We start from the raw sequence: 72,089 nt of genomic DNA on the forward strand, positions 1-72,089 counted from the left end.
AAAACTTCAAGATGAAAATTGTCTAACTCCAAAAAATTTTACTATTAAATATTTTTAGTCCCTTCCGATTATTAAAATTTCTGAAATAAGTTTTTTAAGCTCCTTATCCGTGAAAAAATTTTCTAACATAGAAATGACAGTATATAATTTTTTGACCAAAGCTAGTGTTGAAAATCCCCTGCAGATGGCGTTTAATTTTTGCACCGTCTCAGTACTGAAGAATTAAGTTTGAGAAGTTAAGTTTTAAAATAAAAATATCTTTTCTAATATTCTTCTAAAAAGCTTATTTGATATTAATGTAATTTTATCAATGACTAAACCAATCTTTGTTTAATCTGACATATTGACTATCGAAACATTTATAAAAATTATTAAAAAAATTTTTTCATAATCATAAATTAATAAAGCTAGATATACATTTTTTTAACGAATAGACTAGCCAGATCCGAAGTTTGTAAAATTCACATGCATTTAATCTCGGGTATCAGATTTTTTCATTAAAAATTCGGACCCTTATTTAATTGTGTGATCTCATTTCACTGTGGTTCCACGCACATAAATTTTTTTAGCTCAAAAAAAAGCACATATATATGCATTTAAATTCAAAGATCATTATCCTGTTCGTTAAACTTGATCCTAATAATCTCCCCTTCTTCCACAAGCATACAACTATACATACACATGCGAATTTAAAATTACACAAGCGCAATTTAGATTTCTAAAAAATTTTTGAACATTAGCCACATCTGCATATCAATAGACCCCTCGGGTCCTTTTTAGTAGTTACCCTTGATACACCTAGTGCAGGTTCGCAGGTGTACCACCCTATCTCCAATAAAAAAGACACAACAAACTCACACATGCGCAAGTATGTGTTGTTACAAATGCTCACCGGTACTAATAAAACGGTTACCATCCGATTTTTCTCCACAATCTCTACTGTCTATAGTCTGGGGTCTGGGGTATATTCATACTCGACTCATACGTGTTACATGCTACATGTATATTGTATATGATTATTCGAGGGGACGACGAGAAAAGGATCAAAAGGGAGAACGGAGAAGTGTATGGGAATCTCACAGGTGTATGCTTTTCTATGAGGGAGTCTCGAACGTTACCTTTTCAGAATCTTCAAAAGCGTGGGTATAACCCATACACGGGGACGAGGGTGGGGTCAACCAAATATTCATACATAATACATACACCAAAGTGATATATTTAGACAAGATATATACATTCACATGTGGATAATATAATGTATAATATACACATCCCCTTGGGTTTAAGTAAAAAGTAAAAAACGTGTGCAAGGGGTGACGGTTTATGTAAGTACCAAATAATGAAGGGAAGGTGATGACACTGCTCGAATGCACGTGCATGAGAATCTGACACCAATCACAAACAGGTTATTTTTAAATTGTCATTTTTGTATAAATATTCTTTGTAATAATAAGTTATGAAAAAATGACCTCTTTATGGAAAAAATATGTCGATTCAATATTAAAAATCACATATTTTTTTCTTAAAGTTCTGAAAAAATAAAAAAATTCAGAGAAAAAAGTGTCTTTTTTTTTTTTAGAATTATGAAAACTTGACTTTGACATATTTAATTACTTGTATTTTTATGATACACGGATAAAATTAAATAATAGCTGTTACTATCTAGTTATGGTAAAAAATTTTACCATCAACTCGATGGTAGTGAATACTATCTAGATGATTGTAGAAATCATCTAGATGGTAGCATTTACCATATTTATAATAACTGTTACAATCCTGTATGTAAACTAGAGTTAGTTACCATTATCATCCTAAATGGTTATATTTATAATTTCCGATGGTAACAGTAACCATCAGGAATTATAACAGCTACTATCTAAGATAGTAAATAGAATTTAAACATCAGGAAAGAAAAATAGAGGTATTATTGAAAGAAAAATAGAGGTATTATTTCTATAAATTTATAGAATTAGTTCCTATACTGATTGTAGAAACGATTACTATGATTATGTAATGGAAATTACGCCCATAATATTAGGAAGCGTTCCTAAAATTTATAAGATCGTTTTCAATATTATGGAAATAGTTCCGATACGAATTAATGGAGTGGTTCCTATATTTACAGGAATTGTTTCCATAATTTATAGGAGCCGTGACTTGTGAACCATAAATAAATAAAATTTTGCTTTATTAAACAATGGCTCTTGTTAAATTGCACTGTACTTTCTTAACCATTGATGTTTTTAAAGATATAAGCTCATCCCGATGTTACACTCATCAAGAGCTTTCATTTGAGTACCCACATGCATTTTGATATATTTTTCATATATACATATATATAATATATATAAATATATGAAAAATTGATGTGGGTACTCAAATGAAAGGTCTTGATGAGTGTAACGTCAGGATGAACTTATATCTTTAAAAATGTCAATAGTTCACGAGATACAGGGTCATTTCTCTAAATATCATCATAAATTGACTATTGGTGAAAATGATATGAAACCATAAAATGGCACAACTCCAGGTGATGACTTTTCCAACGATACCAAATTTAACCATAAAAACCCATTTTATTATATAAATACACTAGCCACAAAATTTTGTTTATTCACTTAATAATATAGAATAATTAAAAATTTCTGTTCTCACAAGAATCCTCGATTGATTACTAATACTCAAATAACAACACATTAAATCAAGAAAAAAAAATACTTGATAGCTTCCCATTAAAAGTTTCACAACATCAATTAAAAATTATAAATTAACTTCACTCATGCGTTTTTATGCATCTTCTGTTTTATTTCTTTCTTGTCGGTATTTTTCAATACAAACACTTGACATGGTTTCGTTAATATTAAAAATGCAATGTATTGAATCCAATTTTTTGCCTATAAAATAATTTTCAATAAAATTCATTCATTTATCTATTTCTAAACTGTCGTCATCACAAAACAAATATATTTAGCATAACACAGGGTGCTCTAGAGCAATTCAATACTCGATTTTTTTTTTTTTCATATTTATGTCAGGTCGTTGATGTGCTTGAGCATTTAATCCAGAGATTAAGGTCAACTAAAAAACAACTCATCCCATTATATTAATTGTTACCATTTAAATTCACGTAAGTAAAATATAATCTAAATTATTTTTTTGTCTTTTTATGTGAAATTCAATGGAACGTCAGTTTCCGATATCGATGAAAAAGTCAGAAAAAAATTTTTGAAGAAATGTCACGCTCGAATGACACATTACAATTATTGACGCACACATTTTAATGACAGCCTTTCATTTAAAAATTTTCTACAAAAAAAAAATTAAAAAAACAAATTGTCGAGGTGAATTCCAAAAGGATTAAATTCATTTGGTTGCCTGTCACTTTCAGATAACCCTTCTATCAAATTTATTTATAAAAAAGTGTGACAAACTTTAATTAAAAAATGTCATTTTTTTTATTTTTTGCAACAAATATAATATTTTACAATATTTCCTCCATCGCCATCGCTGTTGGTCAAACCAAACGTATTACAATATGCTCTGGCAGTATGTGATTCATACTATTTGCAGAAGGCAGAAGGTACACATAACACAATATATGTATAATATAAAGTATAATATATAATGTAATATGTCCTCCTTTTTAACGTCTCTTCAGCATAGCCTGGATAAGGCTGTCTCTTTTTGTCCATTTCTTATTATATTATACACTTATATTTTTGTTCCTTTTATTTCGGTTTCTCGTCTTTGTAATCCGGTCCTCCAATAACCGACTAGTGACATAATTATATCCCGTCTCTTTGAGGTTACACCACCTGAGTCATTCTCAGGTACTTTCTTTTGTTCGTTCTTTCCTTCGTAATCTAGCTTCTAGCTAAAGTTAAATAATAATAAAATCTGACCCGAAGATGATACCAGAAGAATAAGAAGTCCTAAAGAAATACCAGATAAAAATCACGATATAGAAAACAAAAATATAAAACCACATCGAAAATACGTGCTTCAATCTTATCATTTCTTCATCTCAGTCAAACTCGAGTGTTGAAATCATTTATCTTATTTTATTTTTTATTTTGTTTCTATTTTTTTATTTCAAATGTATCTTAATAAAATATATATTGTGGTAATAAGTCATTATTTTACCACAAGAAGCTCCAAATCCTGATGATGTTTATTGAAAAATTGTAATTAATTATTAAAAATTATGATATATAAGATAATAATTATTTTCGTGGAAAATTTAATGATTTGGTCATATTAAGCTGTCTATAAAAATTAAAATATAATTAATTTAAATTAATTTGGCAATTAGTTACTGAAAGGTAATGTCAGATTAGCCATTTAAGAGATTTAAAAAATCATTTTTATTTTGTAACTTAACAACTCAAACTTAACTCTCTTATAACGAGACAGTTCAGCGACAATGCACCACCTATCGGATATTATCACAACTATTTTTGGTTGAAAATTTATTTATGAGCATATCAAGCTATGTAAGTAAATTTTTACGAGAAACAGTCTGATCCTAAAATTTTTTAAAGTTGCACGGTAAAAAGAAAACTCGAAGAATTACAGTATATAATCCAACGTGGCGCTTCGTGATGAAAACTGGAAAAATTACAGTTTCAGATTGTAATTATTATAGATTTTATAAGAATTACATTGTAGAATGTAATATTTACATTGAAAGCTTTGAAAATTAAATTTAAAAATTGAATTTAAAAAAATGTTATTTCGAACTGTAATTTTTCTAGTTTTGATTACGACGGGACCGATTTTACATTTTATACTGTAATTATTCCAGTTTTCTTTTTTCCGTGTTCCATTATTAATTTGATAAAAATGAACAAAATGGAAAAAATTCTTGCTTAAAAGTTGTGATTAAAGTTTAAACTAATAAATAACGTCAAACAAAAGGATTCCGAAAGCTTCAATATTAAAATATTAATATCATGTATAAAAATAATAATTATAATAAAAATAAAATCAACAGATATATATGATAAGATCCTTACACGGGACAAAACAATAATTCATGACTATTTTATGGTTGGCCTAGTGTAGTGAGTCAGCCAGAGAGTAGAACCGGAGACTGAGAGACAATACCGGGAGCCCTTTATCACACGTTGGACAAGAGTACGTGTAATATATGTGCGAGCTAAAATGTGTGGAGCTAGTCTGCTGCAAGAGCACTCGACTATTCTGTACTATTCTCTATGTACCATATACTACATACACTACATGTACACCGAGTACTGAATACCGGGTATTGTACATTACTCAGTACATACGGCGTAGTACCTAGAGCCTAGTACATGCACCGGTATATAGAGTAGAGTACTGCGATAGTTAACACAAAAGGGTGAGTGAAGTTCATACCTGTTGAGTCTCTGGGCATGTAACGCCCGCAAATACTGAATACTCACGTGCTCGTAAATTTTCGCCCCGCTCGCGGCTCGCGGTTCGCGATTTATCGCCAAATATTTACCCCAAATGTTTGCAATTACAATCATATTGTCATCAGCCAGTCATAATATGTAAAATGAAAATGACTTTCATGGAAATAATTACAATAATTTTTTATTTCAATTAAAATATCTCAACGGAAGTGGTTTCTAATTTCTGCGAATTCAAATAATCACATACAATTCTTTTTAGTTGTGTTAACACACAAACACACACATATACATATATGTATGTATTTTAAATATATTTACGTTTATTAATACATGCGTATGTATATAAATAAACGAACAAAAGTGAAAATTCAAACGGTGTGTATAAATATATATATATTTCAATCGTTTATGGAGATATTTTTAACTTTATATTTATTATCCATTATACAATATATATAACATAGTATTTACTCACGTGAGATGTAAGATGTGAAACGCTGTCAATAATTTTCATTTCATGGTGAGTTTAAAAGAGAAAGAGAAAGATAAAGATTAAAATAATGGCTATGAAAAAAATAAAATTGTAAGACGCTTTTTTTTTACGACTTATTTGCACGCAACATTATTTCGCTGCGTTTATTTATACTACAGATGCGAGATGCACTTTTCATTCCATATCCACATTTATATATATTTAATGATAATTATCTCAGTCTAACGTTCTGAATCGGTATCCTCACTTCTTTTTCGTTCTCTTATTCTCTTGCAAAGGTATCACGACGGACTTGGGCGTTTCATTACTCATAATTGCCCCCACGGTCTGCGGTCTCTGTCCCCTTTGCACAGGTACAAGTATCGTACAGTATCATTTTCATAATGATGCGTCTCATCGGTTGGGAGTCGTCTTGGGGAAGAAAGAGAGGATAAAAAAAGGTTCTTATGTTTATCGTACCTCACCTATATGAATGTGAATAAAAATATTCATAAGTTGAGTACTAAGAAAAATTATCAAGGTGTAATGTATAGAAACGAAAGTAATAAATAGAAACCGACCATTTGTATTGGTAGTCAATTTTATATCTACACAAGTGCGACCTGCAGAACAAACCTGGGGTTAACCATATCAGAACTCACAAACGAGTACAAAAACACAATCAACCACTTGGTCTGTGACCCACTTAAAGTACCGGCCGTTGGGTCTGCCATGAGATTTTCCCCTTCTTGTTTTGTGTTTTTTCTTTCAGGTTTTGTATCATGTATTACAGGCTTCTTCATTTTCTTTTCTTCAATCGGTTGTGTTAAAAGCCCATTTTTTTCACTTTTATGCGTAATATATTGTAAAAAATTGGCAGAGTCGATGATTTCAAATTGAAAATTTGAAACAAAAATAATTTATTACGTTCTAATAAAAAAATAGAAAAAAAAAGAAACAGAAAATTAAGAAATATATCAATACATAATATTCATACTCGTAATATCGTAACCTTCGGTCATCTTCGTTTGTTCTCGTGTCTGCTCGGCTATTTCCGTCTCATCTTCGGCTTACTCCGAGAACTCATGATGCGTCGGGCAAGTTCGAGTTTCTCAAACCCTAGAGGCCATAAAACGGCACTGTTTACATGAAACTAGCGTAAAAACAGGTTGGGATGTCAGCGAGCCGAGTTACATTAGGGGAACGTTTAAAAATAAAAATAAAGAAAAAAAAAATGAATAAAAAAACAGCAGGATTTATTTTTCCTTTTCCTACGACAGACTACAGTATAAAGCACCGGTATTAATACAACTCAGTATTAAAAAGAAGATTTGTCAAAACAAAATCTTGGCCTTTCGTCGAGTCACTGGTAGTTGGCAGTTCAGCGTATTCGTAGGACGTGTTCCGTATGCTTTTAAAAAACTTATTCCGAGTTTAAAGTTCCAACTCGTGCAAGGGAGTGGACCTTTTCTACGAAACAAATGTATGTGTGTTATATGTTATGAAAAAACGTCCACTCGGCCCCTTGCTTCTTATTCCCCGAGATCAAAATACAAAGTAATTATAGCCCGAAGCTTTAACGCGTTGGTGGGATGTCCTCCCTCGGTCTCAAACTCAGCCTGCTCGGTTCTGCTGGGCTTTACTATTCCGGATTACTCGCTGGCCTTGAAGATCTCCATGCCCAGTTCCCAGTCGAGGAAGGTGTTACTTAAACTTATTTTTTTAGTCTCGTTTCTCTTCATCTCCATTTTCGCTTCATCTTCATCATCATCATCATCATCATCTTGCAAGCTGCTCCTACGTATCGCGGACTGCCCCACGGATCATATATATTCGTCTTACCTTGCTTTTTCATACATAACGCTTTTATGTGCTCTCGTTACTGACACCTGTCCCACAAATATTTTCCTCTATCAAATATCCATTTGTCCTCGTCTTGGCTATTTTACGGCTCCTTAATGCATTGGTTATTATAACCTATATATAGTTATTACAATCTATCAATTAGATAGTGCAAAAATTGCTTCAAACTATCGGAGTAATTTACTATATGATCACTTCATTTTGAAAAGGAACCGAGTATACACTGTTCAAAATTTCTAAGGTAATTTTACAAAAATTATTCTGAAAAAAATTTTTAATTAAAATTAAATTTTATTAATTTTAAATTCAAATTAATTTTTCTATCGCTACAAACAAGACTTAATTACAATCTAAATTCATGAAGAAATATAAAATTAATTTTTATGTTTTAATACAAGCATGAAGTCTATTCACAATAGATGATTTTACAATAACACATCTGCCAATACAGCAGTCATAATCGGATATGCACTGAAAATAAAAAAGTTATTACTTATCCTAACTATTTTAATTAATTGATTTATGACTTACAAGGTGTTCAGGTTCAATGCAATATTTTTCTTCATCAATCAATGATGCAATTATTTTATCTAAAATGCAGAGGCCAGAAGCTGCTCTTCCAATATACATACAATGATTAGAACAGCAATCAGCATTTTTAAGACACTTTAAAAAAAGTTTCCTGTATTTGAAGTTATAATTACTCGTTAGTGAAATTAGTGTACTTACGTCAGAGTTAACTTGTACGCATTTTTTTATTATAGGTTTTGCGTGTATACAACTAAAAGCTAGTAGATAAAACACAATAATCACCAGCATATTTAATAAATTAATAAATAACAATTAATAAACTAATAAATATTAATTTTAAATTCTATAAAATTATTTCAAGATTTGTGATCGAACTATGATTGTTCTTCCTTCTTACACTCAATTTTATAGTCAATTAATACTCGAGTCAATAACTATTTAATGGATAAAAATAATTTAATGTTCCTTAATTTATTCTTGATAATTTTATAAAAAACTCCAGTATATTGCTTCTACTTTTGAAATCTTTCTAAAAACATCGACTGGTAGCTTAAAATAATTTTTAAATAAAAAATAAGTAACAATAAAAATTGTTTATTGCTTAAAAACTTCCGATAGAACAGCCTTAAAAATCGATGATAAAACGAATAATAAATCCTCACCGAAACAAAACGAAACGAATGACCAACTAATAGAGACTTTACAGTCATTATTTTAAATTGCAAATTACAAAAAAGATTAATATTGTCCTCAGCTTCTGGCTCTGGCTCTACAGTACACAACTCCTCATAATTTGACGTCTGGTTGATCGAACCAGCTACCGATAAAAAATAAATAACCTCCGAGCTAAAACCGCAGTTACCCTTCGGTAAATCGTTGATGAAAAAAAGCGCTTCCGCCATTTAGATATTCTCGAGTGGTGCCTTTACTTGTAACTTATAAGTTTGAGTCTCTGTATATTGAATATTGTGTATTGTGGATATGTATGTGTGCGCAGAATACACAGTAATCTCGGAGTTGGATCTCTTTTTGACCTGGAGCGCCTCGTTTATTTTTTACTTGCTAAAAATTGTTCTCCAGAAGCCACCAGAGTTAGGTTGTCTTAAGCCTCGCTTTTTTATCATGTTCACAATTAGTTTCTTGCAGGAGTAGAGGATCTGCTCGGCTAAAGGAATATCCAGCCAGTGAGGTTTGCAGGATAAAACTGCTACCGTTCATCCATAATCGCTTGTAAGAATAAGATTCTTATATACAGCTAAACCTCACAACATTTTCGCTCGGCGTGGTTATGATTCAGGAACACGAAAGTAAACATTTATTATCATTTTATTTATTTCATTTGGTAGCATATTATTTTGATCTTGTAAAATAATTATTTTAACAATTTTATGGACAGTTATAGGTGAAAATTTTTTGGTATCTTACAATGAAAGATTTGAATTTTTTGTTCATTAAAAATTACGAACTGTAACAAAAATGTTCAGGTTAGTATTTACGAGAAGTACGTTGCCATCTCGTGGAAAGTCGAACTATTAGACAATTTTTCTCGAAGGCACAAATTTTTTAATTTAAGCCTTTCAATAAAAAATTTTTAATATGATTATTACACTGATGAAAAAAGAATTTTGATTAAGAGGAAAATTTTGAACTAATAAAATTATTTTGACTGAAACAAATAATTATTAAACCGAATTAAATTTATTTAAATAAACACAAAATTTGGTTCAAAATTGTTTTTCTTTAATTAAATTCATTTTTTTAGCAGTATAGTTGTTAATACATTAATGTTAATTATAGTCATTATGTGATAGCCGTGTCTTGTGAAATATAAACAAATAAAATTTTGCTTTATTGAATAATAAATTTTGTTAAGTTGCACCGTACTTTTTTAACTATTGACGTTATTAAAGATATAAGCTCATCCCGACGTTACACTATAACACGTCATAACGACGTTAAATATATAAAATATATGAAAAATTGATGTGGGTACTTAAATGAAAGGTCTTGATGAATGTAACATCGGGATGAGCTTATATCTTTAAAAATGTCAATAGTTCACGAGATATAAGGTCATTTCTTAATTATGTATCTAGAGATAAAGCATTTTCGAATGCAACCTAAATACTTATTATCATAAATTGACTATTGGTGAGAATAATATGAAACCTTGAAAAGGCATAAAATCAAGTCAAAACTTTTTCACACTGAGAAAAAAGTATTTTGATAATCAGGATATCAGGTATTTTGATAATCAAAATACCACGTATTGTGATTATCAAAATATGTCAGCTCAAGACCTATACTTTGCTATACTCTGCGCAGTAATACAATAATATATGCGTTTTCACTGCGATCGATGTTTTAACATTGTTAGTCAGTTCATTTGATTTATACACTGGTGAAAAGAGACTTCAACCAATATTCATTATGCTAGCTTGAAGAAAATTTATTATTACACTTTTAATTTTAATTTTAATTTGTTTTGTTAGTTTTATAAGTCAATTGATTTGTGCAACTAAAGTGAGATTATAAACATCTAATAGCCTGTTGAATTTATATACTGATAATCAGTATACCTAGGTATTGTGATAATCAGTAAACTTATTGTGATTATCAAAATATTACGTTTTCTTAGTAACACAATACCAAGTATTTTGATTATCAAAAAAAATATCCTTAGTAGCAAAATACTTTTTTCTCAGTGCAATGATACCAAATTTAACCATAAAAACCCATTTTATCATATAAATACACTAGCCACAAAATTTTGCTTATTCTCTTAATAATATAGATAAAACAAGTGATATTCTTCGGTGTAATTGACATCAAAGCTGAAAAGTGTTTGGGATAAATATAATTATGCTAAATAATTGCTTGTTTTTATAAGATCTTTTGTATCAAATAGTACCATCTCAAAAAGACAGAGTGTATTGTACGTTAAGTATATGTTATATCTTCTTGATATAAATAGAATAGAAGAAGAAAAAAATAATAATAAATGTATGTAATTATTGGGGAATAAAATGTTTTATTCAAATAATCTTGGAGATTCACGTTCGACGGAAAAACGTCCAATATCTCTGTCCGTGTAAAATAGACGGAGAATAACGAAATAACATTAAATGTAGTTAAGAAAAAAAAAGGGTAAAAATAAAGTAAAAAGGAGTTAACTGCGTTGCAGTTGGTTAGAGTAAGAAATCTAAGGAAGAACGAATGTGTAATGGTGACTGGTTGAGGGAGACAGAAGGAGGTTTTCACGCACACGCGTGCGAGAACCGGTCTAACCACCTCATCACGAACAATCTCCTCCTCTTGTTGCTCTTTTTATCCTCGGTCATTTATATCGGTGTCCTCGTCGAGCTGGGGCCGGGAGGCGAGGCCCTCTTTGTTTGAAAGCAATCAGCAGGCCCCGATAACAGGCCTACTCTGTCGTAACCCAAGACACGAATACGAGTAGAGGCATAATATGTTGAGGATACTGGCCGTGTGTTGAGGCACAATGTACATGTGTATATTTTTAAAATTAAAATACTAAGATATATATGTGATATGTGACGGATTTTTTTTTCATCAACAAGCAGATAAATATCTACGTCATATGTTTGTAAATTTACGTTTACGTTTGCTGATACCTTTCCAGAGTTACGAGACATCGATGCATCGGTTATTGCAGCAGAGTAGTATTTTTTTAATTAAACACTTTTTCATTATATTTGTGGATTTCAATATGTTTAGTCTGTAAAAATTTTGCGATTAAGTTTTATTTTGATTTTTAAAATTATTGGCAAATTTTATTTAGCTTGTCTTTGGTTGATGCTAAAGCTTTTGGATGTTGTTTGAGTTTTTGAAGTTAAATGAATCTTAGAGAGTTCAAAAATTTGGAATTTTTAGTGATAAATTGTCCAAAAATTTTATTGTTATTTTCTAAAATAATAAATTATAAAAATAAATTTCATATGACTTCTGAAATTTTAAAATTTTGAAGTCAATTTAACTTGATTTTAATTTTAGAATTTCCTGAGTCATACGCTGAAAAAAAAATTAAATTGAATCAAAAGAAAAATTCTTGAACCAAGAAAGTAATTTTGAAGAGTGTCATTGTCTTGAATCAAGACGAAAAATTCTTGAATTAAATAAAATTTACTTAAACCAAGAAAAATTTCTTAGTTCAAGAATTTTTATACTCAAATCAAGAAGATGAAATTCTTCAAAATTATTTACTTGATTTAAGTAAATTTTTTTTTCTGTGTAAAAAAAAGTCTAATGTCACTCGAGAAATTACAAAAAAATCTTCAAATTCGTATAAAACGTAATTTTTTTCAATTTGTAATAAAAGTGATCGACATTTTCGACTGTAAGTTCCTCAATTCCGAGAAGAATTTAAAACTTTCGAGCCCAAAACTCATCAATAATTATCAAAGTATCATATCATTAGCAATTAATCAGGCCAATGATAAAAAAAAACAATCCTCATCAACTGTTGATTACAGCCAATAGTACCCAGGATTTAATTTCGTTACGGACGAGTATCCTGGACAAAAAGCATCTGAAAAAAGTGAACAAACATAAACATTGTCTCGGGTTTTGTTGAGATGGCCGCGTTCAACGGTCCGGGTAATTACTTGAACGCGGAACGAATTAGCTAAACGTAAGTTACAGGTCGCGCCGTACGAGACGCAAATGATTGTAGAATAGGGCGCGTTACCCAGATAAATATAAACATAAACATAAACATAAACATAAACATAAGCTCGAGCATAAATGCATGAATTTCCACCCAAGGCTCGTTATTACCTAATACCGATAGTCTTAACTCCTGCTAACAGTTTTCAGTGTTGAGTATTAACGACATTAACAGGGACCCTCCCACCAGCGACTCGGGGGGCTTGAGGGCGGGTACGGCTCTCTTTAAGCTAACTCGTGTTATATGCAACTTGCAGAAAAGATTATTCAGGTCGTAGTCGCACGCATGAGCGCACACCGACGGTTTACCGTTGAATTATTACGAAATTACTCCAGGCAGCCACTCATATAGTTCTCGCATATAGTTGTAATGCTCTTTAGTGTGTCCACTTCTATTATAAGCGTGGAATATTTATATTTCATATTTTATTTATATATGTATATATATATATCTAGAATACTTAATAAGAAAGACTAAATACTACTTGGCAGCTTAGCTCATAACAAATTACATCCACCACAAGATCTTCAACTCATTTTATCAACTTAGTCATAATAGCCAGCTCAACTTTTCGATGATGCGATCGGGAAATTAATCGACGATAATAATCACCAGCCTCAAGGCGATCTGATGATGAAACGTGTGCAAGATGTTGATGTTCATACGGTTATTTTAAATCCATTATACTGGGTTCGAGTTGTTGCTTTTTTTCATGCGATTTTATAAATTTATTTTTAACCTGAAATAAATTTTTATGAATTTGAACGACTTTGATAGCTTGTTTTTTTATTATAAATATCGGGGGAGTCAAAATAAGACAAAATTTTACATATTTTTTAAAACGGAAAATTTTTTTAATTTGTCAAGATTATTTTAATTTCTGACCGTAGAAAAATTTTCTCGTATGTTATGTTTTATTCACTTGCATCAATTTTATATTGATATTTTACCGACTTAAGATTATTTATTTTTTAATGAAATCTCAATCGACCGATACACAAAAAAAATGTTCTTGAATCAAGTATATAATTTTGAAGAACTTAATTAAGAAGTTTTTCTTAATTTAAGGAAATTTTACTTGATTCAAGAATTTTTCGTCTTGATTCAAGACAATTAAGGTAAAAGCCCCAATTATTGACGGGGGTCTAAATATTGACACCCTAAATTATTTTTAAATATATTAAATTATCTGTAATAAGAATAACGATCAAATAAATTTTTATTAAATTCTAATTAATTAAAAAATTGAAAAAAATCACATTCAGTTCAAAATATTAAATATTAATTATTAAAAAAAAATAAAGTTAGCACCAGTTCATCAAATCAGCTTACGAGCGTCTATTTTTTTAACAACTTTGGTTAGAAAAGCATTTTTTTTAACTGCCGAGTTTAAATTAATTTTTTCATGTAATTATATGATCTATTTTTTTTTTTTAATTAACAATATATGAAATATTTATAAAATTAAATAATCGAAATTAATTGTATGCTTTATGATATTTAAATAATGGGAGTCAATAACTAGTTCATAATTTTTATGGTGAATCCCATATTGTCAGCCAGTCGACAGCGCTATGATTTTTTTTTTAAGTATAAAAGACGTTATATACGCGATTATATTCAAGGCTTTTAACTGTCAAATAACTCGGCGTGTTTTAGTGTTAAATAAGTTTTTAAATAAATTGTTATATTTTTCATAATAATTATTCATTCATAAAAATTATTATTAATTAACTTTAATAATATTGATTATTTTATATCAAGTTTTTGATATTTAAATAACAATATAACCAAATGACTCGACGCATGTGCAGTAGAGGCGTCAATAATTGGGGTTACGGTACGTCAATAATTAGATCAATCAGTTTTTTAACCCGTCAATAATTGGTGTATCCAGATCATATATTTGATTATTTAAAATTAATTAGTAAATATCACTGATTATCATTTTAAAAAAAGAAATTGATTAGTTAAAACATTACTGAAGACATTACCACAAACAAAATTCATCGATATTTATATTTGATTGCTTAAAAAAAATGAAATCATAACTTTGTCTCTTATAGCGTCAATAATTGGGGCTTTTACCTTACCCTCTTCAAAATTATATTCTTGGTTCGAGAATTTTTCTCTTGAATAAACTTAATTTTTTTTCAGTGTAGTATTAATTTCTGATTCAAGAGTAGCAAATCCAAGAGAAACAATAAATTTTTCTTTTCTTTTCTTCCAGATTATTGAGGTTCTATCGTGCCATTTTTTTTTTTTTTATCACTGATGATTGCTTTGTACTTCAATACTAATGATTTTTCAACATCCATGAGCTAAAAAACGTAAGTTTCTTTAAACACAACTTTCGTTATTATAATCATCAGACTTAAATTCATAAGATTTTATTCAAAATTCAACTTATGTTTAAATAGAAAATCTAAAAAATGATTAAACTTACACTGAAAAAAAAATTAACTTAATTCAAGATAAAAATTCTTGAATCAAGTAAAATTTCCTTAAATCAAGAAAAATTTCCTTAAATCAAGAATTTTTCTACTCAAATCAAGAATATTAAGTTCTTCAAAATTATATATTTGATTCAAGAACATTTTTTTTTCTGTGTACTAATTTTTCATTTGAAAATTTCTCTTTTATTTTTTTACAATTTAAATAAAATTTTAACCTCCCCAAACCTTTAATTGAATTAAAAACTCGAAAAGCATTTGAAATAAAAGTCCTGCGCAATAAATAAAAGTCGAACTCTCTCTGCAACCATAACCATAACCATAATGAAAAGGACATAATAAAGAATTGAAATAATAGAGGATGGAGGTCACTTCTACCAGTTCCAAGTGCACCAAGTGTCAAGGAGAGGTGCGCGATATATATTTGTGGTATTGGTAAACCCATTAGCGTCACACCGCGCAGTATATAGCTGCTCTCAGTATACAGCCACTGGATTTACGCGTAGACGTAACCTAGAAAATTGCGGTCGTACGACAGACGCGTGTCGTACGTGGATAAGCATAAGAGGGACACACGCCTCATTGTTGTCCACCGTCGAGCGTCCAGCCCCTCCACTGCCTCCTCCCTCCAGGATAAATAAATACAAAAAAAAAGTAAACTCGGGATAAATAAATGAAAAAAAAATAAAATAAAAACGGACGTAGTAGCGAGTAGTGAGCATAGTAGGAGAAGGTAGTTCACCTATGAGCGAGTACTTTCGCTGTCTTAGCGTCAATGCCACTGGTAAGTTCGTTGCACGCAGGCACTATACTCAATTATCTTGACTATACTTGCTGCTACACTGTGCAGTATTATATCCAGTGGCTGAAAAGAGCAGAAAAGAGTCTGGGGTATAGATATAATGTAAGATGTAGAGCCAAGACCGGTAGACTGCCCGGAGAAACTGGTCAACTGGAACCAGAGTTGGATTATATTATATTATATTATATTATACGCTACTGGCCACAACCGCGAGCGTAGATGTACTCTGTAGTAGGGAGGTATAGGTAGTTCAATATAATATAATACAACGACTCAGTACAGAGATAAAAATGAGCTGATAGACAAGTTATCAAGAAGTACAAGAGAGATAGATCTTGTGGACACTACCCACGCTCTCAGTGTAATATATTGCGTTATAAACTGCGCTACTCTGGTATACTGGGCTATGCATAGCCACTTGCGAGTTGCTTTTTATTTAGTATTATATCAGAAATGATGCGTAGGATGAGAAAGGGAAAGGGGACAGATGAAAAAGTGATTACTTATTCTTGATAAGTTGCTAAATATATAATTAATAGTTTATTTTATTTAATTACTATCTAGGCTTTTCAGATTATTGAAGATTTGTTGTTATTCGTTTAACTTGTAATTACTGCAATAACAAATATGTTTAGTTATCTAATTGATAGCTCACTTTAATTTTAAATTTATTATCGATGATTTATTTAAAGTTTGAAATTTTGAGATTTTGTAAAAATTTTGATCGAAAAAAAAATTTGGGAGTTTATAAAAATTAATTGTCTAATATGATTCACCCACACTTGGATTGGAGGGAAAATAAAGGTTTGAAATTTTGGTCAAAAATTAAATAATTAAATTAAAAGTACGCAATTTTCAAATATTTAATTTATAGTAATTATTTTGTTAAAAAAAATATTATATCAAATCATATTTTTTTAACTTATAGATAAAAAAATTTTTTTTTAACCGCGAGTACCTAATTTCGTATTGAATATGTGGTGAGCTTCCTGATTTTGTAAGATCAAACTCCAATACTTGATATTAAAAAGTTTGTATTCTCGACATCACTAGACTACAAAGCAAAAATAACATTAACCTTTTAAATAGACGCTTAATTGATGGAACCTCTGGTACGCTCTGTTTGCATCTACTCTTACGCTCAATGCTCTCAATTCCTCCATTTAACTCGAGCACTGCTTATTATTCGTGCAATACACTAAAGAACAGAATAGTTTGCAGTGGGCGTTAAAATTTAGCTTCCATTTCACAAAGAAAACTTTTAGCACAACAGCCTGCGGTTATCAACGCTATTCTCCGCTAACTACGTCTTGTTATAGAAAATATAACTCATTACACGGTAACGTTGTAAAATGCTCCTATTCTTATTCTTGTACACTATAATACTCTACTTTTGTGTAACAAAACATTCTGATTTTATGATAAACAAAGGGAACAGTCTTGTTACAAAAAAACACCATTTATGATATTGTAAATTGTAGAACTTGAAACTCCTACTCTAACTCATATTATTAAACGAAAGAAAAATTATGCGAAAAATAATAGAGTAACAGGACAATGTCTTGTTAATTTAATGGTACTCAAAATAAAACTCGACTTCCCTTATTCTATTCATAATAATCTCGTTCAAAGTCGTACAGCAGATCTCGATGCAGGTGTTAGCCTGGTCCTTGATTCAGAATTTCTGTAAAACAAATAATATATTAACAATTAACTAAATTTTTTAAAACTTTAATTTTCGCCAGAGAATTCTAAAATAATAATTTTGGGAAATATTTATATTTGTCACAAAAAATTTCTTTAAATTGCGGAATTTTATATTTTGTACTACAAGCAACGAATCAGAAAAAGTGTAACAAATATTCTATAAAAAAGATTTCTTATGATTTTTTGATAAATTCACCCGTTCAATAGTTATTCATAAATTATATATAATATCCGAAATCTGAAAACTTAGGACACATCCAACTTTAACCTTTAATAAGTATCAAAAAAGCAAATTTATCGAAAAATTACAAGAAACCTTTTTTTTTTAGTAGGGTAGGGCGGGGCTAGTTGATCACTTTTTGGTTCGACCTTCCATAACTTTAAGACGATGTATCGGATTTAATCAAGTCATATACTGTTAGGTTCATAATTTAGTCTTCTTCAAAAGGTCTAGCGACACAAAAACGATCCGAGTCCAAATTTTCAAGTTATTCCCGGAAATACGCGAGCACTCAAAATTGCTCAACGTGCCCCACTAGTGAGGCTAGTTGTGCAATGGCTAAAATAGACGGAATGACTCTATAGAATGATATGAAAACAAAATTAAATTGTAATTAACAAGCAAATATTTAATTTATTATAATTCCACATACGTATAATTATGATTATAATAATTAATTATAAACATAACAATATTAATTATAATTATGTTATATATTTATTAATATAATATCAATATGAGTTATTTTATTTTTTACCCATGATATTAATTCATCATATGTACAAATCAATTGATAATTATTAATTAAATGAAGAAAAACTTCATTTTTCAATATTGAAAATCTAGTAGGGCTGGTTTAATACGCAGTCAGCACCTTGCTCAACTAGCCCCAATTGAGGTAACAAAATAAAAGTTAGGTTATAAAAGAATGATAAGAATTAAAAATAAACAATCATATATAATCGAAAGGGCAAACATTAAGTCATCTTTGAATACTTTCGTGATCACGAAATAGCGTTTTTAAGCGAGTGTAGGAGAAAAATTCTAAAGACCTGTTTTTTTTACGCAAAAAAAAAATTTTTTATTCAAATAAAAAATGAAAAAAAATTTGGAGAATCCAAAAGTGCACGCCTCATAACGCTCAATCATTTTTTAAGAAAAAAATTAATTGTGTAATTGATTAAAAAAAAAATTATAATTAAGTAGTTTCTTACAGAGTATTTTTTATTTTTTTTTTAAATGTCGGCGCCCTTTTTTCTTGTCACATACGCATGCAATCTAAAAAAATCTAGCTTGATCAAGTGGCGCCATAGTTTTCACGTGACAAATAAGAAAAGTTCGTTTGACTTTGTACGGTTGTATCCGTGAATTTTAATAAAAATTCAATTAAAAAAAAAATACATAAGCTAGGCCACTGATATGAAATACGGACCCAGTTCATCGAATTCTTAAACTAATAAAAAAGGTCCGGTCTTGAAATATCAATTTGTTCGGGAGTAATCGTTGGTACATCCAAAATGAGGTGACATCCGGACGTCCACGTAAAATTTTTTTCAAAACGTTTTTTTTTTTTTCAAAATAGCAACATGAAATGATTTTAAAAAGTAAAAGATGGTTTAATTTAAGTGTTTTTCGGTGTACATCTACTTATATTACACTGATAGAAGGATTTGTTTATAGTTAAAAATATTTGTTAATATTTAACAAATCATTTATTAGAGACCACTTTTTAGTCCTTAACAAATATTTCTTAGTATTTAAAAAGATTTATTAATATTTAATAAATGAATATCTGATTTATTAAATACAAACAAATCATTTTCAATACTAAGAAATATTTGTTTGATACTAAAAAATGGTCTCTAATAAATGATTTGTTAACTATTAACAAATATTTTTTTAATACAAATAAATCCTTCTATCAGTGTATTGAATAAGTGTAATATGGTTGCGATAGAGGCATTTAAAGATCACAAAATTGCTTGATCTTGACGAGTCGAGTATAAAGCACAACCTCACGCGCTTCGCGCTATGAGGCGTGCAAAATTTATACTCGAAAATTAATCGAGTACATTGATTTTTAACTTTCCGCTAAGAAAATTGAAAATTTTCAAAAATCGGGAAGTTATTGGTTTTACCCCGTTTTTCGAAAATCGAGTTCTCATCATATCTCCACGTTTTGAGGTCCTAAGAAGTTTCCCCGAATGTTTCCGCAATGATGTCCGTATGTCTGTATGTGTGTGTGTATGTGTGTGTGTGTGTGTGTGTGTGTGTGTGTGTGTGTGTGTGTGTGTATGTGTATGTGTGTGTATGTATGTGTGTGACCCTCTTATAACTTTTGAACGACTCGACCGATTTCTTCGCGGTTGGCGCCATTCGAAAGGGCTTGACAAAACTTAGATTTTAAATATATTTTGGAACGATTCGGACCGGTAGATTTTGAGAAATCCCAAAAAAACTACAAAAAAAAATTTTTTCAAAAGTGGTTTTTTTGGAATAACTTTTAAACGACTCTACCGATCAATTCCAAAATCTAATCAGCTCTTAACATCAAAAAGCCACGTCGATCGCTGCTAGTCCGGTCAAAATCGATAGATTCGTTCGTGAGTTATCGTTGTCGAAAGAAAACCGAAAAAAGAGTTTTTTCGGAATCACTCCGAAATTCCTAGTTCGATCAATTCATACTCAAAGATTCTTCATGAAGCTTCAAAAACTGCGTCGAATGCTGCCAACCGCGTGAAAATCGGTTCATTCATTCAAAAGTTATTGCGGTTTGAAAATTCAAAAAGTTGTGAATTATTGAACTGCTATTAGAGTTTTGAGCTCAGAGAGGTCAAAAACGTAATGTGTAATTTTGAGCGCTTAAGTACAAAATGAGCGGGAAGTTGCAGGGATGGCCTTTAGGGTCAACCGTTGTCCTAATTTTTTTTTACGAACATTAGCAAAGTTTTAGATAATTCAATCAATTTCCGATCGTCATAAAACATAAAACTCAACCCAACGATTCCTCATATCCTCGAATTAAAACCGTCGAACAAAAATAAATTTCAATCTCATTACTTATTTAATGTAAAATCAATTTTTTTTCTTAAAAATAAAAAGAAATAACAGTGACCTGTCTTACTTAAACTTGACATTACAATTTCATATTAGAATCCCGAAGCCATAAAATAAATATCTAACAGCGGCAAATTTGCTAGATACTAAGACTAGTGCGTAGAACGTTACGGCGTAATGATAATCCTAATTTAAATATTTATACCAATAAATAAAATAAATGGAGAAATGCAGTGTGTATACATAATAATAGTTAGTGATATAGGACTAGAATAAAAAAGCATAAAATTAAATAAATATAAATATATATGAGGAGAGAGAACGATACATATCCATCCTTACGCCTCTTGGATAGGAGTAACGACTTATCGCGCGATCGGTCGCTGTCCCGAGATAGAATCTCAAATCAGATGTGGTAATCGTCGCGGGAGCGGCCCGTTACTTTTTATTGCCGCCTCGACCTCATCGAATATAAACGTTGTGCTGTTACACACCGATCTGCTCCACTCGGTTCTATTCGTTTAATGTCCTACTGCTGCTTAACTTTAGTTTTTCCTTCCTTTCCATCATCTATTAGCAGTATGAGTAGTTGAGTACTTAGTTATAACTTGTAATAGTTGTTACTTGTAACTTGTAATAATCGCGGATAGAGTAAGAGCGCATTAGAAGCTACGGAGCTTCTATGTTCTATATTCTGTAATTCGCTAGTATTATTATACATTAATGTATACGCTTACTGTGTGTCGCAGTACTGTATATTTTATACTGCGCTTACTCTCTAGATTCATTATGCACAGCTTATTTATTTATTTTATTATAGATATTATTGTAAGCCGAGTCGACAGATCTAATGCCTGTGCAGTAACTGTTAACAATAAACCTGCAATTATCTCTCAATTTGTCTTTACCATCGATATTGGCGAATGTAATTAAGACAAGCTTGTATCATTATGTGGTTATTTTATACGATTATTATTTTTACCCATATCGGGTTACGTTTTTATTTATTGCTTTGGATTATCTATGAAATCTATTGTCTTTACTTTTTTATGTTGATATTGGTTTATTTCTATCGTTTCCTTATACAATAAAAAAATTTACAAATTTATCAAATCAAATCAAAATAAAATTTTGAATGACTTAAAATTGTTCTATTTTTTTATTAAAAAAAAAAAAAAAAAATATTCATGAATTACTTAAACAAACTCTTACAAGAAAATAAAAAAAAAATTTCAAGTCAAGATAACAAGATTCAAGAAAATAATATTCTAGATCATATCAACTTTTTTTTTTCTAATCCAAATAACAGATATTTTTCTTGAGTTAAAAAAATACTGTGTGGTTTTATGAAACCACGATGCAAGTGAAACTTTTTTGGATTGTTGACATTCAACTAAAAATTTTCGGAAAATTAATCTATTTAGGGTATTAAACTCGCGTTTTTAATCCTAACGATAATTAGTAAATGTAGGGACAGCTCAGGGCATATTGCCGCAATTGTGCTTATGGTTATTAACGAATCTTAATGAAATTTACTACATATGTTTCTCAGACGATTACCTCAAATAAGTTCAAAGATGAGTTAAGTCGATTAATAAGTTTAGAAAAAATAACCATTTGAATTTTTCTGAAGATATTGAAAATTGCATTTTTTGTTTTTTTATTTCTAAAGAACATTTAATTAAAATAAGATAGCTTATTTCTTGAAAATTTATCTTAACTCTGATAAAATTGCGTCTTTAATGATTTTATTAAGATTAAGAATTTCAATTTCTGCCAGTTTTTGATAGACGGGTTACATTAGTCTGTTTAATAAAACCAACGGTGATTTGATTAAAAATTAATTATGATTTTTCACTTATAATTTAAGAATTTATTATTTGATATAATTTTTTTAACGACATGCGATAGATAAACGAAAAATTTTGAGGCAATAGAAAAAAAGTTTCACTTAAAAAAATTTTTTCTTATTTGCCAAAAAATTCATTGTTTCTATTTATAAAAAATAATTGTATTAGCTTCGATAAAAAAAAAAAATCATGTATTTTAATCGAATAAATTATTAAAAATTTTTTTAAAAATTCAATTGCTGAAAAAAAAAACCTCCTAATAATTATAAATCTGTTCATTTTAGTTTCACGATTTCTAAATCAATTATTCTATTCATCACCTTCGATTTGATTCACCGCAATTCTCCAAATAATTTTCTCTCTAAATTTATCAAATTCCAATAATATAAAACAATAAAATAAAATTCTATCTCAAATATTACAAATTGACAAAAATCGTATTAATATCTCTCACATTTAAATTTGTAACAAGTTCAACTGACGTCACTGCTCTCTTGCGACCACGTGTCGAATCATAATCCGTAGTATACTAAACTAGTCATATGTGTAGTAATAATAACAATAAGGAGAAAAAATAAATAAATAAAGAGACATGTAGAATAGAAGAGAACAGAATAGAAATAAAGAGAATAAGGAGTAAAATAAACAGAGAGAAAAAAAGATAAATAAAAAAGGAGAAGAGCTCGAGTATCGTACGGAGTGACCCGCGGATCAAGGACGGTTTTACTCGCGTTGTCGCGGGTGGGGCGAGACGTCGGCGCGGGTCCAGGGGGGTTTAGTGAGCGTCGGTGGCAACGACAGCAAGTGGTTGTGGTTATACGATTGGCAATATAAAAATGAAATAAAAGTTGAAGCCTTGCAAGTAAAGCAGTACTGTACGATACAATATACAGTACTCTACTCTACGCTATGCTGTACGTGTAAGTGTATAATTCTAGCAGGCAAATGTATACAAAGGGAAGGGAGCTGCATCGTACATACATTTATACCACTACACTCTATCTGTATATATAAATGTATATAGATAGATATATACTGTAACAGTGGATAGTGTAGTGGACGTATCTCGTATCGTATCGAGTGGAGAAGAAAAGGGGGAAAGAGGAAAAGAGAAGAGGAGAGGAGAAGAGAGGAGGTTAGTCCAGTCGATTGAAAGAGTAAAGAGTATAACGTACATTACACTACACCGAGCTAATGTAACGTAAGCGTAAGGAGTAAACCCAATGCAAGTGAAAAATGAAACAGTCTGAGGCTTAAGTCAGCGCGAGTAGTATAATATTATGGTACGAGGGAACTTAAAGCTACAACGTGTCTCAGAGATGCACTCTCCTAGGCTTAGTCCGTACAGCACTCGCAAAAGAGTCAAGCTCGTATCAACAGAACACTGGACGGAGAACCCCTGCTCGTATTTTTTCTCGCTCCAGCGACTGGACACTCGCAGCCGCAGACAAAGACAGAACGGCGAACGACCCCAGCTTGTTTATATATATAGTCGCGGGTATGTGTGAGTGAGAGGATTGGCGAGTAAAGGAGTGTGTATAGTAATCGAGAGACGATGCTGAGCTTTGGAAAACGTGTCCCAGCCTGCACAAGCCTGTACAGTCAATCTAGACAGTTTCGATCATAACATTAAGCTTTTTCTTTATTATTGCTAGTTTCTACCATGCGTTTACTTAGTTGGAGCATTTTTTTTGTTTATTAAATTTATGGATGATTTTATTTTGCTTCCCGTAGTAAATTTTTTGATAAGTCCATATTTTGTGGAGAATTTGAGGAGTGAATGATTTTTGATTAATTTAATCTTAGTACAAAAAACTCTATGAGAAAAATTTTTCATTTTTTTTTTGAATAAATACAAAATAGTTATTTGTTCAAAAATTACAAAATTCGTATTTAGAGATTTTAAATTAATAAAATCTCTTTCCTTATTTTGATGTAAAAAATAATTTTTAATATTTTTTAAAAATAGCATCAAAATTTTTTTTAATTAATTAATGTTCCAAAAGTCAAATGTTTGAAAACAAAAAAATTTTGTCATTGGTTAAAATAATTTAGATTTAAACACAAACTTTATTTAACACACTGACAGTAAATTTTTTCTGTGTAATATTTTGAAAGTATACTTTTAAACTTTCAAAATTTTTTTCAATCTAATTGACTTGCAATTGTTCTAGTTTTTGCTCGGTACTCATTACTCTAGAAATTTTTACTGTAGGTCAATTGTTCGCGCAAACAGGTCGCAAAAATTGGCTTAAAACATTTAACATTTTATGGGTAAACAATAATTGAAAATTCAATATCCGACGTGAACTTCTCTTGTACAAAGTCAATTCTTCTGTAATATTAAATAAAATAGTAAGAATAAATTGAATAAAATATTGATCAAAACTTACATAAATCTGTATACTCGTATACAATAAATTACATTAGATACCGTGCGGCTACAAACTGAAATAGCCGTACAGTATACTAATGCAACGTAATAGATGAAATTGATTGTAAATTTTCAGTAGGACACTTACTATTAACATGAAAATTAATATCAAAATAAATTATTGTGACATTGTATACGATACTGGTGTACAATTATGATGATGGAGGAGCTAGGGCAGTTGATTACTGCGAAAAAAGAGGAAAGAGGGCTTTGATATTCTCAACTTTGTATCATAATATCAAGAATGGACAGCAAAGTTAATAAAACTTGTCTCAACTCGCGCGGATCCTGTACAGTCTCCCGCAAAAGTACTCAATAAACTTTATTGTTTATTTTACATGCGCCCCACATATCATTAAGTAAATTCAATTTTATTCATTTTGGTGTGGGTAACGTTTGATGAGATTGCTTTTAAATTTAAATGACGTGATTTTTTTGGTAAAATAGGATTTATAATTAGAAAAAAAAATTCTCGGTGTAAGAAAATAGTAATTAGTAGTCAAGAATTGGTTTGTAAAATTATGGTTTTTTTTTTTTTTTTTTTTAATATAAGTAAGATGCGGAATAAGTTAACGTAAATAATCGGTGGTAGTAGAGTTGTTTTTGTTTTAAAGACAACTGTAAAAGCGTAATAAAATTATTTAAATTGGTTGTTATTGCTGGCTGATAATAATAGTGTTGTAGAGCCGTAGTAATATAGTAAAAAAATTGGTTGAGCTTGAGTAAGCAAAAGAGATGATGGTTTGATGCTGATGATTGTGGTAAGTGAACTGACCTTGAAAACTTGTGACTAGCTTATATAATTATCTAGTGATACTAAAAATACGACCGTTATACTAAAAGTTTAATACAAGTGTAGAAGTTTACTGATACACATACGCTCTTGTATCAATTATAATTAGGATTAAATGAAAGATTGATTGTAAATGTCACTTATACTTGATTAGCTGTCTATCACTGGGCTTGAATTGAAATTCGGTTGTTTTCTAGCAAAACGACTTTTTAACTTTGCATCATAATTTACTATTTAATATTAGGGTGTTTTATTTGAAACGATTATTTTTTTTGCTAACATTCAGAAATATAATTCTAGAAAAAAAACATTTAATAGAAATTTATATGAGGAGTTGTGCCTTCGGGCTTGATCGCTCCAACTCGTGTAAATTCGTGTCACACCATGGCTGTCGCTCATGCGCGCCCTGGTTAGCGGGAGAGAAGCCGGCTCGCGTGGCGGGCGGAAAGCAGTGCAGCCAGATCGTAGGATTTTTTTACCCCCACTTTGTGGTATCTTCCCGTTTAAGCCCATTGAAAACGGCTCAAAGTGGGGGTAAAAAAATCCTACGATCTGGCTGCACTGGCGGAAAGTAGTTGTGCTTGGACGCTTGTACTAGTACGACTACTCTGTGTCAATCGTTTTCTGATTTATCACGTATAATACGCATTTACTTTAACACTTAAAATTTTCTCAATTGATTATTTGCGCCTACAAAATTAGTACCATTGTCCGAATAGACGTGAGTTGGAACTCCTCGTCGACCAATGAAACGACCAAATGCCCCGAGAAAACCTTCTGTTGTTAAATCGCTAGCAATTTCTAAATGTATAGCTTTAGTAGCCATGCAAACAAAGACGCATCCATAGACCTTAATTTTTGTTCTGTTTCTGAATTTACGTTCTTTAATAAAGAGCGGTCCAAAGTAGTCTACACCCACGTGGGAAAATGCCGCTGATTCGGTGACTCGAGATCTAGGTAAATTAGCCATTTTACCTTGCAGTATTACAGGCTGATGTCGAATGCATGTGACACAATTTTTTACAATTTTACGGATCTGGTTTTTACCGTCTAGTAGCCAAAATTTGTGTCTAAGATTTGAAAGCGTACTCTGTATACCTGAATGGTATAATTTTTCATGTGTTTCTCTAATAATTAAATCGGTAACATAATGACGTGAACGTAATAAAATAGGATGTTTCTTTGAAAAAGATATAGGAGCATGTTTCAAACGACCTCCTACTCTCAGTAGTCCGTCTGAATCGATAAATGGATTGAGACATCGCAATCGTAAGTTCTTAGTCTCTCCGGTTTCCTTAATTTGTTCAATTTCATAATGATATTGTTCGTTTTGAATCATAGTCAAGATTTTTATTTCAGTTGATAATTTTTCTTCTACGCTTAAAGATTTGTATTTGAAGGCATTATTTTTTAACAAACATCGAAAAAAAAAACCCCAAACAATTTTAGCCTTTAATTTTGGGGCAAAGTACTTCCTTTTTATATTCAATTTCTTCTTGTATTTGAAAAGCATGAATTTTAATTTAAATCACTTTACTTTTTATTTTTTGGAATTTTGCCGGTTTTAAAGCTATCATCCCAGGTCGAAAAATTTAAACTGATTTTGAACAAAATGATCTGCATTTAAACTTATTGAGCTGTATTTGAACTTTTGCAAATATTTTCATCTGTATTTGATCTACTATTCAAATTATTTTTGATCTGTTTTAAGTCTAAACAACCTTTTAGTAAAATAATTAAGTAACTATGAATATTTTATGCTGTTTCTAATCTAATGAGACTAAAAAGTTTGATCGGTTTTTAGTCTAGTTAATTTGAACTTGGACTTTATGTATTGTTTTCAAATTTAATATGAAATCTTATACTGTTTTTGATCTACAATTTTAATTCTAAATGTTCGAAGGCCAACAGTTGACTAAGATAGCGACTTATAATTTTTTTGAGTCTTAAGTATTTTATTAAAAATTATTATAAGTCGCATTTATTTGAAAAAATAAATTAATTTATAATATATTCATAAAGCGATAAAAACCAGCTAAATGATTGTGACAAAAAAAGTCTAATTTTGGTCTTGAAACAATAGATAACAATTTTATTATAACATCAAGAGTGGTCTGAAATTGGTCTGAATTGGGAATAGTACGGGCTAAAACAGATTAAATTCTTTCATAAAATAGATACACATAATAAAATTAAATTAAATGAAAAATATTAAAAATTTTCATTTATCATAAAACAGATTAAATTTTTTGACCCGGGATATTAATAGAATACAATTATCATCACAATAAAAAATTTTCATAAAAATTGAAATTTCTTTTTGATTTTAAAATATTCAATTGATTATAATATATTCTTCGGAACTGAGCATTTTAGCGAAAAGAACGTTAGGATCAATTTTGTAGAAAAATGAATGTCCTGCAAATTTTCTATCAACATTTTCTTAGTAAGACGAGCCATTCTCTCAATGTATTCAAAAATATACGAAACAATTACTTGGAGAGCTGATGTAATTTACGTGAATTGTATGTAAATAAAATTATTGAAAGCTCTTTTAAAAACATCTTTTCATTTATTAGTCTATATTATAATTATTGTTGCATATGTTTTAGCTCAAACTTTGTGAAATATTATTATTAGTTTATAAAAAAAAATAAAGTTTTATTTTAACTGGTGTTATGTAAAGCGAGAGTAATTTACAATATTAAATTCATTACTTTATCTGCGTAATTTAACATTCAATAACTTATTTGAAGTTGTAAAATATTGTTGGTTTGATGATATTGATCAGGAGAAAGTTTAATTATGAATTATGATCATAATTATTAGTATACCGTGATTTGTGATTTGTTGTTTCTTTATATATTATGGATTTAAGGAGTGTATGGTTAAAAGTCACTGTGTGAGACGGGTGGGGCTCGGAGTGACTGAGAAAATGCAGGGCATCATTTTTGAACCACTTTTCAAAAATTTTTAGATTGTTTTACAATTTCATTTCGAATATTTTTCTGAGAGTGGATTAATATTAAAATAATTAAAAAAATAAAAAATTCAGTATGTAAGATACTCAATAAATCTTTGCAAGAATAGGTTTATGTAGATAGACAAAGTATTATTAAAGATAATTCAATTTGTATATATGATTAATTAGCTGTTTTAGACTGATAACAGGTAGATTCCTTGATAGCAAACACAAGAGAAGGTAGTTTTTTAGCAAGTAAGTTGATCCATAAAGTAAACTAAGCTAGGTAAATTTGTGAAACGTTCATGGTTGGCCTTCTCGTTCCTGGTGAAGAAAAAATTCATAGGAACTGGTCTTGAAAGTATCAAGACTCAGTGAGTTAATTATTTCGAATGATTATATGATTATTAAAAAATGCTGCATCAAATTATATATTATTATATATAATCATATATAATTATATGCAATTATATATAACTATATGTAATTGTATATGATTATATATAATTATTAAAAAATGCTGCGTCTAATTATATATTATTATATATAATAATATATAATTTTATGCAATTATATATAATTATATGTAATTGTATATAATTCTTAAAAATACTGCATCGAATTATATATCATTATATATAATTATATATAATCATATATAATTATATGTAAGTAATATATAATTATATATAAGTAATATATAATAACATATAAGTATAAATAATTATATATAAATTTTTTACCCGGGTTGTTATTTTCGTATATTTATTTATTACTTTTTTAAAATTGTCAAACTTCGGGTTATAATTTTATTTAATGACATTAAAGTTAACAGTCACTTGATAATTTTTTAATTTTATTTAACAAATAAATTTTTCCTGAAAAATTATTTTTAAAAAATTGCATTTACGATTTTTTTAAATTTCTACATGTCAATTTTTTTTTTCATTTTTTTTACCATAATTTATTTGTTAAAAAAATTTTAAAAATGATTAAATATCTGCTAAATCAATTTTCATTTATATTTATTAGTGATAAATAATATTGAACCATGTTTTTATTTAAATTATAACTTATAATAATTGATTATGATAACTATCAAAAATTTTAATTGACCTTTTTTATGTCATTTAATTTAATTTTTTTATTCAATCAAAATTAAATAAATAACTTCAAATTCATCAATTAATAAATATAATTCTTGAAATTATTATTTATAAATATTATTATGTATTGAAATCATTATTTATAAATATTGTTATTCACCCGTGTAAAAAAGTTGCGGGATTCCGCCGGTAATCCGCAGGTGATCCGCAGGTGATCCGCTGAATATCATGTGGAAGTCATATTTTGACACAAATAAGAATTCTAAATGAATTCCGGATGAAATCCTGATGAATACACAAAGATAGTATACTGTAAAAAATTTCGGTGTAAAAGATGGACCCAGAGACTTTTACACCGTCGTGTAAGTGTGAAAAGTCGGTGTAAACACTTGTGTAAATTTAACACGGTGTAATTAACTGTTTTACACTATTCCGTGTTATTATTTATAACTCTGAAATTCCATCAATTATAAGCTATAATTATGTGACTAAAACTTATACTATAGTGAAATTTATCTCATAATATAGAAGAATAACTAATTAAAAACATCCCTTTGTCAAAAACCTCGATTACTTTTTGAGTTTCTCGTAATTATCATTTGACTGAGTGTGAGTGGTGGGACATCGAAAAATTCTTCTCTCTTACCTTGGTATACTTTAAGTCCAATTTCAGTTCGATCACTAAGTTTAAAAAAAATACTTCCCTCTCAATAAAAAATTTATCCTACAAACATTCAATATTATGAAGAATTAGACTGTTTACCTACGTAGTAAAAATTTTTTTTATTGTAATTGGTGGGACAGACATTTGTGACTGGTGGGACAAGTACAAAATGTCTACATCAAGTTGTTTATTAAAAAGGCTGTTATATTATTTCAACTCTAGAAACATTATTGTATATATATTTAACTATAAATTATTTAGGATAATTAAAAAAAACTAATTAAAAAACACAAATAAAGGATTTAGCATGCTGGCAACACGATCTTGATAAACTTAGGTGTTAATTAATAACGAACATAAACAAAATTTGTTCTTAAAACTAGAATAATAAATATGTTAGTTAATAACAAACATTTTTTACAGTGTACAGAAATATAGTTCTAGTGATAGATTGTTCAAAAAATTTTTTTTGCTCGACAGGCAGAAAGCGTCAACTTTCAGCCCGCTGCGCTAAACAAAGTTGCCGCTTCCTGCCTTCGTCCAGCAAAAAAATAGTATACACTCCACGGGAAATAAAAAAGAAAGCCTCAGATCATATGTTTGTTGACATCGGCTTTGCCTCGGACAACAATTACATGTGATCTGAGACATGTGATGTGTGTGTGTGTGTGTGTGTGTGTGTGTGTGTGTGTGTGTGTGTGTGTGTGTGTGTGTGTGTGTGTGTAAACCTCTTATAACTTTTGAACGGCTTAACTGATTGGATCGAGATTAGTAGCGACCCAAAGAGTATCATTGCCATTAAATTTCGTGAAAATTTTAATTAATTCGGTTCGCTAAATTTTGAGAAATCTCAAAAAAAAAATTTTTTTTAAAATGGTTTTTTTGGAATAACTTTATTTTATATCTTTTTGTAAAGAAAAAAAAAATTTTTTTTTCTTATAGTCTTATGAACGTGGACTTGGCGCGATTTTTTTAGAGTGAAACTGTTTTTTTTTCGGATAGTATATTACACACCGAGGGAAGTGAAGTAAGAAATGTCTCAGATCACATGTAATTGTTGTCCGAGGCGAAGCTTATCAACAATCGGATAACTCTTCATTAAAATTCGGTACAAATTTATTATTTAAAAATTAATTTTTTTTTAATAGCTCAAAATATTACTTTGTTAGTGCTAATTTCTTTTTTTTAATATTTCTTATTCTACGTCTCGATTTATAATAAAATCATTACAATCTATCACTAACTTTCTTTCCATATTATTTTTGGATATTCATCCGGAATTCATCCGGAATGCATTTAGAATTCCTATTTGTGTCAAAATATGACTTCCACATGATATTCAGCGGATCCCCTGCGGATCACCTGCGGATTACCGGCGGAATCCCGCAACTTTTTTACACGGGCAGTTGAAAAATGTAGTTAGCGATTTTAGCTAACTAAAGTATTCCTACTAGAGCCATACAGTATTGCTACTGTAGGAAGACGTTTTGTTGTCGTAGCGCTCTACGAGTAGCTCTTTAGTAAATGGCTCCAGTAGCAATATTTTTTTTTCTGCCCTCCAGGCGGAAAGTGGCAACTTTCGGCCCGCTGCGCTAAACGAAATTGCCGCTTTCCGCCTCTGTCGGACAGAAAAATAGTATACAAACCTATGGCAGGAAAATAATAAATATCTCAGACCACATATATGTCGACCTCGGCTTCGCCTCGGGCAACATATATGTGTTCTGAGACATTTCTCATTTTCTTGCCACAGGTGTGTAATATACTATTTCCGTGCAGTTATACTCCATGTATTTATATTTAACTTACCCTCTGATCATTTCCAATGCAAAGTGTATCTGCTTTTTGGTCAGTATCTCCAAAGCAATAGCGGTACGTAGTACTAGGAATTGCATTACACATTTTAGAGCAACAGTCAATATCTGTGAAACACTAAAAGCTAAAAAAAACTGTAATTATTACCTGTCGCCTTTTAATTTTCTGTTTAGTACATCAAAAAAATTATCATGATTTATTATATGACTTTCAGAGTTTTCAGTTTTAATTCAATATTTTTATAGGATAGTCGCATATTTAGTAGCCTCTAAAGCGCAGATACTAAAAATTCTTCTTTTAATTTTAATAAATTTATTAGAACAAAAAATTTCATTTAAAAATTAATTAGTATATTACACTACAAGGGCAGAAAGTTGAGATTCCTGCACTGCGCACCATGATGCCCGAGGCGAAGCTGAGTATACTAGTTTTCTTGCTATCCGGTCGAAAGTACGCAAAAAATTGCGTTGAAAAAAATTGATGCCTGCCCCCGACATTTGCGGCACGAGCGAAGCGAGTGCTGCTGGTCGGGGGGCGGGGGCAGGCATCAAATACACCTGTCAATAAAGATACTAATTTATAATCTATCATATTACTACTTTCTTTTGAGAAAAGATCTTAATTTAATTAAATAAATTTAAAGTTATAAATATATCGATACTGCCATTCTAATACGTCGTATCCCACAAAATTTGACAAATTGACTTTTTTTGAAAAATGGAATCATAACAATATTATGCAAGTCATATTAAAATTTTAAAGGTCAAATAGTTTAATAACTATTTTTAAATAAATATTTTCATCTGTCAAATTCCATTTAATCAATGTTAAAAATGAATCGTTTTTACCGTTTGCTGTAAAATTTTTTAAATGTGGGATACGACGTATTAGAATGGCAGTATTGATATTATAAATTAACTCTGATTTTAAAAATAAAAAAAAATAGAAAAATGAAATAAGAATCGTAAAATGCATAGAAAAAAAAAATTAAGAAAAAAATCTGTTTGTGTATTTTTTAAAATAATTATTTGTTCAATAATGAATTTATTTATTTGAAAATATCTATCAGAATAAAAAATATTTCTCGTTTTTTTTTTGTAATTTAAATATTTAATAAGTCTCATTTCATTAAAATAAATATTTATTTTCTTTAATTAACTTAGTTTCAACCTAAAATCATCGACACATAACAAGACAGATACATTCATAACAATCACAAGTAAGGTTAGGCTTATAAACATAAGTAATAGAGTGAGCGCGACTACCGACTTTCGGACTTTCTGCCGCCTCATGTCTCGTTGTCAGTGCATGAATACATTATTTTGGCTCCCCGTCGTAGGGCGCATGCGCGACTTGATCACGGCATAAAACTGAGGCTTTCTGCCGTGAAATCGCAGCGGGAACCCCGTACTTTTGACCGGCGTAGTAAGAAATAGTATATTACACACCTAGGGAAGTAAAGTAAGAAATGTCTCAGATCACATGTAATTGTTGGCCGAGGCGAAGCCGAGGTCAACAAACATGTGATCTGAGGCTTTCTTATTTACTTCCCGTGGAGTGTATACTATTTTTTTGTCCGACGAAGGCGGAAAGCGGCAACTTAGTTTAGCGCAGCGGGACGAAAGTTGTCACTTTCCGCCCGGAGGGCAAAAAAAATTATTTATTGCGGATCTCTTATTAACTGTTAATAAATATTAATTACAAAAGTACACATTAATTAAATTAATATCACACGGATACAAAATGTCGATAAAAATTATCATTGACATCACTTACATTTGTGCCATTTGATGAACAAATACTGTCCGTAATTTTTCTAGAAACCACTAAGTTACTGCTCATTAATAAATAAAATACAACAATTCCCAGCATGATTAAAAATAAAATTATTACCTCAGAGCAGGTATCACTGAAAAATAATTTCTGAAGTTTTTGTCAGTGTTAATGACTGATTTTTTTTGTTAATTACTCGGCTTATATAGAGTCAAGTCAGTTTTTATTAACAGTTTAACAATTTGCTGCAATTAAGATAAAAACGATTTTTCTACCTCAAAATATTTTTTATTATAGAGTATTCAAGTATGTTGATAATTCGAGAATAATATGAAATTGCTTATAACTTTTGAGCAAAAAAATAAAACAATAAAGAGTAAAAAAAAAACTTATTAAAAAAAATCCATAAAAAAATAATAAAGTATTCAAATATTAAATAAACTTTTTTCAATTTTAAAAATTTCACTCTGAGATAAAACAATTTTCCAGTAACTTTAAACTAAAACTACCTTACATTCTATTTTCCGGAATGTAGCTGAGTTCACAAGGATGCAAGGATGCAACCAATTTCTCCAAAGCTCGCTACTTTTGATAGTGATACCAACAGCATTGGCAACTCCACTCATATATATGTACACACATACAAAAATGGTAAAACATCCACATACACTTTTACACCGTAAGTGAGGAGTAAAATCCGGTATACGTTATACGGTAAAAGACTGATAAGATCCAGTACTTAAGTACCCAGTAGTCTTTTGAAAAATACTAAACAACAGATAAACGATTTATTAACATGAATAAACATCTCGATAGTTGATAAAGTCAAATGGAAAAAACACCCAAGGTTTATAAGCTAAGAATGTGCTTTCGAAGATAACTTGATGATTTTTTTAATTTATCGACATTAAGATATCAAATGAACATTAGACGAAGTAATAAGATTTCAAAAGACATTTTTAAGGCTTAAGTCACACTAATGTACAACGATGACAGGATGACAGCAGAGATTAACATTTAACTGTATATATTGAGATTTATTTATGTTTAGTTACTTAGCTGTTATTTTGACTTTTGAAGTTTCAAATTTTTTTCAAGATGTTTTTCGGGAACCATGGGCTAAATTCTCAATTATTTGGTAGAAATTACGCTAATTTGTGCGACATTTGGGTTCCAAAATTTTTTACTGTGCAAATTTTATTGCAAAAAATTATTGAAAGCTGGCATGAAACGAGTAAAAGAAAAAAAACACAAAAATTATATATAAGAACATTTTCTAAGTTAATATTTTCGTCTTAATTTTCTTGTATTGAGATAATCTAGCAATCATGCGATCTCTGTGGGAGATTTTCAATACTATATTTGTTCGAAAAATTACAAATGGACATCCGAGACAATATATGGGCATATCAGAAAAATTTTTGATGAATAGTATGATAAAAATGATTAACATAAAAAAATGCCCTGATTCGGATCATTTCAATGAAAAAAAAGCCTTTAAAATTAAATTAAATTAAACAAAACTTTAAAAAAATCATATAATTCTGTACAGGAATTGAACTCACATTTTTCGGTACCATGGCAAATTAAAAATTATTTCATTTAATACAATAATAGAAAAATTCGATTCATATAAAACAAATGCATTTAAAGGATAAATTTAAAGATTTCCCGAGGAAGCATATCCTTCATGCTTCTCTGAAGACATCAATATAAAGAGAATTTTTATTATAGAGTTGAAACTACTGAATAAAATCGATATCAATTGAATAGAATGAACTGGAGCACACATTTGGCGATCGGTGAGTTGAAATAAAAGTGTCGAGTAGAATAGAAATAACCGCGGGTATAATAATGAGATAGAGAAATAGTGTTTTCGTTATTTTATCATTGTCATTTCACCAACAGTACCATAAACTCTCGGCCATCAAGTGGAAGTCTGTCTGTTATTTTATATATTATTGAGAAAGGTCTTTCTGGTGCAGATAGTTGATAGTATCATCGTAGATAGTACGCAGCCGAGCTGTTGAATTTACCGGGTATAAGGATTTATTTATTATTATGTACTGTATAAAGTAAAAATAAATGAAGTAGGATTCACTGAACATAGAGGGAATATCCTCGAGTCGATGACCCGTGGGACACAATTTAAAGTTGCTATTTTTCGAGCTGAAAACTGTGGAAAAGTGAATGACATTGCCAGGAAGGAATGACATTACATGAACTGGTAGTATATCGGTGCATAAGAGTATCTTCATTGCTGTAGGTTAAGTATATATATCTGTATAGTGTGAAGGAGGGAGGACAAGGAGCCAAGACCTTTTTAAAAGTTAAACGACGAAGAGGAAGAGAGAAATAAGACCTTGAGTGAGGTCAGTGCACAGAAATGGGAAAAGACTGAGTCGGTTTTCAGTTCTCGAATAAACGGATAAAGTGAATGAGCCAGAGCAGGATAAAATTGTTTATGTGTATGCCCTGGATGGATACGGATTTTATCGAAGTATTGGTGAGTATGGATGTAAATGCTAAAGAACAGAAGAGTAAAACAATGCCAGAGAACGAGCAAAGTAGTGAAAAGAGTCATATCATTGTTCGGAATAGTCGCTCTTTATTCGGCAGACCCGAGTGTGTGTACCTTAGTTGGAATACTTTTTCTGATATGAGGTTCTTTGTCTTAGATTCCCCGGCGATTGTCCTTCCTTCCTACATGAGGGACCTACATTATCGACCTACCTCACTGAAGACACCGTTGTCGAGTAAAACGTACACTGTATAGTACCGGGATTTTATGAAACTCAATTTACTTTCAAATTTTCCTCGGCTAATAAAATTTCATCGGATAATATACGAGCTTTTTTTGTATTTTTGAGAAAAGAAGTACTTTAGCAAGTTACTTATTTATGTTTAGTAGACGAGTTTTTAAGTTAGGCTGAAGATTTTCAGAGGTAGGAAATTTATGCGCAGAACTTGTATTGAGTAAGAACCACTGGAACTTATTGAGTCCGGGAAATGACGACCGTGGCCCGAAAACTTATCGCTATCTGGGTGCAATGAACTCTGGAGCGTCACGACGCAAAAGAGACCTGCAATGTTGTAGTCTGACTAGTAAATTAATATTTAAAGTATATTGAAAGTATTGACAATTCTGCAGGGGATAGAGACATAATGCAGGCCGTAAAAAATTTTTTCGACATGGTCATGTTGGGATAATTTTCAGACATGACCTAATCTAATCATATATGAGGTTGTATATGAGAATAAGCTTATTAGAAGAGTCTAAAAAAAATTTTTTTTTTTATTTGAACACTTAACTCCTCAAACATAACTCTCTTGCAATGAGAATACTAGGCGATCATGCGCCACCTGTTGGAGATTTTAAACACTAGATTTTTTTGAAAAATTATTTATGGACATATTTGACAATACCAGAAAAATTTTTTATAGGGTAATGTAATTGGTCATATTAGGTTTTATATAAGCTTAATTTGTCATAAAAATTTTTTTTGATGAAATTTAAAAACAAATTTGACGTAAGTCAATAACTTTCGTTCAATTTCGCTCTTCGGTATGTGAAACACCTGAAAACTTCGAATTATCTTCAACAATTGTTATCAAGTATACTCTGAAAAATTTTGTAATTACTACCAACATAAATTCCATAAATAACAATATCAGTAACTCAGTCTCAAGTATTACCAATTCAAATAAGCATTCCGGAAAAATGCACACCGAGTCAAGGAACTCAAATGACGATAACAGAAAACCTCTTCCTTTATTCTCTTCTATTTTTCAACTATTTTATTATAATATTACTTTTTTATCTCTCCTTTATTTCAAAACCCACACATGCATTTCCAACTCAGGCGAATACTAAATCCGGGAGTTTAAACTCGGAACGCTAAAAACTAAAATAGTTATTTTCACACCTCCTTCTCTCATATTTGCTCTTATATCCTGGATTTATACTGTGAATTCGAATGACCCATGAATACATACGAGCTTCTCTACTAGAATTACTTGTGTAGACGAATAATAGAAGCTAAAATATTTGAAAAATTGAAATTCAAATTTCTTGAGATTAATTCAATTATTATATTGATAAATAAATTAATTTGATTCAAAGAACAAAAATCTCGAGCCAAGAAAATCCATTTGAAAAATTTTTCCCGCCTATTAAAATCGGTTGTTGAAAAAAAAATTCAAATTTCCATGGATTGACATTAATTAATCCATATCAAGCTAAACATCTCCTAATGTGGTCATATTAGATTTTTTCTCGGGTTCTAACAATGCACAATTGAAAACTTGTTACATAATGTAATATAATATCTTATTCATAATCAACACTTTGATAAGATTCAATCATTTTATCTATTAACTTGTCTCACACATGTTAAACTGGCCGTCGTTGGTCAGACGTTTATAAACATATTATACACATCTTACGGGATAATAGAGACATCAGCTCATCTCAAGATGGGCATTATTCTAAATAATGTTTATAAACATAAATGCGAAGATATAAACCAAAGAGACAGAATTAGTGGGATGAAAAGTGGGGAAGACCTTGCGTCAGAGATCACCGGTGGAGTTGTTGGCATTTTGCATCGTCGACAACGTTATACGACTATTTCTCAGTTGTTAGCTCATGTTGCTTGTTGGCCATGTGCTTTTGAAAGTTTCTAACGTCCCACATGTGTGTTAAACCTTCTTTAGTTATTTTATTTCATTATATTTTTTACACTGGCAACAAACTCTGCCTTCCTTCAATTTACTATTGCGTCTCATTCGGTTTTACGGCTATTCAACATCAGCCGAGTCGTGTTTTATCAATTTTTATAACTTTTCAACAAAGGTCCTATTGTCTCTCCCGCTTTATTTATTATCTTCTCTATTTAAATATACTTTTTACAACAAAACTCGATTAATAACAATAATAATCCTAATTTAGACGCAATCCATGCAATGGACCTGCATAAAACTTAAATTGACCCAGAAAAAACGTTATTGCTCTTGTATATTACTTGGAGCTGGCCATAAACTAAAGTTGAGCGACTGTCGTTTTTAAATTGATCAAACTTTCACGAGATTTAGTTTAGTCTCGCTCTACAAATACTAAATGTATTTCACGAACAATGTAATAATTTGTTCCTTTTTTTTTTTAGTTATTATATTACTATTATTTACCTCTATTAGCCTCGAAATTGATAATCTCGGTAGCCATTGTGACCGGCAGTTAATTTCGGGTAATAAGCCCGCAGAATAATCCACAGAAGTTATCAATTTTTGCTGAATATGTAAGATCAAATGTAGATGGACACACAGTCTCTCAGATGTAGTTAGCCGAGGGAGGCGGTGGGGGAGGCGTGCGGCCACTTATTAGTAGTACATATGCATATATTTATATATATATATATATATATATATATATATATATATATATATATATACGCTTACGACACCCTTTATTTCAATGTTCCATGTACATTGTAGAATAGAATATACAATTTAACATTTTACATATACATAACAGTACGGTGGTTATATTAAGAGCTGTAGCATAAAGTTTTACGCTCCTTGGCCTTAATTAACATCTGACATACGACGATGTTCACGCTGATCTAACTGGTCTTTTAAATTAATCGAAAATTATTCATTTTGCAATGAAAATGATATTTTATTTTTAAAAATGGAGTTTTAATATTTTAGAAAATTTTATTTCTAAGTTAAAATTCTGTCGTATGACTTTCATACTAACTTACCAAATAATTTTTTTATTTATGTTTCTCTTCATGATAAAAATTACCTAAGCACATTTATTTATTTATTTATTTACTTCTGGATATAAATTCTATCGAGGTGCATTACACCTGTGCATAGAAACCAGAAAAAATATAAAAAAAAATTATGCATACATTTTACAAATCATAATAATTTTACAGAAATGAAAAGCACAAAATTTCAGATGTCATAAAAAAGAACAAATTGCTTGCTATTCAATCATATCCAAGGTATAGAATACAACCATAAGTTACTAACAATTCAGATTTCTAATAAATTGGCAAATTTTTCTTCTTAGTACTTTTTTAGATACATTCAGTGTTTTTAACTCATTTGGTAGTTTATTATAATACTAGCTGTTACCCGCCCGCTCCACTAGGCGCTTTATAGAATTGCATTTTTAAGATCTAGACTTGAAATTTAATAAGAGTATTATTTTGACTTGCACAGATTCCCAATTCTATCGAATTGGCATGCACCTTTTCATGTAATTATTCTAGTTAATAATCATTGTAACTTTCAATGTGCAATCATTATAATATTCTTGTGTCTTTCTTACAAAAATTAATAATAATTGATATGAAAAAAAAAAATTGTAATGAGCATTGAAAGTTTCAGTTAAAGAAATTACAGGTCTCGTAAGTGAAGAAATCTGCCTAGTATATAAAAATAACCAATAGAGTTAAAAAATTAATTTTAAACAAATGAAATCGAATAGAATAAATTTAGTTCCAATAAAAATTCATTATTTCTAAGTCAAAAAAATATAGGTTCCGGATAAGTAATCACCACCATATCATATACTAAAACCTTCTCCGAAACACGCTGCATCTTATGGTATAAATATTATTTCGATGGGTTCAGTAGTTTTCGCAGTATAACTGGACAAAAAACCGGCTCTCCATTTATTAGTATAGATTTAATTGCTACATAGTAAGCATTTTTGGTGTTAATAGTATTCTTCACTTTAGGCAAAATTAACTGTCTATTACGAGTATTAAGTATTCTTTCAGAATACAATATTTGATAATCATTGTAATAATATAAAAAAGCATTAATAATAAAAGTATCTTTTATTTTTAAAGGTATCAATGACTTATTTTTTATTTTCATTTTACTGATTAATTTATTTTGAATTTCTTCTGAACATAATAGATAAATAATAAATATTGAATTGATCTTTAGATGAAAAACAATTTTGTAATTCACTGTTTTTTGCATAAATGGAGGATTTCTTCAAATAGAATGAGAGAATATTTCAATTAAAAGGTCGATATTTTTCAGAAAAATTTTTTTCAATTTTCTCAAAAAAAAATAAAAATTCCTCCTATAAACTCTAACCCGTTAAACAGTATCTAGCCTGAAGAAAAAGATAGAGCGCATTGATATGCAAAGTAATTCAAGATTTTCGATAACGAGACTGCAGAATTAGTACAAATAAATATCGTATTCCAAGATTAGCGATTTTCTGATCGGCGATTAGCAGCGACATCCAGGGTGATTAGTTTATTCCATGCTCCGAGGACGTGTTGGGCAATGAAGCGTATATTAACTGTTAACCTTACACGCCGATCAACAAACACGTATCTACATTTCACCCGCTACACTTCTCAATCTCGATGCCTAGTATTATAATATAACTTCGTTCAATGTACGCGTAAGCCAATGCGGTGAAGTTGTAAGGAATGATTATAATAATAATAATAATTAATAACAATAATGATATTAAATAATGCCTTATAAGTATGTAAATATATAATAAATAATATATAATGTATGATATAAGCTCCCCTTACCTCTCACCCCTACACGCCTCGCCTTTCTTCTCTTCACTCGTTTACTTTATTTATTATTTGTTATTATTTATATTTTTTTTTCTAATTCTATCTATTTCTATCCTATCCCATATCTTGAGCTAATAAATGCACGTTATATGTGTGTGTTGCTTTATAATTCGTTTATTTATCCTGTCTTTATAAATTAAAATGTAAATGTACACTTGCAGCAGCATTACGACGTGACTTGCAGCTAAAGTGTTAAATCAGTCTCTGGGTAATATAATCATGAGCTTGAAAAATTATTGCGTTATAATTTGATTAATCTGCAACATCAAAATAATAATTTACTTATTATATATTATTAGTCGGTTATTTAATTATTCTCGGGAAATTTACGATCTTATAATTAATAGCAATTGTTGATAACTATAAGATATTATTTATTATTTATTGTTTAATTAAAAGCCTCTCCCGAGATTTAAATTATAACTACTGCAATAATAAGAAATAGAAGAAAAATTAACCGCGACCATGAATGTTGCCGCGGATGGGATAAAAAATATTCGAGGTCACTGGCGCATCTTCGCTCGACTCTCTTTACTTATATTAATTGTGATGTAAATCTGTAATATATATAATACAAACACTTCTATTCGCTGCATGCTACAATGTGTAGTGTGCTCTGTCAATCGGAAAACAATGTACATAACCTCGGCTTTGCCGAGAATTAACGGCTTTTATGTGTTTTTTTTTAACACGCAGAATCAACGTAACGATTGTATGTAGGATATCTCTGTAACATCGACGTTAATACCAGGAGGGTTGCATAAATTTTTTTTTTTCATTGTTTGTGGCATTAATACCTTGAAAATGTAACCTTGGCCTCTTTATTAATCGACTTTTTTTTTATTATTTTCGCAAAATTTAAATATAATTTAAATTGTTGATTTTTTTTGTACTATTCAAAATTGATAAATAATTTGAGGGCTCATTTAAAAAAAAATTTATTTATTATTATTATTATTGTTATTATTATTATTTTTTGAAATGAAATTTCTTTATCGACGTATGAGAGAAATTTTATAGCAATGTAAAAAAAAATCGTCACGATTTTCGGTTACGCGCCATGTTGTTTTTTTTTTTTTATCAAAGTTCAGTATAGCGACGTAAAGAATAAATCTAGTAAACATTATTAATTTTAAAAACAATTAAATAATAATTTAAAAATCAAACAAAACACAATTAGAAAATAAAAATATGCATACGTACATCTTGTTTAATTATTCGTTTTTAATGATTTATTCATTCATTTTGAATTCTATAAATCATTGCATATCTACAAGATTAACTGTCATCTTATAATTGTATTACTTTAAGTAAATAATTGCAATTATTTACTCATAACTTGTGTACTTGAGTAAGCTATTAAATATCTGCTTTGAATTATTTTTACTAAGTTATTACATAAAATATAAATATTAAAGTTCGTTATATAATTTTTGTAAACTGATTAACTAATTTTTAGATTAAATAATGGCATAGTCTAAATAATGACAACAATGGTAATTACGATGTGATCATAATCGATGAAATTCAATAATTATAATAAAAGCAATGATAAAATAAATTGCTCATATTATTTGTATGCATGTCTATAATACTAAAACAGCTTTAATTTAATACGGAAAAAATTTTTTTTCTCAAGCCTTATCGACCCAATTTCTGTAAAGTTGTAAATAGTAAAAAAATGATATGTCATAAAGAAGTTTTACTTCTTACCTGTGTACTTTGGTGCACACACATATTTTTTTTTTTTTTTGAAAAAATTTCTTTTATGTAATAGTCGACATATATTAAAATTGAAGAAAAAAAAATCAGAATCTAAGCAAGGAATTCAAAGTCTTAAAGATAATCGACTACGATAACTGTAATAACAAAACGATCATGTTTTATAGTTACATTATTTTCAGTGGTAGCACGAGCCAACCTCACTTTCTGCGCAGTTACATTTTTCCAATACAAATAATAAAACTATCACATATATAATAGTATTTCAACTCGAGTCTCATTTACTCAACGAAACTCAACTTAACTTTATTAGTTCTTTTTTTTTTCACTCTCCTCCCACAGTATTTTTCACAAATTTAATGACCGGTTGCCACACCGTGGCTAAAACTCTCATTAAAACATACTGCCGGCTAGAGATGAAAATGAAAGTACTTGTACTAAAATTGCTAAAATCACTCAGAAGTAGAACTAGGGAAAGGAAACAAACTGAATCGACCTGAAAAAATCATTTATTTTTTTTATAATCTTAATACTTGTTAGTCACGTAAATTTACTTAAATATTTATTTTTATTAACAAAAAAGCAATGAAAAAATAAAATAGACAACTTTCAAATCTGTAGGAAGCGCAAAAAATCTTATATACACCGTCAACTGTCGTCTTCTTAACATGGCACCGGAAATCAACAAGTTGTTCTATTCGTTCTGTAAAACAACTTTAAGTACATACACATTTTATTCAATATCTTTTATATATTGATAAATAAATATAAATACATTACAATCACTACTATAAATCTCCATTTCTCCTTTCCAATTCAATTTCAATAAGTATAACATAATGCAATAAATTTTTAAATCAATACAACGTTAGTTTCTTCGACTATTGACATCTGATTTTATATTACCGACCACTAAAAGTTAATCATCATTAAATTACCGTTATTATGTATCTTATCCTGACTCGCGATACGCAGAAGTGTGATTAAAAAAAAAAAAGAAGCCATAGCTACTGGTATTTTCTTGGCTCATAAAAGTTTCAACTTGTAACTGATTATTTTATCCACTTAACTATACTTTCATTCTTAATCTATTGAAAAAAAAAAGCTATCATAAGAAGAATAATCATCTTTTTATTTGACACTAAATTTTATAAAATATACAATTATAATTCGTATAAAAAATTTATTTTAAAGTATTAGGGTAGCAAATTTATGACTCAATAATAATAAAAAAATAATAATAACAATAATAATAAATAGATATGAAATAAGATATAATTTTCCCTTCATATATCTTTAGCACTGATCTAGGTTAACAATAGAGATTTTTAACCTTGAGTTAATCGAGAGACTGCAACACTTCATGAAGTCATTAAATAAAAAAAAAAAATAAAATAAAAAAAAAAGTATAAAAAATATAAGTGACTGCATAATTTTATTTATGGTGATTGGGCAATCGCATATATACAAACATATAGTCTTTGTTTAGATTTGCGGTTATTTTTTTTTACACCAATTGACATAATGCATCTATAAAATATTAGTATATTATAAATATATTTTGCATGGAAAATAATAAGCCAGGAGTACCCTGGTGGATAAAATTGCGCAATGTTAGAAACTTACCAAGTGTATAACTTTATAAGCGTGTAAGTATATAAGTATACGATGTGAGTAGTAAGAGGGAGAGAAATAAAGATAGAGTGAAATGTGCATATGAGCAGGTCTTGTATTTATGCTTATAAATATCGCTTTATCGGTGGAAAGGACAAAACGAGTAATAAACCAATTTTCAGGATAGATATAGAATCGGTTGTAATATTACTGGAGGATAGAATTGTTGGATAGTCCAATAGTCGAATACTAGGAGAGTTGTTGAGTTTCAATTGCTGGACGTTTGCGGAATATCATGGGTTTACTCGTGACTTTCGTAATGTAATCGGCTAGTTATGTACTCTTGCTTATGTCTTTCATGTATTTATGTTACTGCTACCTGTTCTTAATGTCTATGCATGTATATTCTATATAAATATGTATAAATGTACATGAAATGGTTAAATTTACTGGATCGAGAAACTTTTAGTTCTAAACTGCAGAACTTTTAGTTTTACTTTTATGCGGAAAATTTAATGCCGATTTCACAGTCCGACTGATATTTATTCACTTGTTGCCCTTTTAAATAAATTATTTGACAGTAATTGTCGAAAAGTTTTCTGTTTAAATGACAGAAGTCGTGTGGAAAAAATTATATTTAAATTATCTGTAATTGAGCAACAATTTTCGTAATTACAGTACGAGTAATCATAATCATAAAATGCTCATTTAAGTAATCTGTACATTTATTTATTTTTTGAGATTTTTTTTTTTTCTTTTTTTTATACATATATTCAATTTTTTAGAAAAACATTTTTAATATCTCAAATCAATCATCATTATTTCAAAGAAATCATTTTTATTTTAAAACTTAATAATCTTAAATTTAAGTTTCTTGTAGTGAGAAAAATCAGCAATCATGCACCCTCTGTTGGAGATTTTCACCACTTCTTTCGATGAAAAAATTATATATGGTCATATATGACCATATCAAGCCTTTTATCGGAAAATCAAAACGTCTAAAATAATGACAAGATATTTAAAGCCATTTTAAAAAAATTTTTATGGGGTTTTATTCCATGCTGCAATTAATTACAACACTTACAAATTTTTTAAAGCTAAAAAAATTTTAAGAGTCTAAAAATTTTTTATTTTAAAAATAAGATACAACGTCCATGAATTAAAAATATGTTTATTTATAATTGGTAATAAAATAGCGAAATTAATCTTTCTAGATAATATTACAAATTATTATCTAATCGTAAAGATGAACTTTCCCATGTAAGTCTTTTGATACATAACCGACTTGATAAGCAATGATATGTACGAGTTGTGATAACACAAAAGTGCTGCTACAGCATTTATAGCCTCCATATATATACTTACGTACATACATTCATGTGAAAAGAGTTTACTCGCATGGAATTTTATAGTCTGATATACACTTTAGTGTACTTTGATTTATTTGTACAATAAGTATCTCGTAAATTTAAAAAATAGACAATAAATTCTAAACTTATTAAATTTATATCCTGATTTAAATAAAACAATATAAACAACTTTATCTATTTGCATTATCTATAAAAAATACTCTACTACTTTTTATTTTGTTAAATAAACACCAGGTAATTAAAAGCATTTGTTATCTTACAAGCCAGTAAACCTTTTCGACACAAAACGATAGCAATCGGTCTTATTACCAGCATAAAAGACTTAAAAATTAAGACGCAATAAAACAGGCATTTAATCTTTAAATTTAACTGCTGAGAGTTAGACAGAACTGTAAAGAGTAATTTCAAATTAAATTTAATTTAATTTAAGCATCAGCATCTTCGTCTTGGAATAAAAAATAAAGACGTAAAGGGGTGAGTGTAAATTAAAATTCCTCAGATTCAAAATAAATTGTCTTATAAATAAATGAATAATTTGCATCGAACGTCGAACCCTTTTGCTTTTGAAGGGACTAAAGCGAATAAAGACGGGATTAATTAAGTCTCAGGTGTTGAGCCCGAAATCAGATGACGGCTCATTATTTAATCTCTTTACTTTGTATTATACCGTACAGACTGTGGGGCGATAGCAATACAGTGTCCTGTATATATTGTATATTAGGTACTTGAAGGCCAAGGGCAGCGGTGCCTTTAATAATACCCTCATTATCATACACACGACCTACTTATAGATCCTTGGCCGTGTTAGTTTAGCCTGTAACATTAAGACGTAAATTTGAATTTTATCCACCTCTAGCAGTCTCAGGTGTCTTGTAACTAACGTGTGAATCGTTGACGGCTTTTCTCTTTCTGGTTTAGATTAAGGAAGTTCAAGCGTAACTAATGAGTCAAAATAGTATTAATATTTTTTTTTAATTTAAGTCTTCCCAATATTCGTCAAAATTCTTTATTTTAATTTAAAATAATTTAAACAGTTTAATAATTGATGATTTTTAATTATTTAATAAAGGCTGGCAATGGCCTGGTCGGCTCGGTGCTCGCTTTTCGAAAGAATGGGACCCGGGTTCGATCCCAGCACGCACAAATATTTTTCAGTGATTATAATTAAAAATATGTGCGTTACGTTACGTTGCCAGCTTTTGGAAGTGGTAGAGATAGCCGGGCGGCACACGTATGACTTGGGCGATCACACATTTAAGCAACAACTTGAATGGGTGACCACTTTAGTCAGCGTTGGCTAGCGCGAGGGATCTCTGCACACTAGGAGAGGGGCCTAATGCTCCAGTGGTCGATAAAAGAAGAGTTTCTTATCAATCACTGTAGATTTAGCCCAGCTCCGACTGTACTATCATGGGTTTTCTCTGTGGTTTCCCCATGATTCTGTTCCAACAGCCTGAGAAGGTGAGGTTCAGGGTGAATACGGTACAGAAAGCACAAGTCGGTCCACAGTCGCATAAATTAAAAGTAGAAATGAAATGTCGGGTGGGACTTGCTGAGGTCCAATATGAGAAATAGAAAAAGCGTAGAGCTAGGAGAAAAAGAGGAATCAGCCTTGTAAAAACCGAGAGGTGTACAAGGAAAGCATAATAATAATAAAAAAATACTTATTTAATAAAGTAAAGTAATAAAATGACTTTCGTACTTATTACTTGCCGGAATAAATAAATAGATTTGGCAATAGTACGCTTGATTATACCCATAACTGAGACGTAGATAAGTGTGTGAGTTAAACATTTCTCTCTCTGTAACTATATTTCTATCCTTTTCTTTTTTCTCAGCTGTTGACGCGATGTTGTCAAATCTTTATTCGAATAAATAGCTGACGATAAACAAGTTACAATCATAAAATTTGACTTTAAATATTTCAAAAATTATATCGGTAATGTATTATTATTAAATTATTTTTACATTTTGCAATAATCCAAGTTTCTTGTGTATAGTTTTTTATCCGTTAAAGTTGGGACGTTAATATTGAAAAAAATAATTAAAGTCTCGACAAAAGTTTGTCCGCCATAAGAGCCCGTGTATAAGGAGATAAAATATGTTATTTTTAAAATTCAATATCTAAGTAACTAAACGGTGAATCTTTTTTAAATTTTGGGATTAGATAAATGACGTATTTATTTATACGTATACTTAATTTCAAAGCTCAAAGTTGGAAATTATTTTTTACATTAGATTCGCTCGAACCTCCTTAAGATTAAATCTTTTCATTTTTATTTAACTATTGAATTTATTTTTATGGTAAGTTCTATTGTTGAACTACAAATATTGTCGACTGCAGTGTTTACAAATATTATATATGAATTAATATTTGGATATAGTAGGCGTGTAAATATTTTTATCTCAAATATTTTTTGTAAATATTCAAATATTAGTTGAAGAATTTTTATTTTATGAATTTTAATTATTTTTGTTTTTATTTTAATTATTTTTAGTTATTTTAATTTTAGTTATTATTATTTTTTTTATTTAATTTTTGACATACATGTGATTTAAAGAATTTTGATATAAATTTGACAGTGACAGAAAAAAAAAGTTGATTGTTATTTGTCAACTATCATTAACGCAGCGATTAATTGGCGTAAATAATAAGCCGTGAATAATTTATAAATCAAGAATAAAGAAAAGAGGAAAAAAAATTAGGCTGGTGAAATGAAATGGAATGAAACGATCAAGAAATTATTGAGGAGAGTGTATAGCGTATGGACGAAGGAGATAGAGCAAAAGTAAAGGCAAAGTAATTTAAAGAAGCCAGCGTATAAGGCATTAAGTAGTAGCACGTTTTATATTGCCGGCGATGAACGGAAGCACCTCATGAATCCAAGACGGGTTTTAATCTCGCTCAACCGTATTTCAGATAACGGCAGTCAAATGTTCGGTTCTTCGCGATTCGCTCGATCCTTCGATCCTCGATCCACTTTAAAAACTCATAAATCAACGTTTTACGCTCCCGGTGAATTGATTGGACACACTGATCGCCAGTGCCACTTTTAAGTATGCTCTAAACACTCTAATAATTTCTTTTTTTTTTTTTTTTTTTTTTTTTTTAATTACAGGCTAACATTTTGAGGCAGATAATCTCGAAGAATTTAAAGAGTGTCAACTTCAGTTAGGCTGGCGGAATTCGGTGAGTGTTAAATTGTTTTATTTGGAAATATTTTTTCGATGAAATTTTTGGTAAAGTATTGAGTGAAATTTTGAGAATTTAAATTTTATTATAAAAATGAGATCAATCATTTTTGGCAAAAATAAAAAAATATTAATTGTAAAGAAAATTTTTTGACAAAAAGTCCGAAATTAAAAATTTCAGTTAATAATTTTAAAATATAAATTTTGAAAAAAAAAAAAAAATTGAGATTCTAAATTTTCATAAAAAATTTGACAAAAATTACAAACTATAAATTTTTAGGCAAAATTTTTATTTTTTTTTTTAATTTTAAAACGTAAATTTTGACAGTCAAAATTTTTTAGAATAATGAAAAATTTTATCGAAATTGCCTCAAAATTTCCAATTATTATCGAAGAAATTTTCGTAAAAATTATTTAGAATCTTTCCAATCACTTTATAACGCTAAACCCCTAGTTATCTCAACAACATTATTTATCCTGACTTGAAACAAAAAAATGTTTGTAATCGTGACTAAGTTTCATCAGACAACACATAGACGCTATAATAATGTAGACGTCCACAATATTAGATTATATGCAATGTAATATCTAGTGTCTTGCGTCTGATTTTCATGTGACAAGCTCCGCAGTTAGTATCGTCTGTTTGGCTTATCACTTTGTCGTAAGACATGTTATGAGACAAGCCAGATAATGTACGGTTTGTTGGACGAGTAGTCTTGTGTACTGTACATATAACATTGTACACCGAATTACGCTCCGTTGACACATCAATAATAAACACCAGATCGTTAATTTTACATCAGCACACTCAACTCATTCATTTAGATTTTGTATTTATATTGTTACACATACATACTCACATACTCTCACACTTTTATAATATAAAAGCAAATTTACCTTGTGAGTCACTAAACAGTAAAGGCAAGACAAGCTTACGTCTTAATACATTATCATTAAAAATAAAAAATTATATGTAATTAATCTTTGATCCTTGCTGTAATTGTTCATTGTATTGTCATTAAATTTTTTTATACTTATTACCGTAAAATAAAAAATTCATTACGGCTTTAATAAACGTCATTAGTATTGGAAAGTCGGTAAAAAATTTCCATTTAATATATTATTAATAGTTTATGTAATTAATCAATTAATTAGTGATTTATTTGATGGGTAATTTTAATTTTTAGAAACTGTGTAGTGTAATGTAACTCTTACATTAGTATTTTGGAGAGCAATTGACGGACAAGTGGCGCACGCTCTAATTTAGAGCCGTGATGAGAAAAATAGTACACGGGAGTAGTATTTTATTTTATATTAAATATTATGTAAGAGATAATGAAACAATCTCGACATTTGCTCTCGATTTAGTTTTATGGTTTTCTGTGTTATTTAATTCGCGGGTAGGAATACATGTATGTATTTATTGCCTGTCCTATTTTACGAGTGTCGAAATCAGGGAAAATCACTATTACTGCACTATACTGGTCTTAAATTTGGTCACTGGTGATGTGATAATATAATAATCTCGGTCTTTCGTATCATTAGTCTCGACAATGGGCTCTATTTAGTCAATTACATTTACCTATTAATGGACTGGAAAATATAGGTCTATTTTGTTATTGTTTATTGGTCTTAGAGGATTCAAATGAAATAATAAATAATGATACTGAAATTAATAAACATTTGATAAATTTTAGAATTTTTTATAACAAGTAAATTATTGTAATGGGAAAAAAAAATTTAATAGTTGAAGTACGAAAAAAGGAACAGTTGGAGAATTACAGTTTAAAATATAGAAGCTTGAATTGAATTTAAATAAACTCTGTAAATATTACATTTAAAAACTGTAAAATTATATCAAAAACTTTAAAAATTAATACTTGAGACTTTATTCTATTGAAATTTGATTTAAAATCGAAATTTTTTCAGTATTTTTCTCAGATTTGTTAAAAAGCTCATAAAGAATGTTTAAATTATATCATGCATTTTTTTTTAAATTTGTTCAAATTTTTGGTTCTATGACTCTATATCCGCGGACAAAATATCCCCGACAAAATATCCTGGACAAAATATCCTCAGACAAAATATCCTTAAGACAAAATATCCTTAGGACAAAAAATCCATGGATAAAAAATCCGTGGACAAAATATAAAAAAATTGACATATCAAATACAAATAAATTTACACGCGGATACTCTGAATTGCAACAGTTGTTTATTGAAATTAATATTTATAGATTATTATCATTAATCATTAATACATTTAAATCATTAATATAAAATTGTTTCATATACATGTTGTAAACTCAGAAATATATAAATAATATTAAACGGATTCTCGGTTCTCGGTCACATTTATTTTTAGATAGAAATTTTTTATGAAAATTAATTTTTTTTTAAATAAATAATTTTTTTTTGATTAATTTTATTATAATTTAAAATTAATTTTTTTTCTAGATAGAAATTTTTTATGAAAGTTGATTTTTTTTTAATTAGTTTGTTTTTTTAATTAATTTTATTTTAATTTGAAATTAATTTTTTTTTTAGATAGAAATTTTTTCAAATTTTATTTTAAACGCGGGTAATCATGTTGCGCCCTTTTAACATGGTTTTTGTGTGTGTTTATTCGATATTAGACCAACACAAACGCGGATAATCATGTTGCGCCCTTTTAACATGGTTTTTGTGTGTGTTTATTCGATATTAGACCAACACAAACGCGGATAATCATGTTGCGCCCTTTTAACATAGTTTTTGTGTGTGTTTATTCGATAAACACCCTTAAATTATTGAGGGTCAACTTAACACATTTTTAATATTAAAAGTATGATTATTAAATTAAAAATATTATTGAACTTAAGAATATTTTGTCCACGGATTTTTTATCCATGGATATTTTGTCTTAAGGATTTTTTATCTTAAGGATATTTTGTCTAAGGATATTTTGACAAGGATATTTTGTCGGGGATATTTTGTCCGCGGATATAGAGCCCGGTTACCAAATTTTTTGGCTTAAAATTTTGAATATATTCTCCATATTCATATCTTTAAAATAAAAAAGTGTAATCGTAGAATTTATTTTCAAAATTATATTTATAAATCCGCTGCATTAAAAAATAAAATGAAAGAAGTCTCAAATGAGTAATTTTTCAATTTTTATGTTCAAAATTCGGTAGAGTTCGACATCTTAACAATTTTTTCTAAATCTTGATAATTTGCCATTTTTAAAGTTTGAAAGTTAAGAATAATAAGGTATCTCCTGACTGCAGTTGTAAAAAAATTTTTTTTTGTCTTCAAAAATAGTCAGCCATTGTCAAATGTTTCCGTATATAGCTTTTAATTAAATTGAAACAAAAGAACAAAAAAAGGGAAGAAGGTGAATTTCTCTAGAGTATAAAAAGATTGAATATAAAATAGAATTGTTTATAATCCATGGTGATCTCCCAGCGGCAGACATTGGCACAACGAAACACACTTAGCCATACACCATAGAACAGTAATGTTTGTACGGTGAGTATACCCGGTTAAGTGGATCCAATCAACCCAGTGGCAGACACAGTGCTCTGTATAGCAACGGGCGCATTTATGAACAAGGACAGACGAGGATCGAGTGGAATACAACGTGGGAGAGATGAAAAAGAGAGTGATAGTGATAGCGATAGTGATAGTGATAGTGATAGTATTACTTATACTGCTGGCACTGATGTAGAAAGGGAAACGTAAAATGTAATGACGTTAAAGAGGGACACTACACGCCGTACTACAAATATTACGTTGTATTACATACACACCGACTGTATATTATATATCTGTATTTATACTACACCAGTAAAAGTACCAGAAGTATATTGTGTAGATAGACGTACAAGTTGTTGTTTGTAATGGAGAGAATGAGAGTCATAGTTGTAAGATAGAAAGGAGGATGACACAGTTATTACGTTATACGCACGACATCTAGTGATAGCGTCATGTCTTCGACGATCCAGCAATTCTCCTTTTATTATTTTTCTTTCTTACTCGTTCTATTTTATTTATATTTATATTTATATTTATTATCGTTCAACCTATATGTCGGCGAACCCCGTACGTTACGCGTCGTTGATTTCCAAACTGTCGCCATCTTTTATTCGTCTGGAAATTGAAAGCAAGGAATTGAATAGATGGAAGTTAAAAGTTTGGTGAATTTAAATTTTAAGTGTGTAAAGTAAAATTTTTTATTTTCAATTGGAAACATTTAGTTAGAAAAATGATAGATTTTTCACTGCGCTGTGGAAGAAAATTTTTTTAAGAAGCGTCTAACTTAAGATTTTTTTAATTTTTTTTGGATCTACAGAAGAACATTAATTAAAACAATCATATACTGCTTCTTAAGAAAATAACCATTATTATTTTCTACTTTTTAGTTTGGTTTGTTATTAAATGTATTTTTTTTTTCAATATTTAAAGGGGATGGCCACTGTGAGGATCGAAAAAATAGGTGATTTTTGGGAATTTTTTTGACTGGGATAATAAAGGAATTTGGGGATCGGGTTTTTTTGTTTTATAAAGTATACATTGAGGATTATTCTTCTAAATTTTTATCAAAAAATATCGTGTTGTTACAAAGTTATTAGCATTTTTGTGGAGCACCAAAAAATTTCCCCCTCCATGATACGATCTCTAACTCAAAAACGGATTATCTAAAACAAAAAAACGAAAGAGCGTTGTAATCTGCATGCATGTGGTTATCGTTGCACGTAGGGGATTTTGAAAATTTGGATTTAAAAAAAATGGCGACATTAAAAATTTTTTCGTTTTTTTTTCCTCATTTTTTTGGATTCAAACAGCCCTAAAAAATCTTAAAAATCAAAATTTCCAAAATCCCCTACGTGCAACTATAGCTACTGAATAGACGAATACGAAGAAAAAAAAGTTGCAAATCGGTTCATATTTATGCAAATTACAGTTCGCATCAGTTCAAAAAAAGTAGTTTCGAGAAAAACGCGTTTTCGACGGAGTGCCGCGCGTGTAAAGTCATTTGACGCACTGTCACAAAAATGACTATAACTCGGAAAATATTTGGAATTTTGATACCAAACTCTAGATACATATTTTTGAACCTATAAACTATGATTTAATAAAAAAAAAATTTTTTTTTTGAAATTTCACAGTGGCCATCCCCCTTAAACTCTAATTTTCTAACAATTTGATTTATTTCTAAAAATTCAAAACTAAATGACAAATTTCTAGTTCAGTTCTAAAAAGTTTTCTTTGTTAAGTAGAATCTGATGGCGACTAAAAGTCTTGCATAAAAGCGAGTCTTAATAACCGGGATTAGACATGAAACAGCACTTTCTCAGGTCGTTCCTCTTCAAGTAGTAACTTGTCGACTTTTCCATTGACTATTACGCACTGAATAGATTGAGTATGCATGTGTACGGCGTGTACGTGGTTAATAATACACAAATGAGAAATACTCGGTAGTAAATTTCATCAGACGCTATTTAACAAAACACCGTCCAATTATACACTTGTTAACTTTAGTGTGTATAAAAAAATATTAATTCAACGGTTACTGGATAAAAAGTGTTATTAGTTATTACATTATATAATTTTTACCACGCCACTTTGCTGGATAATATACTTTTATTTTTATTTTCCCATTATAGCTGCTTTAAATAATTTTAATCTCACGTGAAATAATAATACGCTTTGCTTGATTAAAATTAAGTCTACATTAATAATAATATTATAATTAAAAACCATTTTATTAGATCAGTATGAAATTCGTATCACTATGAAATACTGGAGGGTGTATATTAGCTTTCGGCTTCGGACAGTAATACAAGGTACAAGGTAAGGGAGGAGTTGGTGGTTCGGTGTAACGTGACTTAAGTAAGAGTTTACGAGCCTGGGCAACACGGGGTTAATTCAATCAGCGCCATAATCCGAACTATAACCTTGATTACCCCACGCGATGAAACCCAATCACCGTGCCCGTAGCTCAACTGAAACTATTCGATTCTGATTAAAAGCATCGACGATCGTCTGACGAAAAAGTGCTTTCAACCAATCCAAATAACTCCTTTGAAAGCTCTTGCTCTTGCTCTTATATATAAGTGTGTTCTACACTCTATTCTCCCATACACATACTATATATCTTAAGTATACTCTTTGTTTATCGTTACGACCACTTTGCTCGACGAGTGTTCCCCATAAAAATTTTTATCTCAAATGGATTATACTTTTGTTTTATATTTTACCGAAATAACCATCACCTGATTATTGGTTCTTGCTTCATTACAATTTATTCAATCGATATATTTGCATCCTTTCAATGCTTTTTAGGCGATTTCGTTAAAGTTTAGTCGGAAGTTGCCAGAAATTTTGCTACATTATACTCACAGTTGATAAATAATTCAGTTGTAAATTCAAAAAAGGTCATTCGGCAGCCGAAATAGAAGTAAATTTCTCAAATAAAGAAAAATTATGTTTAATAAAATAATATCAATATTTTTTTTTTCTAATATTTATTTTTTCTAAAGACTCTATAGAGGAAAATATCTATAAAATATCAATACTAATAATGTATCCCTTAATTCATTGATAAAAACAAAATTCAATAATAAACTTTAAATTATTTAGAACTAATTTTGTTCAAAAAATTATCTTGTAAAAAAATAGTTTTCAAATATTTGTTAAACGATTTTGAAGGTTATGAGATTTAAATTATCAATGTCCAAATTTCAAGTAACTGCCTAGAAACAACAATTTTCAAATTAATCATAATTTTGAAACCGGATGAAATTTTAATTGAAGAAAACAATATTTAAAACTAATTTGTGACATATTTACTGACGACCTACTCGAACACATTACATGAAAGACTGATCAATATCGTGATTATTGAATCTACATCATATTTATGCTATGATATAGCCAATAATTCTAAAACGGCTGCAACAGTAGAACTGATTCAGTCTGAACTGATTTAACTCGACAAACTAAGTCAGAAAATGGCTAAATTTTTTAAAAATTGTGCCATGAGGACGGCTGCAATCGTTAGATTTTTATGAAATCTACTAAAAATAACAAAAAATAATTTTTAATATAAACTAAGACCATTTTGGTTTTTAAAAATTTTTTCTTCGACTAAAAAAATTCTTTTTTTTTAAATCAAGAAAATTTTTTTAATTGAAACCGTTTTTAATTTTTATTTTAGTTTTAATTCAGTTTCAAAGCAGACGTAATTAATTATCACACAGAATTCGTATAATTGTTGTATGACAATTAGTAGAGTAGGAACGATTATAATTAGTCAGATTAATCTGGAGATTTTAAAGCAGTACAGGGAATAAATCAAATCGGTGGTAGATGGAATAGAAAATGAATAATTATTCAAAAGTGCTTTAGTGATCTATAACGTACAGTACTTCTAATGCCAAAACGGTATTGATTAATACGTAAATCATTTCTGTCGAATGTGTATTATGGTAAATTGTGTCTGCTAGTGAGAGAATAATATATCAGAGAAAATTAGTTGATTTGTGTAACATTAAAAAATTTTATATTCAAATTTTTATATTAAGCATTTATCACAAAACTTTTTAATACAAGATTGTCGTGACGGAAAATGTTTAACTGAGTAAAAAAAAATTTTGAGTAAAATATAATTTTATTTTTTTATTTTATTAAAAATTATTTTATTTTGTTTTATTATTAAACTTTGTACTATTAAAGAAAACAAAATAAATCTTACTCTTATAATGATATGTAAATACGTGATTAAAGTATGCGTTATGGGGATAAAGAAACTAAACATTTACTACGCATTTATATTTATGAATAAAAATAGTATAAATACAAATATCCTTACAACATTAACGATTAATGGTTGACCCCGTATCGTATCGTATCTTAACCGATAGCCAAACATATCATTAGATACTGCAGCAGCACTCAATATCATACGAATACTCATATTAATGTTTGCTGTTATTTATATACACATTATATGCAAAGTGTGTATATAATGTTAATGTATATAAACTTATTCCTGTATATTATATGCTGTGTACTTAACTAGCGACTAGTGTAATCCTCTAGTATTTTACCTTTAGTTACCGCGTATTTGCACAAGCAGAGACTTGTAAATTTACCTGGAAAACCGACAGGAGTGTAAACAGAGAGAAAATCGCCGATAATCAACTACCGACAAGTGAAAGTAATATATTATCCATAAATATCTCTCTTCCTTAACTCTCAATAGGAGTTGTTTATCATAAATTATTATAATTAAGAAAAATCTCAATCAAGAGCCACGATAAGTATTTCAAGCTAAGTGCCGACAATACACTTTTGGAACTATTGATTTTCTAATTAAATTATTTATCAATCATAAATTAAATAAAGATGATCTATTTTGTTTTTTTGTTATGATTTATTAATTTACCAAAAAACCACAAATTTAAAAATGATCATCAGTATCATTTATTACACAGAAAAAAAAATTTACTTTAATTAAGTAAATAATTTTGAAGAACTTCATCTTCTTGATTTGAGTAGAAAAATTCTTACACAAAAAAATTTTTCTTGGCTTAAGTAAATTTTACTTGATTCAAAAATTTTTTGTCTTGATTCAAGACAAGAAACTCTTCAAAATTTTCTTTGGTTCTGGAATTTTCATCTTGATTCAAGTTAAATTTTTTTTAGTGTATAAATTTGTAGTAGAAATTTAACCATTATTCTGTTTGACAAAAAAAAGTTTTTTCTAACCAAAATTAGTAAGCTTAACAATTTTTAAAATTTCCGTAAAAAATTTTTCATTTTTTTTTTTGCATTTAAAAATATCTTTATTTGTGAATTTGTAATACATGAGTAAGTTACATGAGAATAGCTTAAAAATACTTGTTTCTATCCGTAGATTCTAACAAATGTTTGTATTATTAAAATATGTTTTTGTATTTTTAGATGATTTAAACTTGGATTTGTGGGAAAAGTTTAAAAAACCACTTGAATAAACATTTTTCACTTATGGTCCTGCGTATATATATCTCAAACTTAAGTTTGTTGTAACGAGATAATTTAGCAATTACGCGCTCTCTGTCAGAGATTTTGAATACTACATTTGGTCCAAAAATTGTATATAGACATATATGACTTGATCATGATCATATCAGGCTATATATGAAAATATTAGGTCATATTCGAACATGCAAAGCCAGATATGTCCATATTTGAGAATTTTTTCTCTTTAAGCTTATCGGAATCTCTAAAATACATTGTAACATCAGCAATAATATGTTATGTACTGCTCAAATTTTTTTCAACTTAACCATCTACTTCCTACAAACTTCTTTTCCAGCGAACCTCTAATTCCGACTATAACTTTCATTTATCCACAATTTTAAACCGATAAAATTTCTTCGTACTTAAACTCCCTAGTCTCTAATCACTAATCACCAAACAACACGTTACAATTTAAAATTGTAATAATTTTCCATTCTAAATATAAAAAGAAAATCTAACCGTTGAAGTCACGCCAGGGAAAAAACTAAGTATCAAAGAATTAAAATTTTTACGACTTACCATCTACTTAAATCATTACCGTAGATCTCGGTGATATATCAGACATTTCACTTTTAACGGAAATCAATTTACCGTTTAAATAAAAATCATAAGTGACGTGTTGATCGCTCGATAAATAATAAACTCCATGTGCCATATAACATGTTATAGTAATAATTACATTGATAATAATAATGGTAAATATTCAGGAAAGAGATAAGACTAAGACCATAAGACTAACTATCAGCTAACAAGCTCAGGAAAGGTAACTTAACCTAAAGACTGGGATTGGGACGGGGACTAATTTATAACAATTTAAAATTAACAGCACAATGCATAAATAATAGCATAACATTTAGATAAATTTTAGCCTTAGATTTTATTTATCTCTATTTCATAGACCACTGGTATGGTATTGAGTCAAGACAATGTCTGCCTATCCTATACCTTTACCGACATGTATCTATCATACGGCATTATATAGACTGTAATATATCGCAGATAACCCAGAGGGCTTCCATACTATTATATTCAAGCTGGTACTACACTAAACATTATGCCAGTCGAGAGTTTGCATCAGCTTTCCGACAACCAACAACCGACAACTCGAAACTCCAACTTGACCGCATAATGCTAGTGTTACTTCATGTGTGTTTTATCTGTCTATTTTATTCTCCAAGATGCTTAAGAGTTTATATTAGTTAAAGTATGGAGTATGAATAACTATAAGTCGACAGACACGCATTCAACGGAATATCAACACACACTACACTCTACACCTGAAAACCCGTCGAGAGAGAAAGCTGTTTTTCTTTACTTGATGCTTAACTGTTATTATACACTGTCTCGTCGTACGCTGATCACTGATACTCCCGATCTCTGTTATTTATTTTCCTTTTTCCTGAAAAATTATTTCTTTGTTTTAAATTAAATTCACTTATGTTTAGGAAAAAATATCATTTGTGCTTTGATGTAAACAAAAATCTAAAAATTTAGCAAAAAATAGTGTTGTTATGATTATGGAAAATTTTTATGTCCTTAAATTCTTAAACTGACAAATTTTTGTTGGCTTAAGTAAATTTTCTGTGATTCAAAAAATGTTCTGCTCTATTCAGGATAAATAATTTGGTTCAAAATTTTTTTTCTTAAAACAATTCAAGTTTTTTATGATTGTATATTAGACTGGGCCAAAATAATTGTTAAATTTTTTTTCTAAAAATACCAAAAATGCTATTCAATAACAAAAAAAATATAATGTTAAAATTTGAGTCCTCCAACGATAATAAAAAATTAAACACCGAATCTAAAAGTTACTTCAACTTTGAATAACTTTGGAGGAAATCAATTTATCGAAAAATATCGATACCTTTTTTACAGAACTTTCAATTATTTTTTAAGTATACATCTTTTCTAATCATTGAGTCTTTAATTAGTAACAAAATAAAAAATTTTCCTATTAATTTCAAACTGTGATAGTATTTTTTATATTTCTACAAAAAATTTAGTCTATTTTTTTGGCCTAGTCTAACGTTCAATATGCACAGTAAAAAATTTTGCGTCATTGCGTCAAAAAATTTTGTGTTAAATATTTAACACTTTTATGTGTAAATTTAACATTTATTGTGTTAAATTAACACAGAAAAGTGTTAAATTAACACAAAAAAGTGTTAAATATTTAACATAAAAATTTTTAACACAAAATTTTTTGACGCATTGACGCAAAATTTTTTAATGTGTGACATTCAAATAAAAATAGACATTCTCGTATTCTATCAATCAATCTTTCCAAACTTAACTTTTCACAGACGATCCATTAGTACCCATTAAAATAACCCATATCTCAGTTTTAGATACTAAAAATTAAATCTAATGTCAAGTATATAGTTAAGACAAAAATAAATTAAAAAAGTTGTGCGCAAAAAGTCTCTATTTGATCGTTCGAGGTTAACCACATATTTTCCTTTTACATTTTTCTCAATCCCCACAAGAGTACCAGTATCCCTTCCTAAGCTCTGTCTTATATCTGTGTCTAGGTTTTTTTCTCTTTTTCTCATTATATTGACACAGACAAGTTATAACTTATAACTATATTAATATCCATGTGCATATATTCTGCACACTAATGCACAAACATGAATTTTTCTATCATACATAATCCCAACTTGAGGCAATACATGCGAGCGTAGTAGCAGAAATCTCGTTAGGTCGTTATACTAGATGGATCAACCATATCTGTACGACAATGCAACCAACAATATATGCATGTAAGTCCAAGGTAATCGCGTATGTCACAACTTTGTATGTTGTATGCCTCACGTACAGCCTCAACTCCTGACTCTTGTGCAGTATATGTGTGTAAATATAAATATAAACATAAACATAAGCAGAGAAAAGATAAAATGCATTGGCGACAGGCAATCTCAAGTCATTGATCAGAGAAAACGCGGGAAACCTCAACTCAACGGAGCAAAGCCGGTCTAGCGAGACGTAATGATACAAAAAGAGACAAGATTGAAGCTGAGAGTCGAGATAAATATACGACAAGTTGAAATAAATAAATATAGAGTAAATTAGAGGAAGGGGACTCGGAGTATCAAGCAATGCAAGTGAATGCGGGGGACTGGAATGAAGAATTGCTTAAAGACCTATATGGCGACGCGTGTTTTTACACCCAACTGGCCAACAGTCAACCAGAATCAATGAATGAAAGATACTGGATGCTGAGGACTTGCTACTGGACCACGCCAATACGAGTTCAACGGATAAAATATAGATATAGAATGTACGTAAAATGTGTAAGGAGAGCTAAACGCAATCCTCGTGACCGGTGTTCGTTTATAAGTACAACACGTCGTCCTACTGAGACACATTGCTTCACTTGCTTGCTTGGTTTGTTTGTTTACCTGTCAAGAGGGTATATGTACTTCCTCGTTTATTTTTGCTAAGTTGGAAAGTGGAAGGAAAGTCATTAATAGTATTAATTTTTACTAGCAATCTTGCAGTCACTATGTGACTGCCGTGAGTTGTGAACTATAAATAAATAAAATTTTGCTTTATTAAACAATGACTTTTGTTAAATTCCACTAAACTTTTTTAACTATTGACATTTTTAAAGATATAAGCTCATCCCGATGTTACACTCATCAAGAGCTTTTATTTGAGTACTCATATGCATTTTTGATTTATTTTTCATATATACATATATGAAAAATACTAGCTGTTACTCGCCCGCTCCGCTGGGCGCTTTATAGAATTGCATTTTTAGATCTAGACTTGAAATTTAATTAGAGTATTGTTTTGACTTGCACAGATTCCAAATTCTGTAGAATTGGCATGCGACTTTTATCCTGGTAATTATTCTAGCTAATATTCATTGTAACTTTCAATGTGCAATCATTATAACATTCTCGTGTCTTTCTTACAAAAATGAATAATAATTGATATGAAAAAAAAATTTTTAATGAGCGTTGAAAGTTTCAGTTAAAGAAATTGCAGGTCTCATAAGTTAAGAAATCTGCTTAGTATATAAACATTACCAATAGAACTAAAAAATTTATTTTAAACAAATGACAATCGAATAGAATAAATTTAGTTACAATAAAAATTCATTATTTCTAAGTCAAAAAAATATAGGTTCCGGATAAGTAATCACCAACATATCATATACTAAAACCTTCTCCGAAACACGCTCCATCTTATGGTATTAGTATTATTCCGATCGGTTCAGTAGTTTTCGCAGTAGGGGATAGGTGCTGCAATTGTAACAAAAATTTTTATTTTTTTTATTCCATTTGTTTTTTTGAAGATAGTAAACTTAAGAACTGTCAGAAAGTTAGTTGATAGTATCTTTTATGTGACTGACTTAGTTAATTAGTAAAAAGTCAATGTTAACTTATTAAAAAATTAATTTATTTAACTAAAGTCAGGGACCACGATGGCGGCGCGCATGGGTTGCAATTGTAACACGAAACGAAATCGATATTTTTCATCAAATTGCTTTTATTATATAGTCTTAATACGTACTATTATAGGGGAAGGGGGGGGGGGCGAAATGGGCCTCTTAAAAAAAAAATGTTGATATCCTTAGTGTTTTTCTCTGGTTTTACTTTTTTTTAATTCCTTGCCAAGTATTTGACCTCAATTTGCTCTGTTCATTAAAAATAAAAAATTGAAATGTGGGGCAAAATGGACCACCTCGAGAAAATTTTTATAATATGAGTTTTTCAGCTCGTTTTACTTTTTTTGGCCTTTTACTGAGTTTATGGTATTAATTTTTTTGTGTATATCGAAATTAAAAAATTGAGAAAAGTGGAGTAAAAAGGGCCCCCCAAAAAACTTAATATGTTTCTTACTTGTTTTATATTTCGAATTTTTTTATTATGTATTCAGTATAAAAAATTAGGATAACAGTAGACCCTATAGGGTTGGCTTTTATAAAAGCCATCCCTGCAACTTCCCGCTAACTCCATACCTAAGCGCTCCAAATTTCACGCCAAAAGCAATAATAAATCAGATAAAAAATGTCGGAGTAATTAAAAAAAAAACGCGTTTTTTGAATTATTTCGACAATGGTATCTCTCAAACTAATCAACCAATTTCAGTCCTGTTAACGGCGATCAACGCGGGTTTCCAAGCTTAAAACCCGATCAGTTTTTCAAATCGATTGTTGAAGCCAATAAAAATGTATCACAAAAAAAAACAATTGTTCAGAATTTTTTTGACGATATCTCACAAATAAATTAACGGATTAAAAAAAAATTAAAGGCATTCTATACAGTCTTTCTAGAACAAAAAGATTATTTATCACTAACCAAACAATCGGACGTAAAATTTCAAAGATGTGTTAAAAAAATTAGGAAAACGGTTGACCCTAAAGACCATCCCTGCAACTTCCCGCTCATTTCATACTTAAGCGCACAAACCTACACTTATTACATTTTTGAGCTCTTCGAGCTCGAAAATATAATTTTCATATCATTTTGAGCTCTCCGAGTTCAAAAATCTGCTAGAAGTTGAATAAAACACTATTTTTCGAATTTTTAAACCGCAATAACTTTTGAATGAATGAATCGATTTTTTCGTGGTTGGTGGCATTTAACGCAGTTTTTAAAGCCTCATAAAGAACTTTTAAGTTTAAATTGATCGAACAAGGAATTTCAAAGTAATTCCCAAAAAACGATTTTTTCGATTTTTTTCGTTAACGATAACTCACGAACGAATTAACCGATTTCGACCGGGCTGGCGGCAATCGACGTGTTTTTTTAATGTTAAGAGCTGATTAGTTTTTAGAATTGATCGGTCAAGCCGTATAAAAGTTATTCCAAAAAAACCACATTAAAAAAATTTTTTTTTTGCAGTTTTTTTTAGATTTCTCAAAATCTACTGGTTAGAATCGATCCAAATTACGCTCAAAATCTAAATTTAGTCAAGCCCTTGGAATGGCGCTAACCGCGATGAAATCGGACAAGCCGTTCAAAAGTTATGAGAGGTTTACTCTCTAAACATGAATTAGTGAAAATTCACTGGAATAAGTGAATATTTACTATTTCCAAGTGCCAATCGTACCACTGGTTCGAATCAGTTCGAATCAATTCATTACTAGTGAAGTTAAACTAATGAATCATTAGTTAATTTTTTGAATCGAAAAAACTAAATACTATTATATTTTGCGTCAAAAATATAATTTTGAAAAAAACTATTTTTTTTTTAAATCAAGTAGTTTCTTTTTCAGTGTATATTTCAAAAAACTTTCTTAACTAATCCGAAATCTATTGACAAAAAATTAATAAAATTCAGGATTTAATTGACTCAACATCCAAATATTGAACCAGTAATAAAAAAATAAAAGACCCAATAAAAGTTTACGCGGAATCCATTACCTTAAAAGCTTTGTCTAAAAATTAAAATACTTATTTATACTATTTTAATATTAGGGTATACTTTGTATCGGTATCGGGTTTTGAATGACTAAAAGTGCTTAATGGGTGGCCATCGGCATTCATCAGTCTTGCGGATATTTTTTGTCGAGAGTAAACAGTCTCAAATCTCGATGCGTATATGTATAGGTAAGGGTACAGTACTAAAAATCTCAGTACCGACCCTCTTTTGTTACGGCAACGGCAACAGGACCGTAAAACTGGACACTCACTGGAGTCTTTTTTCTTATTCATTTAAATCTCATATCTTCAGCAACTTTGTGACCACTTTTATGCAACCCTATAAAACGCCCCAAATACATCCAAGCCAGCTGTTTCAAAATAACAAACTATTATTTCCTGTTAATACACTGCGGTCTGTAAGCTGTTAAATTATTCTCAAAAGCAATATAACGATGTCAAGAAGGTTAATTCTACATTTTAATATTTATTTAAGTATTCACAACTTTGTATAACAGTTTCAAATTTACGTTCCTCGAACCCTGTGTCATTTTTGATTTTTACTATCTGATTTATGTCTTTTTTAATGGATTGTATGTATAACAAAACAATATACATACATGAAGAGGTCAATCCTACCAGGAATGCGTAATAGATTTATTTTATTGTTAAAAAGTCATTAAACTGTAACAGTAATCCTGAAACTGGTTTATAAGTGATAATGACATTCGATATATGATATATTTTCTTTTATATCATATAATTGAATAGTTGAGATTAGCATCGATACGTATCTGTGTCACCATTATTATTGTGGATTTATATAGAAATATGTAAATATATAATTTCTTGGTGCGATTTATTGCTAATATTCCTTAAGATAAGATACATAAGTAGCTGTGACATTTGTTACGCTCCGATAGCTTGCGGTACTAATGGTTTAAGATGTCGATAGCTTTTGATTTGATTATTTTCATTATAATTTGTATTATAGACTTTTAATTATTTATTTTTACGTTTTTCTGATGCATAAGCTGATTTATTTGCTCATAGTTCATTCCAATGCTTATCTATAAGCTTGAAATTGCAATTTAAATTACAATTATAAATTTTTCTGAGTACTATCAGGAATTTCATCATTAATTTGTGTGCATTTGATAAATTAAAAAATTTTGTGAGCTAATAAATTATTTAAAAAAAAATTCTCCATCAAAAGATGTTTACATACACTGAGAAAAAAAAATACTTTTACTCAATTAACAATTTCTTGGTACAAGAAATTCGATGACGATCAAATATTCTATTATTATTAATTATTAATTTCTGAAGAGAAGAGTATCAATATTTATCTTTGAATAATAGATAAACAAGAGAATAGCTTTATTTAAATTAAGTAAAAGTTATTTCAATCAATTTAACAAGTTCTTGAGCTAAGAATATATATTCTTGAAAATTTTCAAGAACATGAATTCTTGTATCAAGAAAATTTTCTTAATAAAAGTATTTTTTTTTCTCAGTGTACTATGAAGACTTTATATAATAATATATTTTTTTATGATCCACTAATTTAAAAAAAAAAATTCCAAAAATAATCAAGTACCAATATCATTTATTTTCACATTAAAACATAATTTCAGTCTTTGAAAATAAATAAAATCAACTTTAAAATACATTTCAGTTATTTGCAACAAACATTTGAGTAATTCCGCGCTAAAAATTCAATGTTAGCTTATCGTTAAAAAATAATTAAACCGAAAAAAGGATAGTATAATATTTACTACCTCTAAAGACTATAACGAGCGTGCATTTCTATCACTATTATTATTTTTAATTATCATTAGAATATTCTAACGGGATTATAACCTTCAATTACCAGGTACTTAAATAACCTCGGTTACGAGCCAGCGAAAAAAGCAGCCTGAATATTTTATTCTGGCGACTCAGAGCCATCAAAAAATAACAACTAAAATAATCAACAAGCCACCTAAAAGCTTCCATTCAATAATCGATTGAATAAGCCAATCAGCTGAATAAATTAATTCCAAAAAAGTTTATTTAATATTCAATATTTAATTGACATCTGCCATTTATTTTTCCTCATCAGAAATAGAATAGAAAATATCTTTAATAATTCAATGTAATGGTGCTCCAACCAATAAATAAATTTTATTAAGCAAAAACTTTATATTATATGCAAGGAAAATCTATTTCTATTCAATATATAAAATATATTTATATTTATACATAAATAGACAGAAATTTTTTGAACAGTTGTTGGTACAACATTTTTTGCTTAATACATGTTTAAAAAAATAGTAAAAAAAGTGCCATTAATAATCATAATAATAATAATAATATTAATAGTGAGATACTAATATAGTATAAAGAGCGAGGAATGATCTCCGAGACACTTCATTGTCATGCATATTACTCGTATCTACATACTACGACATACCGTATGCGTATGTATCACGACACACACGTGTTCCGATACAATGTCCACTAACTAACTATTATATGGGATAAATGGATGCGGGTATATCACTCAAAAAAAGGCAATAAATAAAAATGGTTGTAATTTTTTTCCTCTTACTCTTAACTCGTAACTTATATTCAGTCTCATGTCATCCGTCTCAGTTTTGTCCGTAATAAGTCCAAAGGAATGTGTCGCTCGCTATCAGTAAATCTAAATCTCTATATATATATTTACATGTGTGTACATTAGAGTAGCTTGTAGTGTAATGTGTGTTTGATCATCAGCACCACCTGTGTGTACACAATTATTCATAACACACTTTTAATTTAACCATTTTTTATTTATTTCTTACATTGTTGTGCTCCGATAAATTCTCTCCGTGAGTCAGATGCTAAGACTTTTGAGTGACTCATTATTTATTTGGTAACTTAATGTTTATTTTCTAGTTATATTAATTATCTTTCATTTATCTTTTAAGTAATTACAAATAACAATTTAAATAAAGTAGAATTTATGTAGTTGCAAAAATTAATTATACTACCTACTATGTAAAAAATAGTAACTCCTATTATCTAAAATGGCAATAAAATTAATTAGTAACAAAATAATAGGTGGTATCATTAACAATTGTAATAGTTACTATTAATAATGGTAACGATTACTATCGAAAATAATAATTGTAATTATTATAAATTGTAACTGTTACAATCGAAGATGGTAATTGTAACCATCTCAGATTGTAAAAATTCTGAAAGAAAAAATAATATAAATTTACTTAATTATATAAATAATATAAATTTAATTAAATTCTTTATTTACATCCATATTTTAGCTAATGTACATTTTTTTCTTTGAAATATTAAAATATTTTAAATTCCCTTCAAAATTTTTTTTGGAAATTTTGATAATTAAAAATTTTTTTTTTGAAATATTAATTTGAATTTTATTGAAAATTTTGATTTTTTTGGAAATTTCAAATTTTTTATTGAAAAATTTGACGTTGAGACTTGTTTTAGGCAAATAAAAATTTAAATATAATTTCAATCCGAATTGAATCCCGATTTTTTGTGCACTACACTGCACTACAGCTGCTTTTAGTTTATTCAGAAATGTATCCACGGTAACGCAGATTCTTAACTTTTTTATATTTTTTACTAGCTTAGATAGTAATTATTATTGTTACTGATGGTAACTGCAACCATCAGGTTATATTAGGAATTACGATTTTGATAATAGTAGTAACTAATTAAAATAATAACAGTTATTATTACTGATTACCATCATAGTAGTAGTTACCATCAGGATGGTAAATACTACAATTCAGATGGTTTACTTAATTATTTAGATAATATTTACTACTATCGAATTCAGTTAATAGATTTTAACATAACTAGATAATAAACTCTACTCTAAAATTTTCTCCGTGTACATACATCAATAATGAAAACTTTACTGGTGATAATTATTGCGGTTAAAATAAAGAAAAATTAAATTTTTTTAGGTCTAATTTATTACAAATTCAAAAATTAAAATTACACAAAAACAATTTAATTTTTCATAATTCATCCTCGTTCTTTTAACTTTTGAAAAATTAATTTTTAAATTAAAATTAATTTTTTCCAAAGCTAGATAATAAAAAAATTGAAACAACAATAAATCACTAAAAAAACAAAAACTTCCACGAACAAGTTCATATATTAAAGCGAGCATAAATACCCAAGAAAATAAACAAGCATAGAAACTAAACTCGGACATTAACGTAACGATTAACGAACAAATAGCCGTAGTAATTACCGGTAATTGTAATAATTGTACTCTAGTATATTCTTATTTAAAAATAAAAATAGCCGCGGTGTCTTGTGAGTCGGAGTAGTGTGCCGATTATTTTCTTCTTGTTACATTATATATATAAATAAATAGCGACAAGTAAAGAGATAGAGGGTACAGAGTATAGAAGGCGGAAAATAAAACGCCATGTGTCCAGCTAGCGGGAAATCCATTGTGTGCCCACTTACCGGGTCTTTTTCTTTCCTTTGGGAGCACACTCTCGCTCTCTCCCTTTAGCTGCACGTCGGCAATTGTCTTCACTTATTCACTTTGCTTCTACAATCTATTATTTTTATTTTTATTTATTTTCCATATTCCTTTTATTTTAGCAGCATTTATCAGCCTCGCAGTTTAGATTCCTTACTCTGTCATTAAAATAACTCCTCAAAGAGGGTGTTCGTCCCAACAAAACGTCAGTGTGTGTAATGTGTGAGTGTGTAAATATAAATAGATAGGCTGTCTTCATAACTTATTTATCTCTCACGGTAACTCGTTGATCGTTGGTCAAGTGTCCGTGAGAAAATTTGTCTCTTTGCATATCATATGTACACACATCTTTTGTACTCGTATACACCTCTGCTATTATATTTTGTACTTATGTATGAAAATATTTAATCATTTTTAAAAGAGAATTAATTAAAGAACTCATTTAATTATTAGATAATTTTACTACAATTATAATTTGATAATTGAAATTTAAGTGCTAAGATCCGTTCCCACACTGAAGAAAATTATTTGATAAATTATAAATTATGAAAAATATTTTCTTAAAAATTGAAATCGAGTGCAATTAACTTATAGTTTAAATTTTCATTTTATATAAATTCAATTTCATTTCATGTTAATTTTATTAATCTTAATGTTGATATTTATTTTTTATAAAACTATGAAACTGCATATAAAAATTAATAAAAGCATGCATTGATAAAAATTAATTACTTGATTAAAGAAAAATTTTATTTTCAGAATTCCACTTTTGTTTCGAAATATTAAGATTGAATTAATTTGAAAAATTCACAAATCGAGAAAAAAAACAAATAAGATGAAAGAAAAAAAAGTTTGACATCTAGAAATTCTATGAATTTAACGAAGCACTTTACTATCTTCAAATAAGATAACTTATATTTTACTCAAAATTTTTTTTCTTGAGGATTAAGATACAAGGTAAAATTTATTAAAAATTATAAATTTATTTTTTCACAACCGTAATTTATTTATAAAAATTAGTCAATTCGTTTTTGATTATTACTTGAGAAATTTATGAACTAAACAATTAAATATTTATTAAATTATCTAATATTAAAAAATCATTTATTAACCGTTAATAAAGCTTATTAAATATCAACAAATGATTTTATTAGAGCAACTGATTTTCTTCATTAAAAAATATTTCTCCTAGATCAAAAACTTTTTTTTAGTGCATATATTACCAAGCTAAAAAAAAATCTATAATAAAAAAATAAGAGCGACTAAATGTCAATCAATTCAAATCAGGCGTGCGTTAAAAAATAATTATCCAATAAATTAAATCATTAGTCAAGGTATTGCTCGATCCATCATCCACTAAAATAATAATTTTTATTTTATAGTTACCATATCCAACGCTTAAAATCACTTTGTATGCATAATATATATAATCCATATACCTATATAGCATACCTAAATTTATTTCCTTTATTTATGCTTGAAAGCTCTAAACAGAGATCTGTCTTGACCCCATTTACCCGTTTCCCACGTGTGTCTACGAAAATAAATCAGCTTAGGAGCCGTCCTAACGAATTAACTATATCCCTGTAGTGAAATAAGTTAAATAAAAATGAAATGCTCAAGACTCATCCACTAAGAGACTCTACTCTACTCAAGATATTTATATATATATACATATATTATAACATACACGAGACTTATAAGACATCTAAGTTGAAGATGAGGATGACTCTTTAACTACAGTCATAGTCATAGCCATAGTTATATATCTTATATTATATTCTAAATTCTTTACAAACATATAGGTACGTATTTACACACACTGCACGCACAATGAACGACGGTTGATATTATTTAACCGACAAAATCCCCCACATTTTATCTCACAAAGACTCCTCACCTACTAGACGTTTTTTGTAGCTTCGAATTCGTCATAGCGACACACTTCTCAAAGTTTATAGTATATATTGACAACTTTAAACTTATTATGATACTAATTTAATTATATGTTCCAATATTTTTTTTTTAAAAGAGATTTATTAATTTTTTAGCTCTATTTTTTTTAATTAAGAGATTTAAACGATTTTTTAAGGGAAAAAACAGAACAATTGAGTAATTATAATTAAATTACAAAGCTGTGATTTTTTTTTATTTAAGTTAAAGTAGGTAGACGTTGATAAAAATAACAAATGATGGAAAAAATAAATAGAAGCTCCATAAAAAAGCTGGGTAATCGGATATATTGCTGATAAAACTGTAAGAGAGT

General features: G+C 29.3%; 1 long non-coding RNA gene across 1 annotated transcript; it reads left to right on the top strand.

Moving 5' to 3' along the window:
• Positions 1 to 10,819: 10,819 nt before the first annotated feature.
• Positions 10,820 to 36,629, top strand: LOC123258647. Its single transcript, XR_006508108.1, has 5 exons — positions 10,820 to 10,969; positions 27,854 to 27,857; positions 34,579 to 34,584; positions 36,189 to 36,194; positions 36,619 to 36,629. It is a non-coding gene; the product is annotated as an uncharacterized LOC123258647 (long non-coding RNA).
• The last annotated feature ends 35,460 nt before the right edge of the window (positions 36,630 to 72,089 follow it).

The sequence above is a fragment of the Cotesia glomerata genome, linkage group LG2 (assembly GCF_020080835.1).
Source record: "Cotesia glomerata isolate CgM1 linkage group LG2, MPM_Cglom_v2.3, whole genome shotgun sequence".
NCBI classification, from domain to species: domain Eukaryota; kingdom Metazoa; phylum Arthropoda; class Insecta; order Hymenoptera; family Braconidae; genus Cotesia; species Cotesia glomerata.